Below are 72089 nucleotides of genomic sequence, written 5' to 3'. Positions count from 1 at the left end.
TCCTGGACGCCCCATCATCTCGGGAATTGGAACTCTCACTGAAGGACTGTCTGGATATGTGGACTCTCTACTCAGACCCTATGCCACCAGCACTCCCAGCTATCTCCGCGACACCACTGATTTCCTGAGGAAACTACAATGCATTGGTGACCTTCCAGAAAACACCATCCTAGCCACCATGGATGTAGAGGCTCTCTACACAAACATCCCACACACTGATGGAATACAGGCCGTCAGGAACAGTATCCCTGATGATGCCACAGCACAACTGGTTGCTGAGCTCTGTGCCTTTATCCTCACACACAACTATTTCAAATTTAATGACAATATATATCTCCAGATCAGTGGCACTGCTATGGGCACCCGCATGGCCCCACAATATGCCAATATTTTTATGGCCGACCTGGAACAACGCTTCCTCAGCTCCCGTCCACTCACGCCCCTTCTCTACCTACGCTACATTGATGACATCTTCATCATCTGGACCCATGGGAAGGAGACTTTGGAAAAATTCCACCACGATTTCAACAGCTTCCACCCCTCCATCAACCTCAGCCTGGACCAATCTACACGGGAGGTCCACTTCCTAGACACCACGGTGCAAATAAGTGATGGTCACATTAACACCACCCTATACCGAAAACCTACCGACAGCTATTCCTACCTTCATGCCTTCAGCTTCCATCCCGGACACACCACAAGATCCATCGTCTACAGCCAAGCACTGAGGTACAACCGTATCTGCTCTAACCCCTGCAGACAGAGACCAACACCTAGAAAATCTCCACCAAGCATTCTCAAGACTACAGTACCCACACGAGGAAATAAGGAAACAGATCAACAGAGCCAGACGTGTACCCAGAAGCCTCCTACTGCAAGACAAACCCAAGAAAGAAACCAACAGGACTCCACTGGCCATCACATACAGTCCCCAGCTAAAACCCCTCCAACGCATCATCAGGGATCTACAACCCATCCTGGACAATGATCCCACACTTTCACAGGCCTTGGGTGGCAGGCCAGTCCTCGCCCACAGACAACCTGCCAACCTGAAGCATATTCTCACCAGCAACTGCACACCGCACCATAGTAACTCTAGCTCAGGAACCAATCCATGCAACAAACCTCGATGCCAACTCTGCCCACATATCTACACCAGCAACACCATCACAGGACCTAACCAGATCAGCCACACCATCACCGGTTCATTCACCTGCACATCCACCAATGTAATATATGCCAGCAATGCCCCTCTGCTATGTACATCGGCCAAACTGGACAGTCTCTAAGGAAAAGGATAAATGGACACAAATCAGACATTAGGAATGGCAATATACAAAAACCTGTAGGAGAACACTTCAACCTCCCTGGCCACACTATAGCAGATCTTAAGGTGGCCATCCTGCAGCAAAAAAACGTTAGGACCAGACTTCAAAGAGAAACTGCTGAGCTCCAGTTCATCTGCAAATTTGACACCATCAGCTCAGGATTAAACAAAGACTGTGAATGGCTTGCCAATTACAGAACCAGTTTCTCCTCCCTTGGTTTTCACACCTCAACTGCTAGAACAGGGCCTCATCCTCCCTGATTGATCTAACCTCATTATCTCTAGCTTGCTTCTTGCTTGCTTATATATACCTGCCCCTGGAAATTTCCACTACTTGCATCCGAAGAAGTGGCTATTCACCCACGAAAGCTCATGCTGCAAAACGTCTGTTAGTCTATAAGGTGCCACAGGATTCTTTGCTGCTTTTAGCGAGATAGTGAGTGAATGATCCAGCGTGACCCCGCTAGGTGCACTGGCTTTGAATTGTGTGCTAATTGCTGACCATCCAAAAAGATGTGAAACTCAAGCTGGCTCTGAGTGTGGTGTAAGTGGAAGCATGTTGACACAGTTTGACTAGTTGGTTTCAGTCTCCATTTCTTGCAATAGTCACTGAATGCAGCCATATCACTGTTCAAGTTCTTGTCAATCTTCTGGGAGTCACAGTCCCTTGAGGCCCAACAGATATCATCAGTGTACATGAACCACTTGGAGATGGCATTCAGTAGGTCAGTGGTGAATACATTAGGTAGAGTTAGTGCCAGCACTGAGCCTTGCAGGAGTCCATTCTTCTGGGACCTCCATGTGTGGGTTTTGTGGCCCAGAGTCACCTGAAAATGTCTACCTTGGAGCATCAGCTCAGTTGCCATGACAACCCACCTAGGAAGAACTCTTGACATCTTATAAAGCAGACCAGCGTGCCAGATGGTGTCATAGGCTGCTGTAAGGTCAAAAGGCATCTCCACTTTTCTTCTGTTGAAATCCATTTTCAATGCATATAATAAATGCTAACACATGGGCACAGGTACTTCAATTTGGTCAGAAAACTGCACAATCATCACTCAAAAGTTGTTCTGTCAGGAGTGCAGTTCTCTGTAGAATCATCTGCTCCAGAAGTTTGTAGATAGCAATCTGGAGTGATACTGGGCAATAGCGGCCTGCTAAAGAGTGTTTTTTACCTGGTTTTGGTAAAGGTATCACCTTAGTTTTCCACCATGTCTTGGATATCATGTTCTCCCGTATGATGCAAGACATGAAGATGGACAACCAGCGTTGGATTTTCTTCCCAAGGTGGTGCTGTAGTTTTGGTAATACATTGTCAAACCACCCAGGCTTTCCCTATTTTCAGTGCCTTTCTTATTTCTTCCCTAGAGAATGGTTGGAAGTTTGTCTTGATTGTGCTGCAATTGCTTGTATTGATGCCTTTCTTTTTTGATGAACACCTCACATTTTCTCTGGCAGCTTTAGTGATTGTTGGCCAGGTGTGTGGCAACACTGTTTGGCAAGGCCTTCTATTACTGTATATCTGGTGGCTTTTTTGCTACACTGAACTCCCACATCCATGCTTTTCTGCTAGATCTTGACGTGTCCATTTCTGAGATTGCGTTTCCCCCAGCATGCTCTTCAGGCTACATGTGTGCTCTAGAAAAGGCGATTTCTCAATCATTGCATGTTTCCTACTATTAAGGAGGTCTGCACAGATCTATCAATTAACTGCTACAGCAGAACCAACACAATTTGTCTTTGTAGGTTCTACAAAACTGGTATTTAAAGAACAGACATTCTTAATATGATTAAATGCTAGATTAAAAAAAAAGACTCTGGAGGACACACCTGAACTAGGTCAAATTATGAACCTACAAATTCACCAATGCCTTTTAAAGGGAGAACAGATTATTTTCTAGATCCAAAGGTGCTTTCCTTTGGCTGTAATGTTAAGAGGATCTTACCTTCTCCTTTCTGGGGAATATTTATTATCCCATGTCAGTCAACATGCCCAACCCAAACTTTCCCTAATTTAAAAATATTTAATAAACCTACAACAGTCCAGAGTAATCACCCAAGGCAATATAGTAACATCACTGAAAATTGTAAAGACTTGATCATTACTTTAAAGTTCTAGGGAGTTAAGGTTGAGAGTACATATTGTACTTTAAGTAAAATACATTATAGGGCTGTTGTAATTATTCCTAAACCAACCATCATAAACCCAGGAAATTCAGAGATTAGTGTAATCTTAAAAAAAAGTCCAAAATTTTCAGTATGATAATGTACAATTAACAAACTTAACACTGCCTTGTAGCATCAGCATAAAATAACCACATTGTTATGACTGGTGCATATGTGTGTTTGTAGTCCCAAATTAGATAAAACTATTTTGAAAGAAGATCTCCAGTGTTTTCATTTTTTCCATTCATCATGTCATCACCTCAGGACAGCGTTAGGATTGTTTGTGTCCTTTAACATGTTTAGGGTTTTTTGTAAAGTAGTCTTAACTCTGGTGTTCCTGTTTCTTAGATACTTGTAGGGCCCCCATTATCACAGTATCTGAATACCCCCATGATCTTCAGTATATTTATCCTCCTAACACCTCTGTGAGGTACAGCAATGCTGTTATCCCCACTTGACAGATGGGGAACCGAAGTACAGAGAGACTAAGTGACTTGCCCAAGATGACACAAGAGGTCTGTGTCAGGGCAGAGAATTGAACCCAGGAGGAAGAGGGATAACTGCAACATCCCTGTAATTTTTATCCTAAATTACTAATATGTACTCTCAACTTAAACTCCATCTTATTTTTTTTAATTATTAAAAGTTTTATACATGAACACTAAATAAGACACTCAGAGAATGTTACCATATGATATTTCTACTGAATTGAAGATATGAAATGTTAAACAATTTTTAAAAAAGTTTTTACTTTTAGAGTCAGATTTGCCACTACACGCTGGCTGCTTTACCTCACTCTGAAGTTGCGCAAAGCTGCCAGACCATACTGGCCAGTCTCTCCAGCTCCTGAGCTCCACGTTTCTCTGCATGCACACACAAACACACCTTAAGAGCATAGGGGGCCACTGTATTCCCTGAGGGAAGCTGCTTGGCTTCTCTCCCATTGTTCCCAAGGGGAGGCAGTGGCTACTTTGAAAAAAGGACCACTATCTTCCCACAGGGAAGTCTGAGGCTTCTGTCCCATTAAAAGCAATAAAAGATGGCAGCCATTTTGAAAAAAGGACAGTTCTTTGTAAATGTCTCTGTAGAGGAACATTATTCATCAGCTTCTACTGAAGAAGAAACTTTCAGCTATAAAGGAGAACACAGCAGAACATGACCATTAACCCTAACAATATTCTCCAAATGTAGCCAATGCAGTGAATTCAGAGAGTTTCAGTGGGGAGTGTGGTAGTCTGTTAGTGAGATCATTCAGGACAATAAAATACCCAAATATCTTGAAGTAGAGTTTTCCAAACTTTTTTGCTGTGCTCCTCTTTGGAGTGTCATGTCCCATGCACACCCCCTCTTGGCACAGGGGAAAGGGGGGGACCAGATGGTGCCAAGTTCAGAACCCATGATGGGGTGGAGAGGAAATCCCCACATCACCAGAGAGATCCAGGGTCCCTTCCCTATGGAGAAGGCTCAGTCACTAGGGCAGAGGGAGAAGAGCCTGTGGGAGGGGTGTGTGTGTGCCTGGGCCCCATGGGTTCACTCTAGGCAAGGGGTCGTTCTTAGCACAGGAGCCGCTTCTCAACTCCCTAGGGTGCATGGGAGGCCAGAGCCACTGTGGGAGGGAAATCCAGTGCCTGACCCTTCAGCAGGAACCAGATGCAACCCCCTGCCTAGGCACCCGATCTGTGGCAGGAGCCCCCAGCCTGGGTCCCATTGGCAGCAGCAGCAATCCCCTGCCTCCCTGTCAGCCCTCACTTCTCCCCAGCGCTGCTACCATGTACCCACCCCCCTTTCTTCCTACCCAGGCCCTGTTCCCGCAGCTTCCCCTGGCTGGCCTATTTTCTCCATACCCAGATCTCCGTTCTCCCACTCTTTGCTGTGCCCAGGATGCCCTCCTGGAAGATGAGGTCAATTCCTGCAGCCTGACCCACAGGAAGATGCTGAGTCAGTGTCTACCTGGTTGAAAACTATCTGGTGAGTGCCTGGTGCAAGCAGCGCACAGCTGGGGCTTGGGGGGAAAGCTGGTGCCCACAGGCAGAAGGGTGGCAACATAGTGATGGGCAAGAACCCTGGGAGCAGCCTCTACTCACCCATCCTGGCCTAGAGCCCAGGCACCCCTGCTAACCTTGTTGTCACCCTCCCCCCCCCCCCCCCCGAGAGACCCATGTCTTAAAGATTTTTTAAAATTAATTTTAACTCAAACTGCCATGTATTTGTAGATTTTTCAGAAAATTCATTCTGCGCTCAGAGTAAGCACTATAATTTTGGCGGGAGATGCTATATTTTTAAACAATAAAATTATTGAATTTCCAATTTAAATGGAAACAAAATCAGTGCAGTCTTGACTATAGAACTGTGACTGTTGCTTCCATAGTGGTATGTGACATGTACTGTGCACTTCACAGAACATAGAGAAGACATGGTCCACACCTTGAGGAGCTGACAGTCTACATCAGGGATCAGCAACCTTCAACATGCAGCCCGCCAGGGTAAGCCGGACTGATTTGTTTACCTGCCGCATCCGCAGGTTCGGCTGATGGTGGCGCCCACTGGCCACGGTTTGCCACTCCAGGCCAATGGGGACTGTGAGAAGCTGCGGCCAGCACATCCCTCGGCCTGCGCCACTTCCCGCAGCCCCCAATGGCCTGGAGCGGCGAACTGTGGCCAGTGGGAGCCGCCATCAGCCGAACCTGCGGATGCGGCAGGTAAACAAACTGGCCCGGCTCCCCAAGGGGCTTACCCTGGCGGGCTGCGTGCTGAAGGTTGCCGAACCTTGGTCTACATTTAGATACAACATCAAGTGATACCAGACAAAGGAAGGGTAATGTAAAGGAAAAAACCCTCAAACTGCTCTCTAGTTGAGAATGTAGTCCATGATCTTTCAAGTAAAGAAAGAACATCTGTATAGATATTGTATTATGAAAGTATCTCACCTAAACTTAAGAGCATGTAACACAGTCCATGTAATAAACAGCATCTGTAACACCAACTTTATTTCTCCCTCCCATTTAAATGTGCTTGTAGTAGTAAGTGAAAGTTTGTAAGGGTAAGATGACAGTTTTGTGTCATAATAAATAATATATATCCCTCACATGATGCAAATATGCATCTATGATGTATTTAGACATAATACATTCTACTTTACTGACATACTGCAATGACATTCTAATGATCACTTAGCTCAGTGCACCATTATGGAGGGAAAGGAACAGCTTTTAATCAGTAAATAGTGATCAGCATGGAAGGAAGCACAGGTCACCAGATCTGTTCTTCTCTTGATGCATGTGTATCAGTTTCATTCGAGGACATGTACTGAAGGGAGCACGTAGCCTTCTTCTTTAGAGTATGAAAATGTATTCTTTCCAGTGCCGCCTCTGCTTAAAAGGTTAGTGAGTTAGACCTGCCTGAAGCTCTAAAGGGAACAGTGTACACAACCATCTGAGTCCAATCCAACCCCTTCCCTCCTTTGCACGATAGGATCCAGGGGTAATATAGCAACAATGCCTGTTCACCAGACATAGGTGCTGGAGCTAGGGTTGCTGGGGGTGCTGCTGCTTGAAGTAGTGATAACAACCCAAATACATGGTTTCTGCCTTTAGCATCCCCATTATAAAAATTGTTCCAGCCCCACTGCTCTTAGGAGGAAATAATTGTCCTACATCTCTCAGGAATAGCCTCTCTAGCCTGTTGAAGATGAGTGCTAACAGGTGCCATTATCATAACCAGTCTCTGAGCAGTCCACCCTCAGTACAACTGATCAACATTTTCCACAGTTTCAAATGTCAATGAAATTTGTCTAACCTTTCCCACCAGAACAAAAAAAAATGAGGGGGAGGGGAGGTGTATGTTCATCTGACTTTACAGCTTAGCCACCAGAGGAAGGCTGAGGCTTAGAGTGAGAGGGAAACCAGAGGAATTCTATGGTCACTGGAAATCTCCTCAGAGTATAAGGAATTTATTTGACCTAGATGTCCAAGGCAATTTCCATAAAATCTGTTCTAACAAACTTTACTAGCAAGAGTAACTTCTCTATCAGTCAGCTTGAAATGAAGTGATCAAATGGAAATATTTTGTTGCTGCTCTGCATATAAAATGCCAAGCACCTTTTGTAAATTGCTCCAACCAAATTCAGCTAGTTTTTAGGGCTTTTGTAGATTTTTAAAATCCAATAATACCCTCATTCATCTTATTCTAGCTCCACAAAAACTGTTCATGGTGGTGGGCTGACACCTCCGGAGAAGTCAACCCACTCCTATTAGCTTTCCTTAGAATTATAACCCAAGTCTTATTTTTCTGTATCCTGACATTCCAAAGGTACTCTTAAGCAGCTTTTCCAGACCTCAGAGCTAGTGGGAACTGGTCTACAAGTGCAGTACTGTTTTCTTGGCTGATCTGAAAACAGTGGGTTTTTTTAAAGCACTTACTTTCACAGCCTTGATAGAGGGCTGCCAACCGCAACAGTTTTGTTTACTTACCAGATACCACAAATTCCTGCCAAGTCACTAACAATAAGCTTTAGAGACTCTGCCTTTCAGCTGGATCTTGATCACAGTTACAGAGACAGAGCTACAAACCTTCAGAGGCCTTATGCTAGGACACACTGCTTATCTTTAGAACTGCCATTCCTTCATCAAGGACCATTTTTAATAAGGAAATCTTGTGATCACCATGCTCAAAACCAGTTCCAGACATCTTGCTTTAAAAAGACCACTCAACATGTTGGCTGTAAAAAATCCTATTTCTACAGAGCATGAGGTAAACAGTAGAAAGCAATAGGATAATAACCAGACATGGAAAAGCCTTGGTAGCTCATCCAGTATGTCCCCCTGCCACTACAGATTGTTGCCTACGCATATTCACCATTCATTTTCGTCCACTTCTGTTTTGCATCCCTCCTATACAATGGAGCTGCTAAGAACTTCCCTAGGGAGAGTGCTATGGGACTTCACTGTTAGTGTATGTTTTCCATTGGTCTATTTAATCTGCACTATGCCTAATTATACACATTTGGAGCAAAACAAATAATATCCTCTCTTTCAGCGGTGGTTACACATTTTAAGTGTTTGTGGGATTTCATATTTTCCTGAGTCTTCAGTTAGCCAAGCTACATGTACTTTGTTCTTTTAATCGTTCTTCACCATTCACTCCTTCCAGCTGCTGACCCCTTTTGTGTCGCTTTCTTTACATTCCCTCCCATTTGACAATATCTTCCTGATATCAAAGGGCTCATAACTGTACACCATACATTAGGTGCAGCCATCATTTTCTTGTTTAGTATCAAGATTCCTTTCTATGGAGCTTGATCCTGTACTCACTGAAGTCCAGGGCCGGCTCCAGGCACCAGCCAAGCAAGCTTGTGCTTGGGGCGGCAATTCTACAGGGCGGCATTCCACCCAATCCTAGGACGGCACGGCCGCTTTTTGTTGTTGTTGTTGTTCGCTGCTCCGGCCGCCCTGTAGGGGGCGGCGGTGTGGAGGAGAGGAGCGCCCTGCAGCAAACTCGGCAGGGCAGCCCGCGTCCTTCCCTCCCTGCCGACTGGAGCGGCGCGAAGCCCTCCCAGCAGGCAGCGTGGTGGGAGGGGCCGCAGGGTGAGCACCCTGCTGAAGTGCTGGTCGCCCCCTTCTCTATCTCCCGCTCTGCTCCCTCCCCTTCCCCCTGCACTCTGGCTCCGGCCGCCCTGTAGGGTCTTTTGTTTTGTTTTTTTCCCTGCTTTGCCAGCTGTGCTGTGGTTCCCCCCCACCCCGCTTTGCCGCTCCAGCCGCACCATGTCCCCTCCCCCCGCCCCGCTTTGCCGCTCTGGCTGCCCCGCAGGTTTCTTTTTTTCCCCCCCTGCTTTGCCGCTCCAGCCGTGCCATTTTTCGGTTTTGTTTCCCCCTTCCCCCCACCCCCGCTTTGCCGCTCCTGCCACACCATGTTTTGTTTTTTGGGTTTTTCTCCCACCTGCTTTGCCGTGCCACCACCCCCCACCCTTTTTTTTTTTGCGCTTGGGGCGGCAAAAAAGCCAGAGCCAGCCCTGCTGAAGTCGCTGGTAAACCTCCCATTGATTTTAGTGGTACAGCAAAATCAGGCCTCAAATGCAGACCACAAATTATACTGACTGTTCACTGCCATGTTACACTGCAAATAGCTAACTAGTACAGCATTATTGCTCTGAGGTCTTTTTCATTACATACGCACAATGGGGTCCTGGCCCATGACTAGGCTCCTAGGTGCTACAGTAATACAAATAAATATGAGTTTTCAAGTACTGACTCTCCTACCAAAATACACTGATATTTAGCTTGTTGCAGGTTGGACAGTCTGTGGATGAAATACTGGCCCCATTAAAGTTGATAGGAGTTTTGCCATTGAACTCAATGGGACCACAATGTCTCCTTATGTTTCTATCCTCTCTAGGTCCCATAGCATTAAATAGGCCTTTTCCATAAGGAAGAAATAATTTAGTAGACAGTGGTAATCCTTCTATAGGTTTTTAAGTGTCCTATAAAATTTAATAAAGAATTACATCCCTATTATATTAGGATGGTGAAAAGAAACTTACACAAAGAATATCATCTTTTAAATTCTGTAAGATTTTCCAGGTAACTTCTATAGAACCCTATTACATCTAGTGCAGATCTAATGTATCCAAGGGTGCTGAGAGAGTTGGCTGATATGATTGCAGAGCCATTGGCCATTATCTTAGAAAATTTGTGGCGATCGGGGGAGGTCCCGGACGACTGGAAAAAGGCAAATATAGTGCCCATATTTAAAAAAGAGAAGAAAGAGAACCCGGGGAACTACAGACCAGACCAATGGTTTCCCCAGGAATTGAAATTAGGGGGGGTGGTGTTCGAATTTACAGGGGGGGTGTCAGGACCAATGAGATTTGAATAAAGTAAATGTTTTGTTAGGATAATGCAAATTTAACATAAGGATAATGCAAGTTACACCAAAACATATAACAGGTCTAGATTTCTAAAAACATATACTTTTTTAAACACAATGTATTTAATTTAAATTGACTTTTGAAAAGTAAGCCATCATGGGATAAGAGGGAAGTCCTCTCATGGATCAGTAACTGGTTAAAAGATGGGAAACAAAGGGTGGAATAAATTGTCAGTTTTCAGAATGGAGAGAGATAAATAGTAGTATCCCTGAGGAGTTGGTACTGGGACCATTACTGTTCAACATACTCATAAATGATCTGGAAAAATGGGTAAACAGTGAGGTGGCAAAATTTGCAGATGATACAAAACTATTCAAGATAGTTAAGTCCCAGGCAGACTGCGAAGAGTTACAAAGGGATCTCACAAAACTGAGTGACTGGGCAACAAAAATGGCAGATGAAATTCAGTTTTGATAAATGCAAAGTAATGCACATTGGAAAACAATCTCAACTATACATACAAAATGAAGGAGTCTGAATTAGCTGTTAGCTAACTCCTATTAGCTTGCATTAAGCTAAATAAATCAAGATAAGCCCAATCGATGTCTGGCTGTAGTATAGATATACCCTGATGTAGGCAGTGTCAGCCAAGATGATGGCTCAGGAGTTTTCCTACTGTGTATAGCTTGTACTGTGTAACACTACTGTGTTCACAAAATTTCCCTCTGATCAATGTTTTGTGTTTGAGGCTTGTGCTAACATCCTTCAATAATTCCCATAAGTGATTTCTGAAATAAATGAATGTCCTTTCTCAGGTTCATGGACCCTAACCTGGCATTTGGCGTGTTCTAGTTAAAAGGTCCCCAGGGAAGATATTTTTATAAAGTTTTTCTCCCTGTTGTTTCTAACAATCACTTGAAAGCACTCACATAATCTGCTACATGACCCTGCTTATCAAGGGAGGGAAACTATGAATCATTCATCCTTTCACAAATGGCAAAAATTGTTTGAATGAGAGAATAGTGTGTTCCACCAATAACAGAATTGGACTACAATGAAATGTGTTGCTTCCTTTTAATGTATGAGTCCATAGAGGAATGGCAAGAGCTCGTGTCTATATGGAGTGCTGTTTGCATTTCATACTGAGGTATTATTGCTGGCAAGGGCTGAGGGCTCATGCTCTCCCTCTTCACTCCTTTGTGGTTTCACCTTTTCGATCTTTGTTTCTCTCTCAGTGGAGAACCAGTAAGTCAGGTTTTTTCCTTTTGTATTTTCTATATGGCTTTTATTATTATTTGTACTGTGGTATATCATGTAGGAGCTCTGGTCACTGACTGTGCTAGGCATTGTGTGGCCCCATCACTGACGAGTTGAGTGCCCCGCAATCACTAATGGATTTGTCTTCACAATACCTCTCTGGGATAGAGAATTAGTATTATTATTATCCCCATTTTAAAGAGAGAGATCTGAGGCAAAGAGAGACTAAAGGCAACATTTTCCAAGGCTTGGGCAGGCACAAAAACATTTGGGTGCCCATGTTCTGCCAGGGGCTGGAGCAGGGTCTGTAACTGGAGAGGTGTCCAAACTGTAGTTGAAGAAGAGCCACTACAAGTATGTACAATACAATATTATTCTGAATGGAAGGAAGGAAGGAAGGAAGGAAGGAAGATAGTCTGGAGTTAAAGGAGGAGACCGGGACTGAGGAGATGTGGATTCAATTCCCAGCTCTGCCACACACTCGTTTTGACGTTGGGTGAATCAATCAATCTCTCTTTGACTCAGTTCCCAGTTTCCAGCTTGTGTGTTGTGTCCCTTTCTCTCACCATTTTGTCGTCTTGTCAATTTAGACAATAGGTTTTTCTATGCAGGGACAGTCTCTTATAACTATTATTTGTACAGTTCATCCCACAATCGGGCTCCAATGTAGGTTGGAGCCTCTAGGCACTACAGTAATGCAAATAATAATAATCAATAATCACGTAATTTCATTTGCATTGGTCAGAGGAAAAATTGGTTTCCTTTTCTCACTTACGTCAGACTTGAACCCTTGGCTGGTGCAGGGTGTGTGTGTATGTGTGTGTAAGTCAGTGACTCAATTATTGCTTGATCCTCTTTACTTTTTCCCCACTTCACTTTTTATCTGCCCTCCATTTAGATTATCACGTTTTTTCTTTAATTTGAAGCTTGTTTTCATCCCATGCCATCACATTTTCTCAAACGAGAGTTGCATTGTATGTCACTATATTTGAAGAAGTGCCACTGCTGCGTGTATGGGGCTGCATGCATGTCTGTCTGTCATCAAAACGTCTGTGTTCTCTGGTTTGGGCCTCCTTCAGCTACTGTTACTAATGATCCTAAAAGTCAACCCACTCAAACTACATAGGGTATGTCTACACAGCAATGTAAGTTAGTGGGACTTGAGTCAGCAGACCCGTGTCAGGGAACCCTGACCTTCAGCATCTACACTGCGCTTTCACCTTAGGTTAAGGATTTCCTGACCTGTGCTCTCATGTAGGACTCTGGCATCCACACAGCAGTGCACAGGTTTGAGTCAAAGTAACCCTATCCCAGAATGCCTAGCGCCCCTTCCCTCCACCCCCATGTTGACACTCTAGCCCTATGAATGTGTTGCATTGTGGAAAAACTCTACTACCCACCCTGTTTCGTAACTGTGATGGTGCTATTGACAGTGGCGGATTATGACACAGGCCCCAGCCAATTTGGGACCCCCGCAAAATTTCCCCCCTGCTGTGGCCCTGGGGCAGGAGAAGCTCTTACTCCCGACCGTGGCCCCCGGGCCTTGGCGGGGGCACAGAGCTTCTCTGGTCTCAGGGCCACAGCTGGGAGGGTGGGAAGGAGTGAGCGGGGAGCAGAGCCATAGGGAAGGGGTGGAATGGGGACAGGGCTCCACATGGAAGGAGTGGGGCGGGGACACTGTTCTGGCACTGGGGCCCCCCACTTGCTCCAGGTCAGGGCCCCAGGAGACCTTAATCTTCCTCTGGCTATTGATGGGAGTCAGGCGCCCATAAGGAGCACAGGCAGGTGTTGCCGGCACAGAGTGTCCTCGGCACAGAGTGCCCGAGGACAGCAACAGTGGGGGTTCATTGCCCGGTGTGCTTCGCTCCAATAAACACACCAAGGTGGAGAAGTAGACAAAGTTTATTTGAGATCTCAAAGCGGAATGCCAGGAGACAGACACGTCTCAAATCAAGCACACCGCTGCAAACAGCTTTTCTCTTTTTATACATAACTTCAGCTAAGCTGTCTCTATCACCCCCTCACTCCCCCTCTCTCCCCACCTTTCATTCCCATGCAGCAGATACACTTTGCAGTAGCAATTACATTAAGCAGTTAAGTCATACTTGGCAACAACCAATCTAGCTCGTTAGTAACTCTTCTGTGAACTGTTATCTTGTCTTACTTTCTTTGATCTGTTATTTTGCCCCTTAGCCAGGAGCAAGCAGGCCTCATTATAGCAGGCCTCATTATTACCTTCTGGTACAGGTGTTGCAACTGATAACCATTCTCTGTTGCTGGCCTGTTAGGTCGATTAAAGTTCAAACATGGAAAGGCTTTGGTCAGACATGGAGTGACTTTAGTTCATTCAGGCCTAATACAGGAAGGCTTTATTGACACTTACGGGTTTCCACCCTCCTGAGGTACCTAGATTTATGCCTAGTGACACCAACACAGGGGTGAAAGTAACTTAAAGGATTTACCGGTATGCTGGAGTCCTGAGCAGGGGTGTGGCCTCAACCAGAAGAGGCGTGGCCTTTCAAGATTTAAAGGCCCTGGGGCTCCAGCTGTGGCTGGGAGCCCCAGGGCCTTTAAATCACCCTGGAGCTACCAGCTGCAGAGGCGGCTGGGAGCCCCCGGGGTCAGGAGCAAATTACAGGGCCTAGTGCTCCAGCCGCAGCAGAGCTCTGGGCCCTTTAAATGCCCGCCCAAGCCCGGCTGCTGGAGCTCCGGCGGTGCTTTAAAGGGCCCGGGACTCCACACAGCAGCAGGAGCCCTTTAAATCACTGCCACGGAAGCTGGTCCAGTCCGGCACGGCGTACTGGCTCTTTCATGGCTTACTTTCACCTCTGAGCACAGGAATACAGACACTGCATAATTAGCTCCTCTGGTGGCTGTCTCAGTAGAGGAGGCTTTATACTGAACTACCGTTGATCTGAGAACAGGGCTATCCACCTCTAGGCTGAGTCACATGGCAGGGAAATGCCCATGTGCACTGGTTCTGAGGATAATCAGGACATCAGTCTTCAGGGCTGTCAAGCTATTGAAATGAAACTTTGCAATTCTTAACTTTCTTAATTGGGATGTTCAAAGTGTTTCTGTTTGGTTCGTTTTTAAATTATTTTTGTCTGTTTTGAAGTTTGACATAAAATGCAGGTTTCAGAAGAAAAACACTCACACACACCCGAGCCTGGCTGCTGCTGGCTGCTGAGCAATGACGTGCATCCCCAGGGCTTGGGGTGCAGGGTGCTCAAGCACCCCCTGGGATCTCTTATCCCCACCCCCGCTGCACCCTGAGAGGCAGGAATAAGAGATTCTCCAGGAGGCTCTGGGGAGGTTTTGGGACTGGCTCCCCCTCCACCACCATCAGAGTGCATGCTGCCCAGGTGCCCCCGCACACATACCCCACAGAGGGCAGGAGGGGTCTGGGAACAAGGGACAGAGAGTGGAGCAGGACCAAGTGGCTGCCCTGCAAGAAGGGGGAGCAGCTGAGGTGTTGGGGGTCATCCCTCCCCTGGGCTGTGATGAGCTGGGAGCTCATCCCTGAAAAGAAGATGCTTAGTCCTCTCTCTGCTCTCTGGCCCTTGCTCCTGGTCCCCCTGACAGCCCTCCCTGGGGCTGTGTGGTACAGATGCCCAGGCAGCATTGACCAAAATCTGGTTGTGTTCTTGGGACCAGGAAGCAGCTCTCTTTGCAAAAAGCTTCTTCTGATCCATCTGCATTGAAAACCCTGCAGGCTCTCTGATAGTGTGCTTGAAGACCTAAGGAATAAATATGCTTACAAAGAGGATCACATAGTATATGTTCCATTTTATAAAAATTTCATTTGTTCACTTATTTTTAGGAAAAAAATCAGAGAAAAAATAGTGTTATTGGGGTTCTGGTGAAAGTTGCAAACCCCCTGAAGCATGCATTTTCAATGGTTGTTTTAAATTCCTGCACAGTGTTATTTCAACTGTTAAAGACAGCATTAGTGTGATGCTGGTAGATTTGGTGACAGCCCTTGCCAAGGCTTTAGGCCTCAGCCAAGCACTGACAAATTCACATCTGTTTCACAACTTGTTCGTTAGTATGGTTAAGATGGGTATTGAATTTATAATACTGCGTTTTAGTGTTTAGACCAGGGATCGGCAATCTTTCAGAAGTGCTGTGTCGAGTCTTCATTTATTCACTCTGATTTAAGGTTTCGCGTGCCGGTAATACATGTTAACATTTTTAGAAGGGCTCTTTCTATAATACTATAATATATAACTAAACTATTGTTGTATGTAAAGTAAATAAGGTTTTTAAAATGTTTAAGAAGCTTCATTTAAAATTAAATTAAAATGTAGAGCCCCCGGACGGGTGGCCAGGACCCAGGCAGTGTGAGTGCCACTGAAAATCAGCTCACGTGCCGCCTTTGGCACCCATGCCATAGGTTGCGTACTCCTGGTTTAGACTTTATGAAATGCTTGTAAGTTGCTGCATGCATTAATCTCTCTTATAATATCTTTATCACATGCTATAAGGTGGTAATAAAGTTTTTGCTTTATGACCGTAAAAAAGTTTGCTCTGAAACGGAGAGCCCAGCAAGAAGGCCTATCAAAACTAAATGGGCCATTGTGGGACGTCACAATACAAAGACTTTGTTAATTGCCCCTTCAAACCCATGAAGAAGCTATGTGCAAAAGGGCTCATCCCATCAGCCTGAATTCTGGAAGAAGGAAATAATAATAGCTGATAAGACAATATTTCATTTCTTTTGTTGTTTGGCCTCTCAGCAAGCTGGAGCTGTGAAACAGAAGCAGAGATCTGCTGCGCTAGCCCTAAAAACATTCAGAGCTGACAGATTAATACAACTGTGTCAATATTAAAACCATAGACTGTAACTCATTTGTGTATATACGTTGACTGCTTTAACCTTGTAATAATAACTCTCTCAGTTATTTTTCCTAGTTAATAAATCTTTAGTTAGACAACACTTGTAGCCAATCCTGTAATAAACTATGTTGAGAGATCTAAGGTACAAATTGACCTGGGGCAAGTGACTGGTCTCTTGGGTCTGGAAACAACTTGAATATTTTGTGATCTTTGATGTATAGCAACAACCATCACTAAGTTCAGCTTGCCTGGGTAGCAAGATAGACTGGAATGCCCAAACTGACTGTCTGTGGCTCCATGGTAAGAGTGTTATAGTGCTTTAGGAGTTCACATTTGTTACTGGGTCGGTGAAATCTAATTATAGAATGTACAAGCTAGAGTGACCAGATGTCCTGATTTTATAGGGACAGTCCCGATTTTAGGGTCTTTTTCTTATATAGGCTCCTATTACTCCCCACCCCCTGTTCCAGCTTTTCACATTTGCTGTCTGGTCAACCTAGTACAAGCAGTTTGGAGTATCTGCCCTGAGGCTGGCACTCACCAGGGGCGGCTCCAGGCCCCAGCACGCCAAGCGTGTGCTTGGGGCGGCATGCCACGGGGGGTGCTCTGCTGGTCGCTGGGAGGGTGGCAGGCGGCTCCAGTGGACCTCCCACAGGCGTGCCTGCGGAGGGTCCGCTGGTCCCGCGGCTTCGGTGGAGCATCCGCAGGCATGTCTGCGGGAGATCCACCGGAGCCGCGGGACCAGCGGACCCTCCGCAGGCACGTCTGCAGGAGGTCCACCAGAGCCGCGGGACCGGCGACCGGCAGAGCGCCCCCCGCGGCGTGCCGCCATGCTTGGGGCGGCGAAATTGCTAGAGCCGCCCCTGGCACTCACAGTCATGAGCAACTCCAGACAGCATTGACAATATTATCAAGACTTTACTTTTGTTTCTTTGATGGAAGATTTTACTCGTTAGTCACATGATAAATAAACCAGCTGGTCAAAACTCAGCATGCGAGCAGATCAGTGAGCTATTATGATGAATGAATAACTATGATTGTCACTAAAATAATTTCTGCACAGATTCTGGGATTTGTCTTGAGGTTTCAGTGTGCAGTCAACTTGTGGGACTTTCCCGACTGTGTCCCCCAGAAAAATACCAGTCATAGCGATGTGTGGCTGATTCAGAGTTGTATCTGGGGTTCCCTTCTTGTAGAGTCAAGGGCAGGGGTATGTCTACAGCAGCTATCGGACATGTATGTGCATGATGTCTCCTGGTAGCTAATAAGTTCTGATCACTTATCAGGTTGCTGTAAGGGGGTCGGAACTATGGTCCTGGACGTGACCAAACTGCAACAGCAGGCAAATTTCATAGACACCCATTCTTCGGTAGTCAGTTCCACATGGGCAGAACCTTGCACTCAGGCAGACTCCCAACAGGACTTTATTGAGGCACAAGTGTCTGCCAGTTTGGATTTGATTGCAGGACCAAGGGGATATTGTAGAGCAGTGGTTTTCAAACTTTTTTTCTAGCGACCCAGTTGAAGACAATTGTTGATGCCCGTGACTCAATGGAGCTGGGGATGAGGAGTTTGGGGTGTGGGAGGGGCTCAGGGCCGGGCAGAGGGTTGGAGTGCGGGGCTGAGGGCTGTGGGGTGGGGCCATTAATGAGGGGTTCAGGGTGTGGGAGGGCCTCTGGGCCGGAGGTGCAGTCTCTGTGCTGGAGCTGGGGATGAGGGGTTTGGGGTGCAGGAGGGGGCTCCGGGTTTGGGAGGGCTCAGGGCTGGGGCAGGGGAATGGGGTGTGGGGTTGGGGCATGGGCTTACCTCGGGCAGCTCCCAATCAGCGGTGCAGCGAGGGTGCTAAGGCAGGCTTCCTGCCTGTCCTAGCACTACAGACCACGCTGCGCCCCAGAAGTGGCCAGCAGCAGGTCCAGCTCCTAGGTGGAGGCGCGCAAGGAGCTCTGCATGGCTCTCGTCTGCAGACACTACCCCCCCAGTTCCCATTGGCCGGTTCCTGGCCAATGGGAGTGCAGAGTCAGTGCTCGGGGCGGTGGCAGCGTGTGGAGCCCTGTGGCCTCCCCCCCCAGCCTAGGAGCCAGACCTGCTGCTGGCCACTTCCGGGGCACAGCACGGTGTTGGAACAGGTAGGGACTAGCCTGCCTTAGCCAGGCAGCACCGCCAACAGGACTTTTAATGGCCTGGTTGGCAGTGCTGATGAGAGCTGCTGCAATCCAGTGTCTTACATTCCCAACCCAGTACTGGGTTGCGACCAACAGTTTGAAAACCACTGGTGTAGAGCACAATCTAAGATGTGCAACAGCATACTGGTTAAAGCTGTAACATGCTCAAGTTGGGCAACAGATCTTTTTGTGCCTTTTTTTCCTTTTGGACCCCGCCTCTCTCTTTTATTTCCTTTCCAACTAGGTGATTTACAGCACCTCTTCCCAGTAACTGAAGCGGGAAAATACTTGTTTAAGAGTAAGTTGAATAAATGGATCATACAATAATATGGTTTTGAAAAGCATGAAGAAAATATTCACCTTAATGGATTGAGTAATAAACACAGATAACCAACATTAATACAAAACTGGTGGCTATGTTCTTAAGGGAAAATGACTTCTCAAAATTGTTTCTCCATATTTAGGCATATGTGGAGAAAAGAGAAATAGAAAAGGATGGGTGGGAGGCAAGAAGTTCTCCCATCTAAGGAAATGGACTCGGACTAAGGAGATCAGGGTTCAATTCCCAGCACTAAACCGACTTGCACTTCAACCTAGGGCAATTAATTTAAACTGTGCCTTGGTTTCTTGTCTCTAAAACTGAGATAATTGTGCGGCTGTACCTCACAGGTACATTGTGAGGGTACATTGATTAATGTGCTTGAGATGCTCTGATACTATAGTAATGGGGACCATATAAATACCTAAACGGAAAATTACAGAAACAACAGAGGAAGAAAATGAGGAGAAATCTGTTCTTATTGGCTACACAACTGTGATGTGATGCTTCATATTCTTTGTAGAAATATGCTTATGATAGGAATATGGCATAACTATGATATATTTTATGCAAGATGGCTCATGTAAGGTATCATTGGAAAGGTTATAATTTACTGAATATGATTATCCACTTTGTATGCATGTACCATTTCTGTATCTGGAGTTAGGAATATAGACTATAACAATTACAACTGTGGTTATATTTGGAGATGCCCACCAGACAGTAAGCAATCTGCCTTGATGGGCCATTAGAAAAAAACAATGACTCTTTGAAGATGTGGATCTCCCATCTTCTGGGAGTTCCTCCCTGTGGACATTGCAACTAAACCTGGTTTCATGGCTGCTTTGACACCGCAAGGTCAGGTGATAATATCACTTGGTACAAAGTACCATCTTGGACACTGCTGGAATTTTCCACTGGAAACAAAGGCTTCCCACTTTATGTAAATTCTATTTATGGCTGGAGACTAAGGCAAACAGGACTCTTCTCCATTGCCTTCCTGCCCAAGAAGAAAGACGCTGAATGTACCTGAAGAGACAAAGGAACTGAGCTGAGGGAAAGGCAAGGGCTGAGTCCAGACTAAGACAGAGGTGTCTAGTCTGTAAAGAGAAATCACTGGAACTCTAAGCCACAGAAACTCTGCAACTTGCCTAAAAACAACATTTAGGGTGAGAAATTATATTTTGAAACCTGTTTCTTTAGTGTATTAAACTTAGTTTGCATGTTTTGTTTAATTTGCTTAGTGATCTACTTTGTTCTGTTCGCTATCTCTTATAATCACTTAAAATTTACCTTTTGTAGTTAATAAACTTATTTCTTGTTTATAACATACCCTGATTTACACCGAAGTGCTGGCCATTCCTCTAGATGAATCCTCCTACACAGAGCTAGTTTCAGTCTGTGTCTGCAGCTGGGAGTGGCCTGGCCTGGCTGTATGCTGGATAGGGACTTGAGGGCCTGGCACAGCAACCCAATGCAGGGAAAACCCAGGCTGGTAGGACCAGCGGGCTCAGTGGAAACCCAGCACATCGGGTCCAACCTGTCACAACAACACAGGCCCAATTCCTCAGCGGGTGTAGATCAGGGTAATTCCATTGACTTCCACATAGCTATGCTGATTGACACCAGCTGAGGATCAGGCCCATCATGTCAGAAAGTTGACTCAAAACTCGCCTTTTAAAACCTTCTTTCCTTTCAGCATGATGAGAGCCATGATGCTGTATTCCCCACTTAGTATAATTTAAGATTTGTCAGTATGTTTAGCACTCCATACAAGACAAAAAATTAAGACTGTGCCTACCTCAGAGACCTTACAGTTTAAGGCCCTCACCCTGCAATCACTTCCAGACATGCTTAACTTTAAGGTGCAATCAGTTCCATTAGAGTTAAGCACACATGCCAAGCATACAGGGATGTAAAAGTCGGACGGAGAGAAGACAAAGCATACTAAAAAAACCTAGAAGAGGAAATAACGTGAGGGTTACTTGATTTATTTTTGGCTTACTCCGTGTGATCATGCAGAAGGAGTGATAGTTTAGGAAGGACTTGAATGCAGAAGGGTGATAGTTTGGTGAACCAGGATGGTGGTGGGCACTCCATGCAAAGAGGTTGGCATGAAAAGTTACATGATAAAAGGTATTGTTTCCTGTGATGCTGAGATTTAATATATTTGTTTTTATACCAAGTCATTTTTATTTTCCCAGTATATTGTGAAATTAAAAGTCCTCCCAACCTGTACATTCCTAGCACATTTCTATCCAGAAAGGACATGGGGAGGGGCAGTGGAGGAAGGAGGAGGGAGAAAGAGAGCAAGAATAATTTGGCATAATATTCAGAACTATTTGACCATACGATCCTCCTTAATCTGCCAGCTGCAGAACAATATAATTCCAAAGTAAATAGAGTGCAAAATGCTGAATGGGCTGAACATTAGAAGCTATATCAAATCAATAATTAATTCCTGGAAGAAGCAGACAATTTTATAAGCCTGTTGTGGCTGAAGAGGGCTGAATGTTGATAGGGTTGGATGCCAGATGTCAGACCAGCATCCAATGGAGAATGCCTTCTACATACAATGTGGTTGCCTTTACACTGCTCATTATACTGCTAAGTGTGCATTTGGGAATGATCTTCTCTTACAATATGCAGAGGTGGGGTTTACCAAACATATCTTCTTTAAAAGGAAGGCAAATCCCAAGCGGCAACAGAGGATGAATGTCACTTTTTTTAAGGCTTTAATAGTTGGGAAGGGAGGCTGGAGATGGGAGGGTTGTGTTTTTCTTGACATACATATAAACAGAGTACAATTAGATATTTTCTATGACAGAATATTTTTACTGTGTCTTTCACATAGCAGTATGTGGAGAATAGAGTGCAGTTTATAATCTTGCTAGACCTCTTGATGGAGTTTGTCAGCTCTGCAGGGGTCCTAACCCTGTGAAAATAAACAAAAGTGACTACATGATTGTCTCTGTGTTTTAAAAAATGAAACAGTCCTGCAGTCAACTTCTTACCTTCTGTATTGTTATGGTTACAGTTTTAAGCATGCAAAAGTCAGGAAAAACACAAGTTAAAAGTCTGCATATGCACCTTTTTGTGTCTGAAGGAGAAACGTGTACAGAGCAAATTGCATAGTGTGTGTACGACAATTCATTTAATAAATAAACTCTGCTGTTTTCAGCTTTCTTCACAGAGCCTTTTTGGTATTGCTTTGGGGAGGGTTAGAGAAAACCACCCCACAGCTCTTGTTGGAGAGGTTGGCACCCCCAAACTTACTTCAGTCTTCTTTTAAATAAACAACCTTTTAAAAAAAACTGTTTCCAAGCACCTTTTGAATGCTCAAAGTCCCACCAGCTTCTTCAACATCCAGCGTGACTACAGTGTTTGGGAGACATGCCCCTCAACTGATCTAACAGGAAGGGCTACTAATTTGGGATAGGTGTGTCCGTGTCCAGGAAGTGCGACTAAGAGCCTGGAGAGTGCTGTGCCCTACCCTGCTGGCAGCAGCACTGATGTCAGAGTTAGTTCCCTGTCTATAGGCAATGTTCTGCAGCTAGGAGCAGTGAGATTTGGTAGCATGGAACAACTAGGACTTTTCATAAAGGGTCTGATGGTAGGACTCTCACTGCCTTCGCTGAGCTTTGGATCAGGCACAGTCACTTCTGTTTAATTCTGGGAAAGTATTGACTTAAATAGGCCCATTGCTTTTAAACCCCCACTATTCTATTAGTAAGTCTGAGTAAAACAAAAAGATACAAACTTTACACCACCGTTTTGGCTAATCGCCTACGTCAGGGCTCTGTTGAAATGTAAAGGCCACAGCAGAATGGATGTAATTGGTGTGCTCTTGAAATAGAGATGCTATAAATAGCCGAACAAAGCTGGAAGTGGAAGGGAAATCAGACTATTTCTTAGTGCTACTCCAGCTGCACAGAATATTAATTAGCCTGGGTGAAACAAAATTATTTTTTTTTCAGTTCAATAATTGCAACATTTTTCCTAATGTTCCTCACTTTAAAAGTCACTGTCTGTCTCGTCACTCATTCTGACTTTGCTGGCAATAATTCAGAACCTAGATTTTCTCTCAGAAGAAGGTCTCCCTTTTAATACGAATGAGGCATGATTCAGTTATCCCAAATGAGATGTTTTCCTGTCTCGTGCTTTATTCATGTACTGCACAGAACTCAGCCTATGTTAATGAATAAGCATAACTGGGAACTAATGGCCTTCCTCTATGTTCTGTTTGGAGAATGCATTGAAAGGAACTCCTCTGGGCAGAAAGAGGCTGATGTATCACACTGAACTCCATGGAGCACTCATAGAACAGTAAACCCTTGTGCTAATCTTGAACATGAATCACTTTTATCATGCAAAGCTGCTACTTTACCTTGTAGGCATTTGTAGTTGCAAAAGTCATGGGTCAGGCCCCAAAAGTCATGAGTTTGGTTTACAAATTTTAAAAATACTACATTGGGGTGTTGGTTTTTTTGAGCCTTTAAAGTGGTCACATTTTCAAGCTTTGCTTCACACACCAGAGAAATAGAAAACTTACTTTTTAAAAAAATGAAAGCTGAGTTTCTCACATAATCATATGATGCCAGGAGCTGTGGCTTTAAGGAAAATGCCAAATATCACAAGACTTGCAATAAAATAATGAGAGTTGGCAAAAATTTATTTGTGTTTCTATTTAGGATCTGATTCATCTCCCAGTGAAGTTTATGGAATTTGTACCATTGGCTTCAGTGAGAGCAGGTTCTGGCCTTTATTGGTCCCTCTAGCTATGTGAAAGAACTGCTAGGTAGCCTGCAAAGTTAAATATGCAGCACTGTATTTGTGCTCTTTTTACTTTGTATGAATCATGAAAAAAGCTAAAAGTTTTGAGGTTTGGAGGATTTTTGTCCATGCTTTTTTGTTTTACATTAGAAAATATCAGTAATGTCACATCTTGTCTTCCCTGTTTTTGCTGATGATCTTCTTGAAGGACTCAGAGATATATACTGTGTCCTCTTCTACCTGTTTCTTGATGAGAGAGAGATGAAATCTTCACTGTGAGCTTTTCTCCCAAGTGCTAGCAAAAACCAAAACTTGAGTGTTTTAATCAGTTTGAATAAAAATAACTTCTCTTAGTACTTCTGGTATCATAGTCCCATTCTTTCCAGTCATCCACTGAGTCCTCCAAAGTAGGAGAGACCTGCTTTTTTTTAATTAAAAAAATTAAAATCAGAACATTTTCAGGCCTTTCCACACATCAAAAAGAGGGGGAGGGGGAAAGGAGGGGGACACACAAATCCAATTTTTCTCTCTGGCACCGTTTTTATTACAAATTAAGCACTGCCTGTGGCCAGGGCCGGTGCAAGGATGTTTCACGCCCTAGGCAAAACTTCCACCTTGCACCCCTCTGCGCCCTCACCCTGAGGTGCCCCCCGCCACAACAGCTCCCCCCCCCCACCATGAGGCACCTTCCCCCACGGCAGCTCCCCCCCTACTCTCTGAGGCGCCCCCCTTGTGGCAGCTCCCCACCCTCCGCCCTGAGGCACCCCCCTGCTCCGCCTCCACCCTGAGCATGCCGTCGCGGCTTCACTTCTCCCACCTCCCAGACTTGCGGCGCCAATCAGCTTAGGCGCCGCAAGCCTGGGAGGTGGGAAAAGTGAAGCAGCGACGGCATGCTCAGGGAGGAGGCGGGGCAGGGGTGAGTTGGGGTGGGGAGTTCCCCTGCGTGCCGCCCCCAACCCCCACTTGCTGCAGGCAGCCCTCCCCACGCCCCCCTGCCCCAGCTCCCTCCGCCTAAATGCCGGCGGCGACCGGGGTGCTGCCGAAGAAAATGGCGCCCCCCAAATCCTACCGCTCTAGGTGACTGCCTAGGTCACCTAAATGGTTGCACCGGCCCTGCCTGTGGCAGATGTATTTAGAGGATCTAGTGTCCTTTGTTCCCTGAGAGAGAAGTATGACTCATGTGACTTACCAGCTCTGCATCTCTCTTCAGGCACTTTAGGAGAGAAAGGCGTCTTTTCCCTATGTTTTGACTCTTGAATGGATTTTTTTATGATGGTATTTTGCAGTATGACACATTTTATGATGATAGGCAGCAAGGTGACACATAGGTTGCAAAGGCTGAAATGTCAGATTATGCAAATTCATTTCCTCCTGTGATAATGCAACGAATCAGTTAAAATCTTGAGTTTTTTGTTTCTTAAGAACAAATGACATTCTCCTCACGCTTAGGAAATGAGGTCTGATAGGATAGCAAGCACTGTTTGGTGATGTCTTTTGTGTGAAACATAGTTTCTACCTATTTGGCTGCCTGGATTCAGAGAGCTTTTCCAACAGAGTAGGACCTGTACCTGCCAGCCTGTAATAACAATCTGACAGCTATTGACGCTCTCTTGCTCTATGTTTGTTCCAAGTAGCCAGCCTACCTGACATGGGTTGGCACATCGATTCTGGATATGTCTATGCTTCAATAGTAATTTCTGATTGGCAGTCCATGGTGAGGGCTCAGCAGGAACTTTTAAAAAACATTTTTGCTTGGTTTGCTTCTTGATATGGCTGATTTTGCACAACTGTGTGCTGTTATCTAATAAATAAGGGTGTGATACTGTAACTGATCACAGCATGAGCCAAGGAGCAGCACAGGATTTCTAGTTCTTGCAGACTTCTGTGAACACATATCCTGTACCTGTTTGGATTCGCATTAAGAACCTATTAGACTGTCCTCAGTTGCACCCGGGCCATCCCCTGATCTCCATGGGATGGTGAGAGTGTAGATCTGAGGTGGAACTTGGTCCATAATGCCCAACATTTTTAATGTGGTTGGAAGGAAAATGGGGATTTTTCTTACTATAACTCACTAGTATTCAAGCTCTATCTCTCGAGTTGTGTGTAGCTTTGAGCATCCGGCAGGTTTAATCAACACTCCTCTCACTTTGCCTGGGTCTTGGCAGAATGAATGGAGAGGAAATCTGAACAGTCCTTGGCATGCTACTGATGCACGTGGGACGGCACAGAAAGCGCTCTGTAACAGATACTGTAGCCACATGCAGTATCTTTGGGGACCATAGTGTATTAAGTTTATGAATGTTTTAAGTATTAGTTTGGGATTGTGTACAACTCCATGGGGGAAGGGTTACCACAGCTCCTCCAGGAGCTATAAATAGCATGGGAGGAAGGGGTTAGACTACTACGGCCCTACAGATTGTAAACCGCACCAGAGTAGTACTACCCCATAGGGTGGTTTGCCTGCAGTGGTGTAAGGTAGTCCTGGAGAAGAGGCAACAGGCAACGAAAGAACTTGGAATATAAAGGCTGAGTTTAAAAAGACTCAGGGCCTTCAGTCTGAGCGAGAAACAGACAGGACATTCTGCCCAAGGGGAGGCTTCAGTTGTGCTGAAGGCTTGGAATGACTTTGGCCTGCTAAGGCCCAGAAGACTGAGGGGAGATTTCTGGTATGGTTATTACTAAGCTTGTAGGACCTGCTATTGTTTTGTATATATTTTCTCTGTATGATTATTAATCCTGATGAAATGCACTCTGCTGAGACAGAACTCCATGGTAATGTGTATCTGCTGGCTCTTGCTGGTCATAACCCTTGGGCCAAAAGCACAGCAGAAGGGCTGGCCTTTCGACAGACTGGCTTGCTGGGGATATCACAATGTGGGGCAGTGGGGAGAGACATGTAGGTCTCTGCCCTGCCTGAGGCATGAGCCCTAGACTGCTTATCGCTCTACCTTGCCTGAGGCATGAGCCCCTAGATTGCTTGTCACTTTGCCATGCCTGATGGCCTAAGCCCATAGACTGTTGCTCTGGTCTGTCTGCGGTCAGGGCCCTGGAGTACCTGCCGCTTGGCCCTGCTTAGAGGGCCAGGGCCTTAATCCCCCAACAATCTTTGCCTAGAGAGGGACCTGAGAGTGAGGAGGCGTGTGTTGTGTATTTGGTTGTCATGGGTTTTGTTACTATGGCAACTGAGTTAGACTATTAAGGGATAGCTCAGCCGGTTTCAACCAGCTGAGTGAGCGCTCTGTCTCTGTAAATAAAATGGAGGTTTTGGTTAGCTGTCTGCTCTCTGGCCTCAAGTGATTTCTTCCTAAACCGGCTGCCCCAAGGATATAACACTGGCGACGAGGATGGGATCCTGGTGCTGCTCCAGTAACAGAAGGAAGTAGAAGTCAAGGTAAAGACCAAACAAAGAAAAAAAGCTGCTTGTTTGCACTGACTGTGAAAGTGAAACTAAAAATCATGGCTACTCTGACCAGGCCCCTGGAGCCTTTTGATGAGAATACAGAGCAGTGGCATGTGTATACTGAGCGTTTTGAGCTTTTTGGTATTGCAAATGACATTACAGAAGCGAAGAAGGTGCCAATATTCTTAACTGTTGTAGGGGCTAAAACCTACTCTCTGCTACGCAGCTTACTACACCCTGTTAAGCCTGAGACTAAATCTTACAGTGACATTGTGGAAATCCTGGGGTCTCATTTCTCCCCAAAACCACTGGTAATTGCTGAAAGATATAGGTTCCACAAAAGACCAAAAGGAAGATGAAACAGTTGTACAATTTGTAGCCATTTTAAAAAAGCTAGCAGAACACTGTGAATTTAAAGAGATGTTAAATGATGCCCTGCGTGACAGGTTAGTGTGTGGCCTCTGCAATGAAGCTATACGGAAGCGCCTACTGACAGAGGCTCAGCTTACATTACAGAAGGCTGTTGATATTGCTGTCTCCATGGAACTGGCTACAAGGGAGGCACAATACATCGGTGCATCCCCTAGGGTGCAAAAAGTGTCACAAGAACTGACCCACAAAATGGTGCAGAGTCAAGAATGTTACCGCTGTGGTAAGCTGGGTCACCAGGCATCAGAATGCTGGTGTAAGGACCTGGTGTGTCGACACTGTGGCAAAAGGGACACATTGAGTATGCCTGTAAACAAAAGAAAAAGAGGCCTGTGGTCTGGCCGACAAAAGAGGAACCTTGCATACCCTAGAGCAGACCCAGGATGATCAAGGTGACACCTCCTCACAAGAGGAAGTGCCACTGCATGTTTTGTCTTTGGCAGCGGGCTCACATGAATACTGGGTAACCCCCTTATTGGAGGGCAAACCTATACGCATGGAACTAGACACCGGTGCAGCTGTCTCGCTGGTTCCTGAGACTGTGTATAAGGAAAAGCTACAGCATCTTCCGCTTAAGGCAACAAAAACTGTTCTGAAGACGTATACAGGTGAAGCTGTGCCTATGTTGGGCACTATTGATGTTAAGGTGGAGCTCAATGGACAGGCGGCTAAATTGCCACTGTTTGTGGTGAGAGGTGACTACCCAGCCTTAATGGGTAGGTCTTGGCTTGGAAGATTCAGCTGAACTGGGCAGAAGTGCACCGGATGACTAAAGAAGAAACCAGTCTAACCCCTATACTAAGGAAACATGCTGCTGTTTTTGGAGATGATTTGGGAAGTATGAAGGGAATCACTGTGACATTGAACATTAAACCTGGCAGTCCACCAAAATATCTGAAAGCCCGAACTGTGCCATATGCCATCAGGCCAAAAGTTGAAGCAGACCTGGAGCGCCTGGTCACCAATGGAGTCCTAATACCAGTTACCCATAGCTCATGGGCCACTCCTATCATTCCAATAGTAAAGAAAGATGGCTCTCTCCGGATTTGCGGTGATTTTAAAGTCACTGTCAACCCAGTGTTGTGTGCAGAGCAATACCCGCTTCCCCGCATCGATGACCTCTTCGCAGACCTGGCTGGGGGACAAAAGTTCAGTAAGATTGATCTGAGTCAAGCATATTTACAGATGCACGTCGATGAAAAGTCCCAAGAGCTGTTGACTATTGTGACTCATAAGGGGCTTTATCGATACTGTCGCCTACCTTCGAATCACATCGGCTCCGCCCTGTTCCAGAGGGCTATGGACCAGATCTTGTGTGGCTTGTCAGGAGTTCAGTGCTATCTGGATGATATCCTGGTCACTGGAAGAAATGAAGAGGATCACTTAAAGAATTTAGAGGCTACCCTACAAAGACTGGAAGAGTATGGCCTACGAGTTCGCAAAGACAAGTGTGAATTCTTCAAGCCCTCTGTTGAATATTTGGGACGCATAATCGATTCTGCAGGTCTTCATAAGGCCCCTGCAAAAGTTAAAGCTATTGTGGAGGCTCCCCCACCTCGAAATGTAAGCCAGCTGCGCTCATTTCTAGGACTACTGAACTATTATGGGAAGTTCATCTCACAGTTAGCCACACTGCTAAAACCACTTCATGAGCTCCTTGGGCAGAACAAGGCCTGGAAGTGGATTGAAGCCTGTGATGTTGCATTTAACAAAGCTAAGGATGCATTGTTAAATTCTGAAGTTCTAACGCACTTTGATCCGTCCTTACCCCTGCAATTGGCCTGCGATGCTTCCCCTTATGGAGTGGAAGCGGTCGTGTCACACATTATGCCTTCGGGAGAAGAAAGACCTATTGCTTTTGCTTCATGCACTCTAAGCAAAGCAGAAACTAACTACGCCCAAATCGAACGTGAGGCATTAGGAATTGTTTTTGGAATTAGGAAGTTTCATCAGTACCTATTTGGGCGAAAGTTTACTCTTCTTACAGACCATCGACCTCTGACATCAATTTTTGGACCCTACACAGGCATTCCCCCATTAGCTGCTAGTCGTATGCAACATTGGGCATTGATACTTTCTGCACACACATATGAAATCAAATATCGGAAATCCACTCTGCACGGCAATGCAGATGGCCTCTCAAGGTTGCCTTTACCGGTCAAACATCAAGATAGTGCCCAAAAGGAAATCTTCTACTTTGAACAGGTAGAGAATACACCCATCACTGCTACTCAGATAAAGAAGGCAACCGCGTTGACCCAGTATTATCCCAAGTTATGGACCTGGTGATGCATGGAAAATCTCGACAAACCTCTTCGGTCTCACCCGACCTTGTTCCCTACATGTCCAGGTGGACGGAGTTATCGGTCCAATCTGGTTGTTTGTTGTGGGGGAGGCGTGTCATTATTCCACCACCCCTGAGATCACAGATGTTAGAACAGCTACATTCCGGTCACTGTGGAATAGTGCGCATGAAGGAAATTGCACGAAGCTATTTTTGGTGGCCTAGATTGGACAGTGCTATTGAAGAGAAGGCAAAAGCTTGTATGTCATGTCAGGGTGTAAGAAATGCACCCCAGTGGGCACCCCTACACCCATGGGACTGGCCTGAAAACCCGTGGCAACGTATTCACGTTGACTTTGCTGGCCCCCTTGAAGGAAGCATGTTCTTGGTGGCAGTAGATGCCCATTCTAAATGGCCAGAAGTCTCTATAATGCAGTCCACTACTGCAGAGAGTACTATCCAAACACTACGAGGACTCTTTAGTCGTTTTGGTCTGCCAGAACAACTTGTGAGCGACAACGGACCGCAGTTCGTCTCTCAGGAGTTTCAAAATTTTATGAAGGCAAATGGCATACACCACATCACGTCAGCACCATATCATCCGTCCACCAACGGATTAGCTGAAAGATTTGTGCAGACAATGAAAAACGCTTTGAAATCAGCAAAGGGACAACACTCCATTCAAAAGCGTCTGGATACCTTCTTACTTTCCTATAGAAACACACCTCATGCTACGACCCAGGCTTCCCCAGCCTTTCTAATGATGGGACGACAGCTGCGCATTTGCTTTGATCTGCTGAAACCTTCTGAACTCAGACAAACTGTGCAACATCAGCAGCAATATCAAGTCATCAGACGGGCACCCAGAGCAAAAGACCGAACCTTTAGCCCAGGACAGCCAGTTTTGGCTCGGAATTATACTTCCAGAGCTAAATGGGTCCCAGCCACAGTCATCACTCAAACAGGACCTGTTTCCTATACAGTCCGGACTGCAGAGAATCTTACCTGGCGGCGACATGTAGATCAGCTGTTGCCAGGTCATGCCAGTCTACAGGACCCATCTGCAGTTGAGGGGTCTGACTTCACCCCTCCTGGTGAGACACCGAATCATGAGTCACCTGTTCCTGAATGTTCTCCTCCATTACTGCCGGCAGCTGAGATACCCCTTTGCCCAGCACGAGCTGATACCACCTCCTCACCTATTCGTGCTGCGGACCCTGAGCCCCTAGTACTTTCGGGTGCAACAACACCAGAAGTTCACCGTAATCCACCTAGAGACAGAAGGCCTCCTCATCGGCTGGATCTTTAGTTAGGGCGAACCCACGGTTATGGGGCAAAATAATCCCCAGGGTTTAGCCGGGAATGGAGGCAGTCTACCCTCCTTCTCTAGTTTAGTGTGTGTTTTATTTAGGGGATGTTCTTATTAGGGGGGGAGGAATATGTTGTGTATTTGGTTGTCATGGGTTTTTTTACTATGGCAACTGAGTTAGACTATTAAGGGATAGCTCAGCCGGTTTCAACCGGCTGAGTGAGCTCTCTGTCTCTGTAAATAAAATGGAGGTTTTGGTTAGCTGTCTGCTCTCTGGCCTCAAGTGATTTCTTCCTAAAGCGGCTGCCCCAAGGATATAACAGCGTGGCCTCCCTCTGAGCTTCATGGGGAGGGGCCATGCACTCCTACAGTCATCATATGCTGCTGTGATGCAAAAGTGCACATGTCAAAATGCAATGTCAGGCTGTCACACCGCAAGTGTTCTGGGAGTCATGGTTACTATGTTCACTGACTCTTCCGCCGAATACTGCTGCATTACACATTTATTTTTGGCACCGTTTCTGCAGCGAGAGAATCTGTATTTTGCAGTTAACGGTATAATTGCCAAAGGTATTTCTATGTGAACTTTCTCCTGATATTGTGCCATAAGGATAAGATTGTTTGATTGCTTCCATTAAGGGCTCAGCTGATGGTTTAAGACAGGATCAGCTGTGCCCCTCATGCAAGAAAATTAATCTGAAACTGTGTGCAAAGTATAGTGTCTGATGACATTAGCAGTTCTTAGATACTATCCGGTATGCTGATTCAATATAAGAAGCATTTCATTGCTTACCCCATCAAGATAAAATGTTGCTGAAGCACTTGTGTTAGTTCAGTCTTTTGGAACCTAGGTAGCTTTGCTCAGTGAAAGGGAAGCAGCATAGGCCAATGGACAGGACACAGGTCTGAGGGTCAGTTGATGTGGATTCTATTTCTGCCACTAACTCACTTTGTGATCTTGGGCAAGTTACTTAATTTTTCTCTATCTCGGTTTCCCCCATCTGTAAAATGGGCATATTGATACTTGGTCTTCTGTGTCCTGCATTTTGAGATCTTTCAATGAGTGTGTGTGTCTGTGTGTGTGTGTCTGTGTGTATAGTGGGGGAAGGAATTTGAAGTGAATAGGAGTTGCATTAATATAACTGACAAGATAATCAAGCCTTGTGTCTGGGCCTGAGCCAAAATCTGGATCGGAACACTTACCTTTGGATCTAGAGCTGAACTCTGCAATTCTGTCATGGCTTGAACCAAAATTCTAGATCTGAATTTCCCTCTGAAATTTAGGATCTGGATCCAGTACCACACTTTGCATCTAAGGCCTGTCTCTACAGACTGCAATACTTTTAAAATCTGGCAGAAACAAATGGGTGAAAATTCAGATACTGCAGTCTGGCTCTTAGATGTGAGACTTTGGGGGGCTTAACTTTAAAGACTTTCTTTTGTTATATGTTTAAATATTGAAGAGTAGCATTCATTTCTAAACAGCAACAGTTTTAAATAATGTACAATACCTTGTATTCAGAAGATGTCTCTTTTTCAAGGAGCCATTTTAATTAACTGAAAACTATTGTCCCACACAGTGGCGGGTGAAATTTGTGCAGGACTGCATGTATAAAATATACATTGATACTGTGTTGTCTCTGTGGAATGCTACATAAGGATTGTGTATTGTATGTCGTTTGAAGAAGATAGTTCATGAGGACGTAAGAGAACCCTTTTGAAGGTCAATAGTGAACTCTGAGAAATGACACTGTGTACAGGAACCTAGCATTAGGGAAGTCTGGCAACTCTACTTTCCCTGTTGGGGAAAAACCTTTAGGGAGTTAAAAATCCAGTAGAAAACTCCACAAGTTAAAACTTACTGGGCCAGTCACTGCTGTCAGTCACACAGGTATAAAAGTGGAGCGACTTTGGTGGAGTTACTCTGGATTGACACTAGTGTAAATTGAGAGCAGAATCCAACCCATTGAGTCTCTACCCGATTCTGCTCTCAAAGAAGGAAAGGCTCTGGTGGTAATAATGGAAGGGGCTAAGGGTATGATCTGTAAGCCTAGGTGTAAGCGTGACGGGCTTACATAGGGGATGCCAGGATCCCAGGGGAAAGGAAGGACAACCCTGTGGAGGGTCTGTGTGTTCCTCTTTACTCCCTGATGCCAGCAATAACTACAGAGTTGGTTTCCATTTGGCAAATGATGCCAGTTAGCCAGGAGACACCCTCAAAGTGTGGCTGCCCTGTCTTAGCCCCAACTCATTCCCTCAAAAGCCACAGAGCTGGAATGGTGAGGCCTTTGTGTCTCTGGACATGGGGGCAGGGAGGCTAACAGTGGAGGTGCTGCTCCTACTTTCCAAGGTTTGGGGGCTTTTCTACCCCATTTTGCTCCCCCTACATCTCCTAATGAAGGGGAGCACGAGGCCTAATAGCAGTAGTCAGACCAAGAGAGTTCGTGGGAAGAAGGTTCACTTTCTTGGCAGTTATGGAAACCCCACTCCCTTCACTGAGGGACCAAACAAGTTTAGAGCACTCCATTACAAATATTCCCCTTGAAAGTGAGGCAGTCACAGCCCTGTAGTACTGACAATACATGGGGGGTTAACCCCTTGAGCCTTATAGGCTGTAATCTGTCACTGCACCATAGTGCTAGTTTTTATAGAAAGGAAATAAGTGGAGAAAAATTTAAAATCATGTAATGTTCACCGTAGACAACTCCTCCACCAGTAGATGGTGTTATATCCTTAGCTTAGTGTTAAGTTTTGGATCTGACCGGGGGAGTTAGCAGGAAGTTCAGTCCTGCCTGTGTGTTCTGGAGCTGGTAATTGCAGTGTCCCAATAAACCTCTGTGATCCTATAAGCGTAATACTACAACTAGTGGCTGTTGCACTGTGTGAATGAGTGGACTGATGAGAAAGCAGCCCAGTACCTAGCAATGTGCTTGGATGGTGATGCCAAAGCATTACTTCTTCTTCGAGTGATTGCTCCTATGCATTCCAGTTAGGTGTGCGCGCGCCTCGTGCACGCTCGTCGGAAGATTTTTACCCTAGCAACACTCGGTGGGTCGGCTGGGCGCCCCCTGGAGTGGCGCCGCTATAGCGCTAGATATATACCCCAGCCGACCCGTCTGCTCCTCAGTTCCTTCTTATCGCCCGTGACGGTCGTTGGAACAGTGGAGTGCTTACTTGACCTCCACAGCCCTAGCTTCTCACTGCTTTTCTTCTCATACTTGTTGTATATAGTTCTTTAAAATTAGTTAGATTAGTTTAAATAGTTTGTTGTACTTAGTGTTAGTTAGTTAGGGGAAATCGGGGGGCCTAGCCCTTCTTTTTCCCAACCCGGTGCGGGCTCATGCCCAAGAAAACGGGATTTAAGCCGTGCTCGGCCTGCCAGCGGCCCATGCCTATTGGAGACCCTCACGACTCCTGCCTGCGGTGCTTAGGAGAGTCTCATCTTACAGATAAGTGCCGCATTTGCAAGTCCTTTAAGCCAAGGACAAAGAAGGAGCGGGACTTTCGCTTGAAGCAGCTCCTGATGGAATCGGCACTTAGCCCTGCGGTGCCGACACCAGGTGCTCCACAGACCTCTTCGGTGCGGAGCGCTCCAGCGGTTCCTGGCCGTTCTGGTACCGAGGCCATGAAGAAGCCGACACCGGCACCCCGGCACCGTTCCCTCTCTCCCTCGAGGAAACGTAAGCCAGCGCAGACGTCCTCCAAGGTCTCTGCACCAGGACCTCTCGCCCAACCACCAGCACCGGCGCCCCCGGCACCGACTCCGACAGCCCATAAACCGTGGGCTGTACCGTTGACTCCGGCACCGCAAGGGCCGTCGAGTCCGGTACCTCCTTGTTCCCCGGTGCATACCGCGGTCGAGCTCGCTCTCCCGTCGACACCTGAAACCTTTTCGACGGCGAGAGAACTCATTGCGTTGACTGAGCCAACGCATACTCAACCCCCGGCACCGCCGGTGCGGGTTCTTAAGTCAGCGGGCAAGCGGGCTATCATGCGGCCTCCTTCCCCTGACAGACAGGAGAGACGGCACTCCAGGTCCCGGTCCCGATCCCGGAGACGTTCACGTTCACACCGCTCCAGATCTCGGCACTGCTCGCAGTCCCAGTACCGCTCTCCATCGCGGTACCGGTCGTACTCGCGAAGACGCTCCTGGTCTCGCTCTCCTGACCGGCGCTATCGGCACCGATCCGGCTCTCAGTACCGTTCCCAGTACCGGTCCTCCCGCAGCCGCTCCCACCGTCGGGACTCGAGATCCCGGTCAACCTCCCGGCACCAGCACGGTACATGGTCCCGGTCTCATTCCCGGCACCATGAAGACCGGCATCGTTCCCCGGCACCGTCCAGGGACAGACCGGCGGCGTCGACGGCGCAGTCGCACAGTCTCTCCGCCCCGCCGTGGCCTTCGAGACAGCCGTCCGTCTCCTCGCAGGCAGACAGCGCAGTTGATCAGCGCACTGAGCCTCAAGGGCAAGACCAGGGTCCTCCTCAATGGGGCTTCTGGACTCCATGGGCCTACCATGAGACTCAAGGAGTGCCCTTTTCCACTCAGCGCTCCAGGACATCCGACCACAGGGCGCCTAAGGCTACGGTCAGCAGACCTCCTCCCACAGCCGTGGTAGAGGAGCCGCTGACATCCATGGATGCGGAGCATCCCCCTGTCGCTGAGGCCCCGCAGCAGCTCGATGAACCCCTGCTGGACACGCTGCTCCCGGGCCTGTCATCCTCTTCCTCACCGGATGAGGCCGTGGCTGGGGCGTCCTCCTCGGGCCCTCCTCCGATCGACCTTCGGGCCCATCAGGACTTGTTACGATGAGTGGCCCAAAACATAAACCTGCCAGTTGAGGAGGTGGCAGAGGACGATGACCCCGTCGTCAGCATAATTGGAGCAGATGCGCCTCTTCGTGTGGCCCTGCCCTTCATCCGCACAATCCAGCGGAATGCGGACACTGTCTGGCAGTCACCAGCTTCCATCCCTCCCACCGCTCGGGGGGTGGAAAGAAAATACTCGGTCCCATCTAAGGGATACGAGTATCTCTACACGCACCCAGCTCCATGCTCATTGGTGGTCCAGTCGGTTAACGACCGTGAGCGACATGGCCAGCCAGTGCCAGCGCCCAAATCCAAAGAAGCGAGGCGTATGGACCTTTTGGGCCGTAAGGTCTATTCGGCCGGTGGCCTCCAGTTGAGAGTCGCCAACCAGCTGGCTCTCCTCAGCAGGTACACCTATAACACCTTGGTGTCCCTCTCAAAGTTCTCTGAGCTTGTGCCATCCGACTCCCGCCCTGAGTTCACGGCCCTTGTTGAGGAGGGTAAGAAGGCGTCCCGGTCGGCCCTCCAAGCCTCTCTGGACTCTGCAGATTCGGGAGCCAGGACTTTGGCCTCTGGAGTGACCATGAGGAGACTTTCATGGCTTCAGGCCTCCACGCTGCCGCCGGAGGTCCAGCACACCATCCAGGACTTGCCGTTTGATGGCCAGGGTCTCTTTTCTGAAAAGACAGACTCACGGCTGCAGACCCTCAAGGATGGTCGAATCACGTTACGCTCCCTGGGCATGCACACGCCCGCTACCCAGTGGAGATCCTTCCGGCCACAGCCATACCACCCATTCAACCAGCCCAGACCGCGCCCCGATAATAGGCGCAGGGGCAGAGTGAACCGGCGCAGGCAGTCGGGCAATCAGGGAAACGAGTCCCAACCGCCCTCGAAGCCTTCCTCAGGACCCAAGCAAAACTTTTGATGGGACGCCCGAGGACGGCCTACCGGATCCTTCCCCGTTGTTTTTCAACTGTCTTTCCCACTTCCTACCGGCGTGGTCCCAGATAACAACAGACAACTGGGTACTTCGCACGGTGGAGTCTGGTTACCGCCTCCAGTTTGTTTCGCCCCCTCCCTCCCACCCACCCTATCCGTCCCTCTTCAGGGACCCCTCTCACGAGAAATTCCTCTTGCAAGAGGTCGAGACTCTGTTGAGTTTGGGTGCCATAGAGGAGGTGCCGGAAGGCATGCGGGGCAGGGGATTTTATTCCCGATATTTCCTAATCCCCAAGGCGAAGGGAGGTCTGCGACCAATCCTCGACCTCCGAGAGCTCAACAGATTTCTGGTCAAGCTCGTTTTGCATGGTAACCCTGGGGACCATTATTCCCTCCCTGGATCCGGGAGACTGGTTTGCCGCCCTCGACATGAAGGACCCGTATTTCCATATTACGATTTACCCTCCTCATCGACGCTACCTGCGCTTTGTCGTCAACCACCAGCACTACCAGTTTACGGTGCTCCCCTTCGGCCTCTCCACGGCACCGAGGGTCTTCACCAAGTGCATGGCGGTGGTCACCGCAGCCCTTCGCTGTCGCCGGATACATGTTTACCCGTATCTTGACGACTGGCTGGTCCGCGGAACGTCCCAGCAGCTCGTAGCACAGCAAATGGCCGAGATCCTAGGCCTGTTTCAACACCTAGGCCTTATGATCAACACTGAGAAGTCTACCTTGACTCCAACGCAGAGGATAGAATTCATCGGCGCGGTCCTGGACTCCAATCTAGCCAGAGCCTGCCTCCCTCTGCCTCGACACCAGGCCATGGCTTCCATCACCTGAAGCCTGCAGTCCTTCCCGATGACAACGGTGCGCACCTGCCTCAGCCTTCTAGGCCCCATGGCAGCGTGCACTTTCGTGACCCCATACGCGAAGCTCCACCTTCGCACCTTTAAAACGTGGTTGGCGTCCATTTACCGCCCGCACAGGGACTCCATACACACGGTGGTCACGATCCCGCCGTCAGTCCTCGTCTCGCTCAACTGGTGGTTGGACCCAGGGGCGGTGTGTGCCGGGGTTCCGTTCCGCCCCCCTCACCCCTCCATCACTTTAACTACGGACGCCTCGGCCATGGGGTGGGGTGCGCACCTCGGCAGCCTACACACCCAGGGCCTTTGGTCACCCCGCGAGCTGACCCTCCATATCAACGTCAGGGAACTGCGAGCGGTTCGCTTGGCATGTGTGATAAACTCAGGACAGACAGTTGCAATGGGCGGCGGGGGGGGGGGTAGGAGTCAGTCCCAGAGGGTTAAAAAGCCCTCCTCCTTATCAACTGAGAGACAACTACAGGTCAATCAGGTTCAGCTGAGAAAGGGTTACCAAGGTAGCAAATTAGAATCAGCTGAGGGGGAGCTACCTGAAGGTAATTAGGACCAGGTGATTCCAACTTGGGGCTGCCTGAGACCTTTTTAAACCCCTTCCTGGGAGGAAGGATGGGGGGAAGCAGAGAGAGAGAAGGAGCCTGGCTGCCAGGAGTGTTGGAGCAGCAAGCCTCCCCAGGAGGAGCGGCAGTACACTCTCCCACAAGGCAAAAAAAAAAATTACTTTAAATAAGGCTGGTGGGAAGACAGGGAACAGACTTCCCCTGAGTCCTAAGGGGGACTGCAATTACCCAAGCCTGTCTCCCCAGGGCTAAAAACAGCAGAGGCTGGGGAGACTGAGAAGGCACTTTGCCACACATGCCAGACTTTTCACTCCCAACTCCAATGTCGCTGCGTGTCTGTCCTCACCAACAACACGACAGCAATGTTCTACATCAATAAGCAGGGCGGAGCATGTTCCTCCTGGCTTTGCACGGAAGCGATGCAACTGTGGGACTTTTGCAAAGCCCACTCCATACACATAGTGGCATCGTTTCTCCCGGGAGTGCAGAACACACTGGCAGACCGCCTCAGCAGGTCTTTCCTCTCCCACGAGTGGTCGCTTCGTCCCGATGTGGTGCACACAATTTTCCAGAGGTGGGGTTTTCCCCGGATAGACCTTTTTGCCTCCAGAGAGAACAGGAAATGCCATCTGTTCTGCTCTTACCAGGGCGGCTCCCAGGGCTCCCTCTCGGATGCATTCCTCCTCCCCTGGAAGGATCGCCTACTGTATGCCTTCCCTCCGTTCCCCCTCGTATACCGGGTGCTGCTCAAGCTCCGGAGGGACAGGGCCCGCCTCATTCTCATTGCTCCGGCGTGGCCGAGACAGCACTGGTACACCCTGCTGTTCGACCTCTCAGTAGCGGATCCTATTCCCCTCCCGCTATGGCCGGACCTCATAACGCAGGACTTCGGCAGGCTTCGCCACCCGGACCTGCAGTCCCTCCACCTGACGGCTTGGCTCCTGCATGGCTAACCCGAGCAGAGCGGGACTGTTCCGCTGCAGTGCAGCAGGTGCTGCTAGAGAGCAGAAAGCCTTCCACTCGGTCAACCTACCTCGCTAAGTGGAAGCGTTTCGCGCTCTGGTGCAATCAGAAAAGTCTCAACCCTCTCCTGATACCTATTCCCAAGATCCTGGACTATCTCTGGTCCCTCAAGGAGCAAGGCCTCGCTATCGCCTCCTTGAAGGTGCACCTGGCGGCAATTTCCACCTTTAGGCCCAGCATAGGGGAACGTTCCATCTTCTCCAATCACATGGTTTCCCGTTTTCTAAAGGGGCTAGAACGATTATACCCTCCGGTACGACGCCCAACTCCTACCTGGGATTTGAACTTGGTCTTAACCAAGCTTATGGGAGCCCCCTTTGAGCCCTTGGCCACGTGTTTCCTTCTCTACTTGTCCTGGAAAACGGCCTTCCTCGTCGCAATTACTTTGGCGCGACGGGTCTCTGATCTTCGTGCCCTAACGGCTGACCCGACGTATACTATCTTCCATAGGGACAAAGTGCAGCTTCGGCCACACCCCGCCTTCCTACCTAAGGTGGTGTCGGCTTTCCATGTGAACCAGGACATCTTCCTCCCGGTCTTCTTCCCGAAGCCGCACGCATCGCGTAGGGAGCAGCAGCTTCATAGCCTCGATGTGCGTAGGGCCCTCGCTTTTTACATAGAGTGAACGAAGCCTTTCCGCCGTTCGCCTCAGCTCTTTGTGGTGGTAGCAGATCGCATGAAGGGCATGCCAGTCTCTTCCCAGCGGATTTCGGCCTGGGTGACGTCATGTATCAAGACATGCTACGAGCTCGCTCAGGTTCCAGCTAGTCATCTCTCCGCTCACTCTACAAGAGCGCAAGCCTCTTCTGCTGCCTTCCTGGCCCATGTCCCCATTCAGGACATCTGTCGAGCGGTGACCTGGTCGTCAATTCACACCTTTGCTTCCCATTACGCACTGGTGCAACAGTCCAGAGACGATGCAGCCTTTGGCTCAGCAGTCTTACACTCTGCCACGTCTCACTCCGACCCCACTGCCTAGGTAAGGCTTGGGAATCACCTAACTGGAATGCATAGGAGCAATCACTCGAAGAAGAAAAGACGGTTACTCACCGTTGTAACTGTTGTTCTTCGAGATGTGTTGCTCCTATCCATTCCAGACCCGCCCTCCTTCCCCACTGTCGGAGTAGCCGGCAAGAAGGAACTGAGGAGCAGACGGGTCGGCTGGGGTATATATCTAGCGCTATAGCGGCGCCACTCCAGGGGGCGCCCAGCCGACCCACCGAGTGTTGCTAGGGTAAAAATCTTCCGACGAGCCGTGCACGCGGCGCGCACACACCTAACTGGAATGGATAGGAGCAACACATCTCGAAGAACAACAGTTACAACGGTGAGTAACCGTCTTTTCCCGGTGCAGGTTGTGGGTCTTTATAGACAGTTATGCAAACACTTATATGGCAGCTATGAGGGGGGCTTAGCCCTCTTGAAATACCAGAAGGAATGGCAAGCTAGGAGGAGGCAGAAATGGAAATTTCTGGATAGTTATTTTTGTTCATTAAGGAGACTGTTCGATAGGGCTTTCCCTGTGCCACCCTGTCCGGAAGATGGCTTGAGTGTAGGGTGACCAGATAGCAAGTGTGAAAAATCAGGACGGGGGTGGGGGGTAATAGGAACCTATATAAGAAAAAGCCCCCAAAATCAGGACTGTCCCTATAAAATCGGGACATCTGGTCACCCTACCTGAGTGAAGCAGAACGTGGTGTGGCAAATTTGGAACTGGCAATGCAGAGAGGCATATTCCCAATGGCAAGACATGGGAGAATCCTTTGTGAAAAACTAGTTTATAAATGGTTTATCAGGAGAACTTCATAACCTGCTGGGGAAGGAGGATAGCATACTGGATAAAGCCATGGATCAGGTTACATACAGCGTTCAAAATGTGGAAGTATAAATTGGAGTTTCTTTAGAAGTATCAGCTGTTAATTCCCAGCATCAGGGAGGCTTCTTTATACTAGATACAGCACTTCAATAAATGATTTCTAAGGAAGTGGCTAAGAATTTGGAGGAGGGCCAAGTGCAAGCTATTCACATGCATCCCATAGGTCAGAAGGCTGCCTCTAATTTATATCACTGTGTCGTCTGTCCCTCCGTGGCCCCGACCGACCGAGCTCTCAAGCCTCCTCCGCCCCATCCTGGCCAGGGTCACTGGGAGGAAGAGGTGGAGTGCAGGTGGAATGGGGACGGAGCTGTGGCAGAAGGGGCAGAACGGAGGAGAAGCTCTGGGTTCAGTGCTCCAGCTCAAACCCAACCGAGCTCTCAGCCTCCCATCCTGGCCGAGCTCGGGGGAGGGGGCCTTGGCCAGAAGAGATGAGCAGGGGGCTAGCCTCTCCCAAGGGGAAGCTTCACCTGTTACCCATGGGCACAATTATTCAGAACGTGCTAAGTGTAGACAGACTTGTGGTTGCAGTCAGAACAAAGGAGGTCACTCTGCACAGAGGAGATGGGTTTAAACAGATCAACTTAAACTAATGCCTGATTCCTTCACCTCTTCCCCACACCCCCACTCTCTTTAAGTACTGCCTTACTCTGCATTTTCCCCTCTTGATTTCAATGGGACTACCAGTGGAGTAAGGCACTACTGAACATGAGGAAAAGTGACAAAACTGAGGCCTACACTAGCAAATAGTGTTTACAAAAAATTAGGAGTCACTGCTGACCTGTCTTTGGGTCTGAATATGAATCTACAGACATAGCTGTCGCATAGGCCCTTTAATAAAGCTCCTCCTAGGCACGCAAGACACACAGCATGATGAGAGAAATACAGAGCAGTTGGGAGCAGATGTGCTCCTGAGATGCTCAGCAGGTTATCCTTTAATAAACATAAGGTTGCTTAGTATCAGAGGGGTAGCTGTGTTAGTCTGGATCTGTAAAAGCAGCAAAGAGTCCTGTGGCACCTTATAGACTAACAGACGTTTTGGAGCATGAGCTTTTGTGGGTGAATACCCACTTCGTCGGATGCACCTAGGTTGCTTCTAGTTTTGAAATTTCAGTGCTACTTTTTGAAGAGAGCTATACAGGTCAGGACACATCTAGGGGGAAATCGGTGGGATGCCAGACAGCAAAAATGAGTCTGAAAAGGAGGATTCCATCCAGGCAAGCACCATCTGAGTCCCTGCTACCACTTTGATTTTTAACTGTGATTAAGGAAATGCTGGAATGGAACTAAAAATAAGAGGCAAGCAAAGTTTGTGTATAATGAAAATTGAATAAACCTAAGGGAGGGTGTAGGTGCATAGGGTTTTTATTACACAGCAACAGAGAGTGCTTCTCAGCGAAAGGCATTTGTAAGAGAAATAGAAGAAGGCTATAGCTTTAAGATGAGATGTAAAGTGGTCATTCACAGCTGTAACTACGCTGGAGGATTTTGGTGCTGCAAACACCTGTCATGTTTGTAATTCAGCTTGTGTCCCCAAGTGCAGGAGTGCTCACAACAATGTCCAAGAGCTGCTGTTGCTGTTACAATTGCACTTGCAAAACTCTCCACGGTTACACCCTACATCCTGTCACTATGTACCAAGCAATGACAGTGAGGACAAACAGCTGTGGCATTTCCTCTGCTACTGCCACCCACTACCCCTCTCGTGACCTGAGATGCTGAGATCTATACTTGAACACTCTTGGAGGCATGAAGGATTGATTTCCTGTTCTCATGGACATCAGGGGGCATGCAGGAATGAGGCTCCATTCTGGGAACTTCTGCAAATTGTCATTCCTTGTCCACAATAGGACTTTTTCCACCATAGGAGGTCCCTAAGGAAGGAGCTCTCAGAGAGAATAAGGACTGAGGAGAAGGAGATAAAATGGCATCCTTCCATCCTGCCTTTCATATGGACTTCTTTCTTTCCTTCTTTCCTTCTTTCTCTCCTTTCCTTCCTTCTCTCCTTTCTTTCTTTCTCTTCTTTTTTTTTTCTTCTTTCTGAAATTTTAAGCACAGGCCTACTACAATTTTATGTTAGTGTAATCTTGTTGAAATCAGTGCTGTTACAATGGCACAGCACTGAAGGTAGTCCGTGAGGTACCATTGGCCTCCAGAAATCTTGCCAGAATCAATGCTGGTGATATTACTAAATATGATTTTAATACCTTTTGAAGTCAGATACTAATTAACTACATGTTGATCCTAGGGACTATATCTCAGCTAGTGGAATTTCCAGTAAAGCAGTTTTGTCTTCTCCTTCTCTCTGTTGTTTTTTTACAAAATGGCAGAAGAAGGGTTAGAAGAATTTTGCTTGATAGCTCTGTTTTTTAGGTGTCATAATTCAGTAACCCCCTTTGCAATTTTCTTCAAAGGTGCAGAAAAGTTCAACACTGGTCCCACATCTAATGTATTTTAACCAACTGTGAGTCAGGTATGGATTGTAGAAGGCTGGCAACATAAATACGGTTGCTGCCACAACCACCTCTCCCTCTTAAGACTGATGTCTGGAGTTTTGTGATTTGCATTCACATGTTGGCAAGCATGATATTGATTTTCCTTTTCCAAGGGGAAAGAAAGCAGTCTTAGGATTTAGTCCATACAATTACTCTCGCAGAGGAGTGTGAAGCCATTCCTGGTGCATCTGCAAGTTGCTGCTTGGTGTCTGCATTACTTTGCATTATCCCACCCAGCGGGAACCTGAGAGTGGCAGAAATGGCTTTGCACTTTTCAGTGAAAGCCAGCAACAGTGTACCATATCTTTTTGGTTTGCGTTTGTTCTGGTTTGTTAAATCTAACCCCAGATATGGGGATGGTTATTTTAAGCATTCTTTTGTTAATTCGCAGTGTCTTATTCTGATTCCAGAGAATGTTATGGACTCTCTATTAATTTTCTAACCTGGAAATATGCTGATCAGCTTCCTTTCCGGGAATATAATTGTTTTAAGCATATTTATGTTTGTGTAGAAGGACAAGTTAGGGTTATTCCTGTTTAATATTAATTAAAAATAATAAATGGCCATAGGATCTAATGAGAAGGCTCCTTATGGCACTGTATGATAGATGGCAGTAATACAGTGTTGATTACCTTCAGGAGGAACATAGGCTTACAGAGACTCTGCTCCAACATCAATTTAGTGTTTTCAGTGTTTGAAGGCTCCGAACACTGTCTTGTATAGATGAGCAATAAGATAAACCTGATTGTTATAGATTGCAAAATTATGCAGTATGGGTTGCAACATTTTGTGGTCTGTAGTGAGAATGGAGGTAAGTCACTGTGAATGTTTTGGCTTTAGTAAATCACAGTGGTTTCGTGAATTCCTAAAGGAATAAGCTCAGTACACATGTCAGGCATTGCATTTTGAGTACTTATCACACACTTTGGGTTGGGCTACAAGGCATGAAGCTGAAAGCAAAGGCCCAGATCCTCAGAAGTATTTAGGCACCTAAACCCCATTGAAATCAATGAGAGCTGGGCACCTAATTACCTCTGAAGAGCAGGGCTCACTGTTGAATGTAATCTGCTTTTTCTTGTGACTCATCCCATTAACTCTTCAGTTTAGAAAGCACTATGCCCAGAAGCATTTGCAGGTTCAGGCGCCAAGTGTCATGCTGTTGCAAAATAAAAGCATACATGATGTGACTCTCACAACATGGATATGCTTGCCAGAAGCCTATCTGAGATTTTGAACAGGCAATTTCCTCTTGGCTAAGTTTACTAACACATGGTATAAAACAATTGCAAGAAATATTGTACTCCTCTTGCTCCTTCCAGAAGTGGGAATATCTAAAAGTGGGGTTGCCAGGTGTCTATTTTTTGACCGGAACACCCATTCGAAAAGGAACCTTAGCAGCTCTGGTCAGCACTGCTGACTGGGCCATTAAAAGTCCAGTTAAAAGTCCAGCTCCCTACCTGGCTCCACACGGCTCCTGGGAAGCTGCCAGCATGTCTGGCTCCTACGCATAGAGGCATCCACGGGGGCTCCGCACGCTGCCCCTACCCTGAGCACTGACTCCATAAGTCTCATTGGCTGGGACCCATGGCCAATGAGAGCTGCAGGGGCAGCGCTTCCAGGTGGGGACAGCACACAGAGCCCCCAGGTCCCTCCACCTAAGAGCTGGACATGCTGGCAGCTTCCCAGGAGTTGTCTGAAGTAAGCGCTGCCCAGAGCCCGCACCCTGAACCCGCTCCCGCACCCCAACCCCCTGCCCCAGCCCTGAGCCTCCTCCCTCAGCCTAACTTCCTCCTGGAGCTGGCACTCCTCACCCCCTCCCACACTCCAGTCCCCTGCCCCAGCCCTGAGCCTCCTCCCACACCCAAACTCCCTCGCAGAGCCCGCACCCCCTCACATACCTCAACCCCCTGTCCCTGCCCTGAGCCCCCTCCTGCACTGAAACTCCCTCCTGGAGCCCGCACCTTGCACCCCATCCTGCACTCCAACCCCTTGCCCCAGCGCAGAGCCCTCTCCTACAATCTGAACCTCTCTGCCCCAGCCCAGAGACCCCTCCTTCATCCCAAAGCCCTCATCCCCAGCCCCACCCCAGAGCCTACACCCCCAGCCGGAGCCCTCACCCCCTCCCATGCCCCAAGCCCCATCCCTGAGCCCCCTCCCACATGCTGAACCCCTCGGCCCCAGCCCAGAGCTCCGTCCTGCACCCCAAACTCCTGATCCCTGGCCCCACCCCAGAGCCCGCACACCAAGCCGGAGCTGTCCTGCATCCCAACCTCCTGCCCCAGCCCAGTGAAAATGAGCTTTGAGCAAGGGTTGGGGACAGTGAGGGAGGGAGGGGGGATGGAGTTAGTGGGGGCAGGACCTCAGAGAAGGGGTGGGGCCTTGGGGAAGGGGGCGGGGCAAGGGTGAAACTTCTTGAAGGAAAAGGTAAAGCCCCTACCCCCTTTTACATTACATAAATAATACTGGAGAAAAATTGTGTCTATCCAGCTAAAAATACTAGTTACCACAAATAACACCTATGAACTGGTAGGACACAGTGTTCATATAAAATTATGAGCGCTATATAGTAATACTGTCAAAACTAGAGATGGTATATAAACTATGGGCCAAAATCAGCTCTTGTATAAGTAGACAGAACTTCACTTCTGTTAATGGAGTTATGCTCTTATACCTTCTAATTTCATCCAGGCCCTATACTAATTTAATAAAATATGATGGTTTTACTTCATTATTACAAAAATATAATATACTATCATACATGTAATATTTAAGATAAAATGAACAATTTTACTGTATTTAACGTAGGACTGCATTACTGTAGTTGTGCTATAAATACTATAGTTGTAGTGAGAACACACAGCAATTGCCAAAGCCAAAACATGTCTGTGGGTATGTCTACCAGATCGGCGGGCAGCGATCGATCCAGCAGGGATCGATTTATTGTGTCTAGTCTAGACGCGATAAATCGACCCCCGAGCACTCTCCCGTCAACTCCTGTACTCCAGCTCGGGGAGAGGCGCAGGCAGAGTCAACGAGGGAGCGGTAGCAGTTGACTCACCACAGCAATTTGAAAGTGAAGACACCACAGTAATTTGATTTAAGTACATCGACTTCAGCTACGTTATTCATGTAGCTGAAGTTGCGTATCTTAGATCAATTTCCCCTCTCCCCCAGTGTAGACCAGGCCTGTGTATATTGGCTGACCTTTCTCCCTACTACATCATTTGGGCTGTATGTGGGTGATTAGAAATACAAAACATCAAGAATCTTTCAGACTATGAATAGCTGTGTTTAAATTCTGTTGAATCATTACAAATTCTTATTTGACAGTCTCTCCAGGTCAATAAAAGAATTTCCTTTTTTAATTACCCATATAATTAACAGCTGCCTTAAAGGTAAATTTAGTTCTGGGGACTTTGTAAAGGCTTAATTTTGATGAGGAAAAGATCTGGCAGCTTGTTGTGAAGACTAGAGAAGAGCTGGTACCAAAACCTTGAATACAAACCCTTTCAGTTGCTGGAGGTATTCAGACTTGAACCTCTGTATTCCAAACCACCCCTATGGATTGATTGCAGGCTGGATCTAGACTGGCAGGGGCCAGTTTTCCACTTCATATGTAATAACCTTGCAAGAACTACTATTCTTATGAAATTTCTCCTAGGTGCTTTCAAGGAACGTTCAGGAGATTTTGGCATCATTTGATACAAACCCAAACCCTTCACCCAGATTCAGCTTTAAACTTGAGCCACAAACCCTAATTTAAACCTAATTCAGCTCCAGATATTGCCTCCTCAGTCCAACTCTAGAACAAATACCATTAAATGGAGGCAGCTGTTCTACCCACCATCAGCCATGAATGGATGTAAGTCCATTTAACAAGCCTTAGTTGGAGATGTCTTTTAAGAGTACAACTATCACTCAAGTATAGGTCATCACTGCAATAGAGCACAGCAAGAAGTTTCTATAGTCTATCACATCAAATGTCTCTGCAGCACATATAGCATTTCAATAAATCAACTTTGCTCTAAGTCCTTATGAAATCTTTTTGTAAAGGTAAAGTACATATGTGATAAAACCACGGTTTATAATTGGTTTCTTTTGAAAATGCTCAAAGGTGAGCTAATGACCTGCAACATTCCGGATGAAAATACCTCAACCCTGTTTACCAGAGGAACAACACAAAAACACATTTAAAGTTACTGTCACAAACAACCTACTGCTTCCATCAGAAGTGCACACTCACAACTACAGCCCAGCCAAACCTTGCTGGACAGACTATACTCACAAGTACTTTCCTCAGAGGAGAGAGCCATTTTCAGACTCTCGGGTGCTGCTGAGACAGTCACCCGAAGAGCGCACCTCTTCAGGAGATGTAGACAAATTGTACCATAAAATTACTCTACTCTGGTTATTATGACACAAATGCTTGCACATACATAGCTTCCCTTATCCAAAGATCTCAAAATACTTTACAAACCTCAAAACATCTTTGTATGATAGGTATGTATGATCATCATCACAGACAGGTTACGTGACTTGCCCAAAGTCACACAGCAAGTCAGTGGCAGGACTGGAATAGAATTCAGGAGTTTTGGCTCCCAGTCTCCTGCTTCAACTACTCTATTTACAAACGCTAACACAAATATAAGGTTAAAATCCTTCAATATGAGTACAAATAAGAATTTACAAAGTGCAAACTAATTCTCTGTCTAGACTTAGGCTTTAAAGCCTCCTGAAAATGTAAACTGTAAATCTCAGAGGTAAATAGAGAATCTTGCCAAATAAGGACGTGCGTTGCCCAGTTCAGAAAGCCATTAGGAACTCTGTCCTGCTAGGGTTTCAGAGCGCACACAGATTATGGGGAGCGGCAGCTCTGGGCCCTGGTCACTGAATGACTTTCTTCAGTTCAGTTTAGTTACATTTCCAAATCGGTACATTTGAGTTAAAAGAGTCAAAGTTGTCCCATAAGCTCTGCACTGGTCTCTGAAGGCTGGAGGTCCCAAGGAGTTGTATGGCAGCTGGGAGTGCTATGATGCAAGGGACTCCTAGCCACATCACCTATACTAGTAGCGAGGAGGGAAGAGTACCATGGGAGAGGAAGGATGGTCAAGCCACAAGCCTGGGACTTGGGAGAGCTGAGTTCACTTCCCTGCTCCACCATAGACTTCCTGTGTCACCCTGGGCAAGTAACTTTGTCTCTCTGGTCCTCAGTTCCCCATCTGTGAAATGGGGATCCTAGCACTGCTCTACCTCACAGGGCTGTTGGGAGGCTAATATATTACAGATGTTGAGGTGCCTAGATGCTATGGGTACATCTATGCTGCAATTAAATACCCACCACTGACTTGGGTTTGTGGGGCTGCAAAATTGCAGTGCAGACTTTCTGGCTTGGGTTGGAGCCCAAACTCTGGGACCCCATTGAGGGAGGGTCTCAGAGCCCGATCTCCAGCCTGAATGTCAACACCACAATTTTACAGCCCTGTGAGCCTGAGTCAGCTGACATGGGCCAGACGCAGGTGTTTAATTGCAGTGTAGACATACCCTAAGGGAACAGGGCCCCCATAAGTACCGCAGATAGAATCTAGATAGGACCACCAAGGGTCCAATTATGGAGGAAATATCCAGGGGTTGGATTCACTTGACATAGGTTTGTGTGGCTAGAATGGAGAAAAATGGTTGTAACCGAAGTTTGGGGCCTATTGTATTAACTGAGATACAATAAAAGGCCCAAAGAGCCAAATTTGTTAACATGACCCTGAGACTGTCCAATATTAAACAGTGTTAAAGAAGGTTCGGGGTTGGTATACAGAGACTTATAGATCATTAAAAATCCTTTTAGACTTTTATTAAAAATACAGAAAAAGAAGGAAAAAGAATTAAAGCATTTGAAATGTAAAGTATTAAATAAGGCTTCTATTTTAACAACGTTCCTTGTTCCCATTCCCTTTAGCTGTAGAGAGTCTTTAGAAGGAATCCCCACCCCTTTATTTGTCAGTCTTTTAGAAGGTATTAGAGAAGGTAATACCAGTCCTTTTATGGGAAAAAGAAGTTAGATGGGCTGCACTGTCATTGTCCGAACCCATTTCGTAGAAGGCAAAACAAGACAAAAACACACAAAAGGGGAGAGAAAAGAACAACACAGAGAGAAATGGCAGCTTCCATCTCTGGTGCTGACTCTCACTTGCAACCTTGCTGCTGGAAAACACAAGTATAACACAGGGTCTTATCAGCCACTCCAAAACCTGGCAAACTTATAGATTCATAGATTCATAGACTCTAGGACTGGAAGGGACCTCGAGATGTCATCGAATCCAGTCCCCTGCCCTCACGGCAGGACCAAATACTGTCTAGGCCATCCTTGATAGACATTTATCTAACCTACTCTTAAATATCTTCCTAACCTGCTCTTAAATATCTCCAGAGATGGAGATTATAGCATCAAGATTGCCCTATACCCCTCTCATTCTGTCCCGTGGTCAACTAGTTACATCACAGTGTTGCCAATGTAGTTGTTTTTGAACCCCTCTCCCCTTAAATTTTAAAACCCCCTATAATTTCAATTCCTGGGGAAGACTCTGCCTTTTTGATCACAGATTCACAGCAGTGTTGCAAATTGTGCAGTCTGCAGACTTTTATTAGCCAAGAGGAAAAAGGAGAGGGATAGGAAAGAAGAAATAAGGTGGGGAAGGAAAAGGACACATTGGGGCTGGGGTGGAGGAGACAGAGTCTCATATCCCAGGTGGTGGTCATGTTTGGCCGGAGCTGCTGGAGGTGGTGTGGATCATCTTCTCCTTTTCTCTGGCTTGGTCTGGTCAGGACATCTCTCAGGATTAGGATGAAGAAGGTCCAGGGTCCCAGGAGACAGTGGGGGTAAGAGCCATGATGGTGAAGCTTGCTCCGCCCCCTTCTCTTGGCTTTCAGTCAGCCAGCATCATGGTTGCAGTTGTCAGCTTTTCTCTGCTGAAATCTCTTTATGAGACCCTCAAAAGGGAGTGATGCATTGGACACAATGAGGAACACTGCAGGAGGCACTCAATTTAAAAAGCGTTTAAAGGAGGTTTTGGAAGAACTTGACAGGTTAGAGTCTGATGATACTACAATCATCATCTCAGTGGAGATCTGGCTTCATCTAATCAACAACAAAGAACTGGAACCACATGAAGACAACATCAAAAAATGATTCAGCGAAGTGATGGAATCTTTCTATTACTTAGCTGAGGTGACTGTTTCCAGATACAATGGTCACAAGTTGAGGGAGGAGAGGCAGAAACATATCAGATGGAATGTAATCCTGAATCCCTTCCTGCTCTGTTAGGATTTAAAAACTGAAGATCCAGATTACTATCTCAATTCTATGTTTATGAAGGTGGCAGTACCACAACCTATTGCATGTAATTGGTGGAGAGGTGTGGCAGTAAAATCATGAAAGATAGGACAGTTAAAATTCAGAATTTTTCCAGTTTTTAAAAGGTCTGCACTCCTACCCAGCTAACTCAGTATCAATCCAGCACATTCAGAATGGTTCAGTTGAAAATAGACTAGGTGCTAAAAAAACAAATTGATTGGTAAAAATGTATAGTTATTGAAGGGCAGATCAAGAAGAGTGGGAGGCCCAATTGGCTAGTACACTGGGGATTAAATTATTGTGTTTTACTTACAGAATTGCAAGCTTTTATTTTGGACAGTGTGTGTGAAGAGTAAATAAGTGTGTGAAGTGAATGACATACTGTGTGTGTTATTTCATAAAGTCCTGGGCAGTGTATTCAGTTCCCTCCCACCACCCCTGTAGCAGCCCTCTTTAAAAGCCAGGGACCTTGGGGCCAGCCATCTCTGTTTTATTATCGGAGCCATCTGGGGAAGGGTTAGGTGATGCCTATAAGGGGCTGAGAGCACCCAGTTGAAGAGGAGCTGTAGGAAGGAGGTTGGCTTCTGTGACTGGCCCTGAAGCACAGAGAGAGATGCAGAGTTAAAAGCCCATGGGCCCATGCAGCCTGTGTTTATCAGGGGAGCAGCTTTGTAAGGGTTTTTTTGCATGAATTACTAAACTGTGCCCAGAGGAAAGAGCCTGAAGAGAGCGGGTGTGGTGTTTAATCCTTCTTGGAGTGAGGAAACAAGCCAGCAACCCTACACTCCCAGTGGGGATTTTCAGAAAATGAAAGCTGCTAGGTTTTCCTGGTTGGGGAAAATTGCCACAACCCTAAGTGTTTATCACATTTGCTCAATGTGTACAAAATCCCATGTTCAAAGCCAGGCAGAAATGCAGCTGTGTTCTCTCCTTCCCTACAGCATGGGGAGGGATTCACATTAGGGCAGCTAACATGCTGAATTTTCATTTCTCCAACCATAGAAACATGTGATCTGCCATTCTATCCTTTCACCAGTTACAGTTTTCTTGTTACATTCCCTCTGGCTACATCATTCAACAAAAAAGAGAGAAATTCAGCAGACTGCTTTATGCAGTGCAACTGTTATGTTCACCTCACATCTGTTCAACCCGTTTCTTACACTAGAAATAATGTCTCCTTTCCTTGCCGCAGCTCCTCATCCAGCAGCCTGACAGAGAACTGTTACTTGAAATCAGCCCAGCAAGATAGAGGTACTGAGCCATTATCCTCACTGGGGGCTGCGTCCATGCTTAAGCAGTCATAAGCTGAATTTCAGTGCTGTATTGCTTGTCTCAGTTAGAATATATCTACACTGCAATTGCAGTGTGTGATTGCAGCACATGTAGGCTTACCCAAACCAGCTTTAATCTAGGTAGCGCAAGTACTAATACCAGTGAAGTTGCAGAGGTATGATCTTCAGCACAGACTCTACAAGCCTGCCCAGGACCCTTGGTACTTACTCAAGTGGGTAGCCTGCACTGATCTCCTAGTAACTTTTTATTTTCACCTTTGTATATATTTTTGAAAATGTCAGGGGGCAACATTAAGGGTGGAGGGATGGGATGATAGTGAGTGATGAAAGAGGCAGAGGGGAACAGGCTGAATCCCTTCACTGGTCACTGCCAGGCATCCTAATATTTGTATAGTGTTTTAAACAGAATTTTTGTAAAGAAAGCTCAGTACTGTTTTCTGTTGTTATCTGGACACTACTGAAACATACTTTCAATCTTCATGCTTTTTCTCCCCCAAGTTTTTTGTTTTCTGATAATAGGATAAATTACTGCTGCAATTTTTAGGCGAGAGAAACTTGTTGAGTGTTAGGAAAAGGCGTTTAAAGCTAAAAAAGGCACTACATAGGTAACACCCCACACTAGAGGCAACCTTATATCGATTTCACCTCCTTAACCTTTCTTTCTGCTTTTTAAACCCTATATATTGGCTTAAACTACGGATTTAGGGTCGTGTCCCTTAGTGTATGGAGTGATCGGGTTAGTTGGCATCACAGAGTGCACCAGGCTTGGACGCTCCGATCACTCCGCAGCAGTGGGGGCTATCCAACAGTGAAAAGCTCTGAACTTTTGAATATTTCCTTTTTGAATTGCAGTGCTCAGCAAACAGGAAGTGCCGGGGCAACTTGAAAATAAAAATGCAAGAGCTCAAAAAAAGCTCAATCGATGTGGATGATGGAGCAGCAAAAAAAGGCAGGCAAGAGCGGCCCCATGATGAAGATGATGAAATTAGAAGATCAAAAAAGAATCAATAAAACAATTCAGACAACAGAAAACATGCAGCGCAGCGCAACGCAAAGAATCAAAAAGCCATAGATGGAAAAAAGCTGCAGCGGACTGAGCGTGAATGGAGGACAGAAGCTTTCCTGCATGAAAATTATTTGCAATCTTGGCTGAGCTCAAAAGCTTTCTAGGTCAAACACAGTGTCCGGCATTCTGGCAGTTCTAGCAGCCCACCTCACCACCCCCACCCACCCCCCCCCCACAGCACAACCAAATCTCAAACTCTTTTCACCCCCCACCACCCTTTACTCTTTATGCAGGAACTGATTTGCACTCAGATCAACACCAACATCAACACATCACCCACATAAACCCTGTTGCCATGGGAACACATGCATCCTCCCTCCCCACAATATCATCTCATCATCAGCATAAATGATGCAACATAAAAATCATCATCATCATCATCATCATCAGCAACACTGCTATGTCATCAAAAAGGCCATAACCATCAGCCTGGTCATCCTAATTTTTGGCTGTGGATGGATGGTAATTTGGCTGGTCATGTCCCTCATCATAGCAACAGGGAGCAAGCTCCACAGCCACCCCATCATCCCCATCCCCATCAGCCCAGCCCAAAGCCTTCAGTGGGACTGGGGTGTTCTGGGAGTGGCACACTCTGCTCCTGTACTCTCCACTATCTTCACAGCTGGCATAGCAGCTGGAGGCTTCTCATCACTCAAGTCAGTGTGTTTTATTCCTGTGTCTTATTCTCATATTCACCATTATCATCAAATCAACGGGGGCCAAGAAAGGCTGCTGGGGGGAAGAACAGGTGAACAGGGAGGGAACAGGACAGGTGGGGTTGTTACAATAAACATAATATAATCTGCACCAGATATGCAGACACACAGAGCAGCTCTCTGTTCTCTCTCTTCTCTGGTTCTCTTTTCTATGGTTCTCACATATATAGCATTAATTTATATTTTTTTATAGATGAAGGGAGGGATGATTTGGGAGAGATTTTTCATTTAATTTTTTGCACCCTGGCTCTGCGCCAGGGGGGCAGCTGATCGCAGCAGCTAATACAACAGCGATGGAAAAGGTGCATGGGAAGGTAAATGGCTAGTTGCACTATGCTGCTTTTGGCCCTGGCTGATTGGTGGCAAAAGCAGCAAAGGACTGGTAGCCATAGAATGGTCATCCTCAGTTATATGGTATGATGGGAGGGGATGATGATGATGCTGTATGGCTGCATGCAAGCCATGTGCAAAAAAAAATAAAGCGCTGCTCTGTGCTGCTGCTCTGCTGCATCTACCGCCACATCTAGTACACATACACACAAGAAACAACATGCAAACAAGCTGCCATCTGCCCCAGCATGCAGGCTGGCCAGAGGCAATCCAAGGGGAAAAGGCGCTGAAATGCGTCTCTTTGCCAGAAGAGGCAGATGACTGACTGACATTTACCCCACCCCACCGCACCATGATTTTTTTCCCATCAGGCACTGGGATCTCTCAGGGAAAAGGGGGAGGGGGAGGGGCGGGAACTATGGGATAGCTAGCTAGGAGGAGCACACAGTGCAGCAACGAAATCGACGCGACAGCCCCCGGGACCATGACGACACCACCGATTTTTAATGTTTTGTATGGCGCGCCCACCTGATTTTTTAAAAAATTTTTTTTAAACCGTTTATTTAAATTGAAAAAAAAAATAGTAGTGTAGACATCTTTAGAGAGCCAAATTCTCTGCTGGGACGTAACCCCACTGAAACCATTATATATATTCAACTACCCAGACATCTGTTGGGAAAATAATGCATCAGGGCACAGTTCTTGGAACGTATTGGAGACAATTTTTTATTTCAGAAGGTGGATAAAGCTACTAGGGAAGAGGTTGTTCTAGATTTGGTTTTGACAAATAGGGAGAAACTGGTTGAGAATTTGAAAGTGGAAGGCAGCTTGGGTGAAAGCGATCATGAAATGGTAGAGATCATGATTTCAAGGAATGATAGGAGGGAAAACAGCACAATAAAGATAATGGACTTCACAAAGGCAGACTTCAGCAAACTCAGGGAGTTGGTAGATAAGATCCCATAGGAAGCAAGTCTAAGGGGAAAAATGGTTCAAGAGAGTTGGCAATTTTTCAAAGAGACATTGTTAAGGGCACAAGAGCAAACTATCCCAGTGCGTAGGCAAAATAGGGACTGTGGCAAGAGACCACACTGGCTTACCCAGGAGGTCTTCAATGATCTGAAACTCAAAGAAGAGTCCTACAAAAAAGTAGAAACTAGGTCAAATTACAAAGTATGAAAATAAATAACACAAGCATGTAGGGACAAAATTAGAAAGGCCAAGGCACAAAACGAAAGTAAACTAGCTAGAGACATAAAGGGTAACAAGAAAACATTCTACAAATAGATAAGAAGTAAGAGGAAGACCAATGACAGGGTAGGCCTGTTACTCAATGAGGAAGGAAAACCAATAACAGAAAATGTGGAAATGGTAGAATGACTTTTTTGTTTCAGTTTTCACCGAAAAGGTTAGTAATGATTGGACATCTACTATAGTGAATGCCAGTGAAAATGAGATAGGATCAGAGGCTAAAATAGGGAAAGAACAAGTTAAAAATTACTTAGACAAGTTAGGTGTCTTCAAGGCACCAGGGCCTGATGAAATGCATCCTAGAATACTCAAGGAGCTGACTGAGGAGATATCTGAGCCATTAGAAATTATCTTCGAAAAGTCATGGAAGATGGGTGAGATTCCAGAGGACTGGAAAAGGGCAAATATAGTGCCCATATATAAAAAGGGAAATAAGGCCAACCTGGATTACAGACTAGTCAGCTTAACTTCAGTACCCATAAAGATAATGGAGCAAATAATTAAGCAATCAATTTGCGGACACCTAGAAGATAACAAGGTAGGTAACAGCATGGATTTGTCAAGAACAAATCATGTCAAACCAACCTAATATCTTTCTTTGACAGTGTAAGGAGCCTTGTGGAAAGGGGGAAGCAGTAGATACAGTATATCTTGACTTTAGTAAGGCTTTCGATATGTCTCACATGATCTTCTCATAAACAAACTTAAGAAATGCAACCTAGATGGAGCTACTATAAGGTGGATGCATAACTGGTGGAATTAGGTTTGTTTAGTCTGGAGAAGAGAAGACTGAGGGGGGACCTGATAACAGTTTTCAAGTACATAAAAGGTTGTTAGAAGGAGGAGGGAGAAAATTTGTTCTCCTTAATCTCTGAGGATAGGACAAGAACCAATGGGCTTAAATTGCAGCAAGGGCAGTTTAGGTTGGACATTAAGAAAAACTTCCTAACTGTCAGGGCCATTAAGCACTGGAATAAATTGCCTAGGGAGGTTGTGGAATCTCTGTCATTGGAGATTTTTAAGATCAGGTTAGACAAACACTTGTCAGGGATGGTCTAGATAATACTTAGTCCTGCCATGAGTGCAGGGAACTGGACAAGATGACCTCTCAATGTCCCTTTCAGTCCTACGAATCCATGATTCTATATGTATATGCAGAATATTTGGACACCAAATACCTACATATACTCAGTACTTTTGTTTCACAGAGATTTTTATTTTTACCAGATCCCCATATAAGTGTAGCCTTACTAAGTCAGAGCCACAGCACTGAGGCAAGACTAACAGAGTTCACACTGAGAATGTCCTCAGCCATCTGGGATTCACTGTAAAATTAAACCAAGCATTTATAGACTTTTGCATTCAGTGCTGTAAATATACCAACCTCTGATCACACACATATCTGATTTTCAAAGTATAGTTGGACTAGCTCATTAGAAGGAAAAAAAGTAAATTAACCTACAGCCATGAAAAAACCTACGACTTTAATGAAAACAGCCAAAGGATGGCAGTGGAATCTTATTAATCATCATCACAGTCCTCATAGCTCACAGTATATTTCTGGTTTGTTTTTTGTTTACTTAGGTTTGGAGATAAATACAATATTGTATGCCAGTGGTTTGTAAGGAGTATGCAATGGAAGTTAGTGTAATATACAAACCCAAAAGTCAAAAGCTATGTCCATGACCCAGAAAGGAGTCAGGTGAGTTAGCTAAGTTCCTTAGCTTCCCGCAGTTTCCCTAGGTTCCCCACCCCGGAGATCCCCCACCTCCCCCCCCCAAAAGGTGGTGTGCCTGATGGTTCAAAAATGGTGGGTGGTAAATGGTTCCAAAAGTGGGTTCCTCCGGCTTCCTTCTTCCTTTTTGCCCTCCCAGCGCAGACAAGCATTTGATCCAGCTTCACTAGCAGATTTTTTAGCATGGCACATGGAGCCCTTGTGGCTTTCATGACAGAGGTTTTGCTGATGCTGACAGACAGCGCAGCACACTTTTGCACACAGCAGCAGCGATTCAGCAGCGCACAGCAGCAATGCTTAGCAACCAACCCACCAAGAGATGGTTACCAGACCAAAGCTACAAACCATAAATTGGTAAACCCCAGCATGGCTACTGTGCCTGCCACTGCGCCATGTGTGCCTGCCTAGCATCTGTTGCTGTAATAAAATGCAAATTGGTTGAAAGCCAGAGCGCAAAAACCAAAAAGCCATCCCTCCTATGGTAATCCTCCCACTCCTAGATCAAAAAAAAGAATATGGGCAGCTGAGATAGAGAACTGACTTAGAATCACTGCCTGCAGCCTGTCTCCTGCAGGGGTGAGCCTGCAACACCTCCTCCTGCTCCTTGCACCTGTCCTTTCCCCCACCTGGCTTTCCCCCCCCCCTCATTCCCTCCCATGTGTGTGTCCCCCACCTGTGTGATGGAAGTGAGGAAGTGTGCAGAAAAGGAATACATGATGAAAGAAGCAGCAATGTGAGAGGATGCCTCCAAGGCAGGAGCAGAGGAGCCAGAGGAGCAGAGGAGACAAGACAGGAGAGGAGAGGAGGAGTGCATCCCTCTTGAATCTACACATGAAGGGTGATGTGATGAAGCTGAGCCCACATGATGAAACATGATGAGTTATCAACCCTGTTGCCTGCTACCACTACCATGACCAAACACATGAAACATGACATGACATGACACTGAGGGGACTGCATGCATGACATTCTGCTACTGCACTGCACCCACTAACACCACCACATGATGATGATCATGTGCACATCATATTGCACCATCATGATGCCATATACCACACCAGTGGGAGGTTGGTGTTGAAGGCTGCAGCATTTGACTGCTGCGCAGCTGCATTATATCTAGCAGCATGTAAAGATAGGTATAGTCAGAAATAGTTTTTCCCTTTTTTTCTTTGGGTGGTGGGGGGGTGGGTGGGGGGGGTGCTGACAGTGGAACCACCACCACCATGGACACTGTTTGTTTTGGAGGTTTAGACCAAGAGGCTCAATGAGAAATGCAAATGCAAATGCAGGATGCTGGAGAGTGAGTCAGAGTCCTGATGAGTCCAGTCGCGATTCTTCATTTTTGGCTTTTTTTTTGTCACGCTGCGCGCGCGAGTCGCGTCTGCTGCTCGCTCATCTGTCTGCTTTTAAAAATGTCTGAGAATTTTAAAATGTCTTCTATATTTCGGAGCTGATAACGGATGCGCCCTGCTGCGGATGACCTGCGCACAGTCCATCGCATCTCCTTTTTTTTTTTTTTTTTTTTTTTTTTTATGCATCGCGCCATGCGCGTTCCGGCTCCACACTGGGCAAACAGGAAATATTCAAAAGTTCGGCAGGGCTTTCCTGTCTACCTGACCACTGCATCACCAGTTCAGATTCCGGTCCAGAGTCACTCACTGTGCACTGTGAGGATAGAGGCCAATACCATCATCCCATGCCACACCACACTAACCTAATCCGATGGCCGATCCGATACCGCTACTACTCTTCTTGTTAGGAGGACAGAAACTAAAAAAAAAAGAGCCCTTTATATTGATATAATAAGGCTTGTGGTGTGGACAGCAGCAGCAAATATCGGTTTTATGCTCCTAAAACCGGTTTAAACGCGTAGTGTAGACCAGGCCTCAGATTCTTATTGCAATGGCTTTGATGCCATCTGGAATCCTTTGACTTCCCTGACCATTATATAAGTTTTTGGCTTGGTATGGTCTACACTAGCTTTCAGTTTTCTTATAGGTGCAATTCAAGATCTTGTTTTTGCTCTCTAAAGCCTTTTGGATTCTGGCTATCTTACAGACAACCTTTCTCCCTGAATACCAGTATGACAGAGGAGGGGGCACTTCTGCTAACAATCCCTAGATGTATGCGGGACCAGAGGCAGGGTGCTTGCAGTGACTTTGGAACTACTTCCACACATGGGTTCAACAATCCTGCATCTGTTAACCTTAAGGGCACAATGTAAGGCTCTTCTGTTTGGCTTTTGCCTGGGTCAGGTTGTATTTTTAGATAATGACAGAAGAGTTCATATTGAAAATATTATGCCCTTGCATTATTTTCTTTGAAAGGATTTGCAGTGATGGGTGTATTTTATTAATTATAAAATAAAGTTGTGAAGGAAAGGGGAGAAAACAGACTTCCATTGTGCTCGTCTGGGAGTTATGGAGAAAAACCTTCAATCCCAAACTTTGCTGAAACAGTATAACAAAAGATATGATCCTGCAATGGAGTTCAATTCTATAGCACAAGTAGACGTTGCCATGGAAGCACCATTGCAAACACACTGAGTGTGAAATCTGAGCCCACTGAAGTCATTGAGAGTTTTGCCATTGACTTCAATCAGGTTAGGATTTCACCTAAAGAGTTTTATCCAAATCATGGGCCTCCTCTTAAATAATAAGTAATGATAATAATTAATATCTAGCTCTTAAATGGCACTTTTTATCCATGATCTCTATGCACACAACTATAACAGAATGGAAAAATATACACTCCCACAAATGCTGTTGAAAAGGGGATTTTCAGACTTAATTTTCCCTTCCTCCTATCTATACTTCCCAAAAATCTCAGATCATGTTGTGTTTTATATCTCTGCCAATGTTAAGGAAGAACCCAATAGGATGAACTACTGAGCTGCAGAGAGTGCAACCAGTGTTGTTGTTATTATAGGAGGAGCTCACAGCAACCCATTTAAGGTTGCCCAACTGTTCCCATTAGAGACCTGTTTTCAGTTGCTTATGACTTTGCACGGACAACTTTAATTCCAGCATTTCTTAACTTTTCAATGTTTGACTTTGCATCCTTCATAACATTCTTTTAATGCCATTTTGTATGAAATTATTATAGTAGTGATGCCCAAACTCTCCTATCAGGATCAGCACCCCACGGTGCTGGACGCTGCACAATTGTATATAAAGGCTGTGCCCTGAAGAACTTGCAATCTAAAAAGACAGAACAGATCCTCAGCTGGTATAAATTGTGAAGTTTAGCTGACTTCAATCTATCTATACTTAATTACACTGGCTGAGAATATGGCCCAGATGAAGTATGATGGGGAAGGAATGAAACATTCATACCACCCTTCCTTTAAACTGTTATTAGAATGTTCTTTCTTTTATCATATTAAGTTATTTTTATTTTTTCTTTCTTTCAACCTTCTGCAACCACCATATGCCTATTGATTAACATTTAGTTCTTTATAAAATAAGTTTAAAAACAATTTTTTCCCTCCTATGCAAAAGCTTCCTCTGAACCAAAACCTCACCTATTGTCCACGGAGATGGAATACCCCAACCGCTCTATGGACTTTCCCATCAGCACTCATTCCATTCTGCCAGCAGAAACGAGCAAGGTTATTGTGACATCACAGAAGGAGGCTCCCAAGTCTGTCAAGCAGCAGCCAATGGGGACTGCTGGCGAGAAGATTCTGGCCCCCATTCCAGATGGTGACAGTGGCTTCTGCCCTTCTGTCTGCTCCCAGAGGCAGGGTTGGTATGCTGGGACCAGGTTTCAGGACAGAGACTTGATGGGAGTTCAGACCAGCTCCCTCTCTCCTTTGTGTTGCTAACCCTGCTGGAATATCATCTATTAATGAAGTCGAGTGAAAAGCAAATACTGTAACAGTTTGGCTCAGCAGCATTCCACACTGGGAATCACAGCCTTTCCAATTTGGGCATGTGACGGGGCAGGGCAGCCCCGCACTGGTACAGCAGGGGTTAACCCTTCTCTACTAGCAGAGGAAGCCACGCCCAGGAAGTTCTGCTGGGCATGCTCCAACTGGCAGACCAGTATAAAAGCCTGCAGGTCTGCTCAGTCTGGGCTGACCACCGGGGGAGAAGGACGCAGACCGTCAGCTCCTGCGGGAGGAGAGCCAGGGAGCCTGGACCGGGACGTCAGCCGGGCAGAGGCCGTACCGGAGACCCCGGAGAGGGACGCCGGCCGGAGGGGACCTACGGGGGAACCGCTCCCACAACGCCAACGTCCGACTAGACGGGGTAGGAAGTGACCCAGGGGACTTTAGAAACTGACAGCCTTAAAGCTGCAGTACCGCTCGGCGTGTTGCGGGCGGATCCCCGCCGAGCGGGTGGCAAGGAGAGCTTGCCACAATCAGGGCCCTGGGTCGGGACTCGGAGGAGAGGGCGGGCCCGAGTCCCCCTACCCCACCCCGAGGGGGGGGATTTATGGACTCCGGCCTCTAGGCCGCGCTACCCCGCCCCGAAGGGGGCGCTTATGGACTCCGGCCGCCAGGCCACACTACCCCGCCCCAAAAAGAGAGGGGTTTATGGACTCCGGCCGCTAGGCCGCGCTGCCCCGCCCCGAAGGGGTGTTTATGGACTCCGGCCGCTAGGCCGCGCTACCCCACCCCGAAGGGGTGTTTATGGACTCCGGCCGCTAGGCCGCGCTACCCCGCCCCGAAGGGGGCGCTTATGGACTCCGGCCGCTAGGCCGCGCTACCCCGCCCCGAAGGGGGCGCTTATGGACTCCGGCCGCTAGGCCGCGCTACCCCACCCCGAAGGGGTGTGTATGGACTCCGGCCGCTAGGCCGTGCTACCTCGCCCCGAAGGGGGCGCTTGCGGACTCCGGCCGCTAGGCCGCGCTACCCCGCCCCGAGAGGGGGCGGTTACGGACTCCGACCGCTAGGCCGTGCTACTCTACCCCGGAGGGGGTGTCCATAGACTCTGGCCGCTAGGCCGTAATACGCCGGCTACCAGAGGCAGACCGAAAGACAAGCGAGTGGTGCAGTGCTAGGCCCCAACCCGCCCCTGCCGCGAGGGGGCGCTGGGGCACCTGGCCCATCACAGGGCAGAATAAGAGAAGAGAAATGGGAGTTTCACTTCTGGTTCTTACCTTCCCAAATTGTGGAGAGCACAGACATTCTTGGTTTACACCAGGCAATAACGCAATTTTTTAAATGACAAGTTCAAACAATAAGATTTGCCATCCAGGGTATTTAAATGTACAGCTATGTTTGAGTTTGATGAATATGAGTTCTGTGTATGGATGTCCTGTTATGTTAAAATATAATTCTGTAACCTGTCTTCTTTGTCATATTCCTGGGAGAGGAGGAAAATCAATTAAAAAAATCACTAAAAGCAAATGTAACACTGCAACACAGTATTAGTCTAACATTATTTTGATTCAGTGGGTGGAGAGGATTCTCTTTGAAATGTGGCAGTTATTGCTTATATGTTTATTTAAACCAGATATATATTGTGCATATTATCGTATCATTCTGGGTGATTCAGCTTCTGCTTTGTTATTGCCTCCACAACATCACTGAATGGTAGTTATACTCTTGGCATTGCTGCTTATATATTGTGACTCACAATTGTGCAGTTCTCCTGGTGTTTTTCCACCATCAAATCTAAAAATAGTCCTCTGTAAAGACATAAAGACTTAGCCAGTCAGACAGACAAACAATGGGAGTTTGTTTTGTTTTTAATTTTCTGGGACTTTTTTAGAAACAGTCTCCCATTTTGCACCCTTACAATGTTGCTGGCCCAAATCACGTGGGCCCATTTGATGTGACTTTCATGTCTGACTACCTAATACTCCCTATGCAAGTATCATCCATGGTGTCCATAATCTGGGAAGCCTACCTGAGATATCTTTCTAAATCAAATTCTAAATCTGTTTAAAAAAGGAAAAAAGGTTTTGTCTTGATTCAGTTGTGAATAAGAAATAAATTGTACTTGTATTTGCAAGTGGTAAGATGTAGTGAATTTAGTGGGACAGATTTGGCTATTGCACTGCATAGCTATGAAAACAGGTACAGAAGATACAGGTAGCAATACTGTTTACCCATATTATGGCTGGCAGCAACCTCACGTAGAGCCTCCTGTTGAACAGAATACTCCCACTAGGATAACTAAGGTGCATGTAGGAATGCAAGTTTGCCAGTGCAGGGTCCGGTGATATACACACAGATGTGTGGTCCACATCCTCTGGTTTTTGGATTTCACTGAAAAAATACCATTCTTTGGCTCCTAGCACCACGGGACTGCAGAGCCTTGTTCTGTGGGTTTTAGCTGGGGAGCCAGAACTGGGACAGAAAACTTCCCCCTCATGCTCACACTCTGCTCCTGACTTCAATGCAAATTAAGGTCACACACATCTCCCAGGAGTGCTCCGCACATTACAGGGCTGAACACTTGTCATCTGTTCACATTATGCAGCTGCATCATCCACTGTCCATTTATCCAAGTCAATGGGAGTTCTACTCCTTTATGCTAGGACTGAATTTGGCCCCTCCTCAATTTTCAGTGTATCCTTTCTCTTTATTCCAAAGCATCAGTTCTCAACACATCATTTCCCTTTCACCCTGGCCCAGTTTCATTAGTTCCCTTAATATTCATATTTTTTTCTACTCAGTCCATCCTGATCTCACACACCTGAAAAACCCTTCTCTCTACAATTCATTTAAAATAATGAAACTTTTATCACTTTTTTTGTAAAACTAACTAGTGGTCCACATAAACATGACTGTACAGGGCTACATAGTTTTTGGAACTCTATAATAATTGGTTTCTAGTAATAGGGAATTTGGGGACAGGTCCTCAGGTGGTGTCAACTATCATAGCTCTATCCATGAAGTCAATGGAACTATGGCAATTTATACCAGCTGACTTTGGTTTTTTGTTTGTTTGTTTCTGCCGGTCTCCATTTCTATATTGACTAAATCAGGGGTCTCAAACTCAAATGACCCCGAGGGCCGCATGAGGACTAGTGCATTGGCCCGAGGGCCGCATCACTGACACGCCCCCTTGCTGCCCCTGGCCCCACCCCCAATCCACCCCTTCCATGAGGCCCCGCCCCTGCCCGGGGCACTTTGGCGGCGGGTCCCGGAACGGAAGGGGCCCCCCGCCGCCGAAGACCGGGCTGCGCTTCGGCGGCGGCGGGTCCCTCTTTTCCCCACCCCGGCCGGTCCCGCTTCCCACCCTGGCCCGGCGGGTCTCGCTTCCCTTGGCCCGGCCCGCCCCGGCGGGTCTCGCTCTTCCTTCCCCACGGCCCGGCCCCGGCCCCGGCCCCGGCGGGTCCCGCTTCCCACCCAGGCCCCGGCCCGGCCCCGGCGGCTCCCGCTTTCCCCTCCCCCCTTACCTGAGTGCGTCTCCGGCGAGGCCTGAGCTTCGTCCCGCTCAGAGCCGCGGGGGGTGGGGGCTGGGAGCTCCATGCCGAGTGCAGCGCTCAGCCCAGAGCTCCCAGCCCCGCCCCCTCCCCACGCGGCTCAGATCGGGGCGGGGCTCAGGCGCTCGGACGGAGACTCGGCGCTCTATGCGCCGAGGCTCCAGGAGAGGGGCAGAGGCGGGAGCCTCTGCTTTTCTCTTGGGGGCCCCTGCGGAGCCCGGGGCAAATTGCCCCCTTTGCTCCCCCCTCTGGGCGGCCCTGGGGAGCTCCGCGGGCCGCAGGGAAGAGCTCCGCGGGCCGCATGTTTGAGACCCCTGGACTAAATTCTCTCCAGATAGTGGCACAGTTCTCAAAGTTGAGATCTAAACAAGATCTCCATCTCTCTTTCTTTATGCACTTATTTGTGATTTCAAGAAGAAGCTATTTTTAATGATGCAAACTTGGTGATGTGCTGCCAATATTTTGACAAGCAGCTCCTACAGAAGTTGTCCCCTTTAGACTGTGATAGACCCTGCTAAATACCATGACTGGATGTGTTTGCACAAAAAGAGGGATGAGGGACTTCATTTATCTTCCTCCATTTAAAAAACACTTTCTCTTAATTATAACTAAGACAGGAAGCCATGCACATGGCAAACAATCTTGCTGTATGCTTAGTGTATTTACTAGAAATGTTTCTACTTTGTTCCTGTAACATTACTGACTATACTGATAGTACAGAACAATGTTAATGTATGTAAATTGGGGATTGAAGTCGGGGGAGACTAAAGACATTTTTACGGGAGATGAGGCGCTGGGGAAATGTTTTTGAAAATGGCCATTATTTGGTGAAATCTGGTGCATTCCAAAGACAAAACAATTGCTCTTTTGAAATATTTTAAGAGACCCAGAAATAACTCATCTCTGCCAGAGATGATTTATCAATATCCAGAGAAGCTGAGGTTTCATCACAGGCAAAGAAATATACTAACCCTTCCTACAATAAGGTGGTAGAATTTTAACAAAGGTCTCCAGGAGCCCCCTCCAGAGCATCACTATGTACGCTGTGTTTCTAAGTGAAAACACCAGATGTATAATCTCAGAAGGGGAAAAAAAAGATTGTTTCATGTCACTATCTTGGGAGCAATCTATCTGCTCATTGCCAAATGGAAGCCGCAATTACACCACCACCTAACTACTTTACTACTTTAACGTAACAGTAGGAGAAAACAAGATGTTATAAACATAAAGTTCTCTTTCCCCTTCTCTGGCAAGACAAAACATTAACTTTGCTTCATTAAATTCATTCTTAAGACCTGTCTTAATTTTTTTTTAAGACCAGCAAGCCTTATTGACTGCCCTTAAACTCCTAAGTTAGTAACTTGATGCAGCTCCATATGCCAGGTATCACATTATAAAATAACTACCTGGAACCTTTTTAAATCTCACTGAGAGAACTGTGATTAATATCCATAAATCAATAGGCATTGAATCAGGCCTAGAGAGGAAGCTCATTTAAAAATGTAGATCCTGCAAAGCTCCTCTCCACCTACGTGGGTTGAGGGTGGGCATGGAAGACTGTGAATAAATCTGAAATGAAGAGTAATATATGACATCAAGCAATATTTTCCATTGCAGGACCCAAAACAAAAGGATTTCCCTCCCTTGTGTTTTATTGTAATTTATGTAAGCTGCTACAATAAAAAAAGTTGACAGTATCACAGCAATGGATTTTATTAACTTTTTGTGACAGTAGCAACTGTACATTTTCAGTTTTCAGCCAGTGCTTCAAGGAAACATTGCTCAACTTGGTGGAAGAAGCAAGAGATACATATGGACAGTTAGATCTGACTGATTTCTCTCTCATTTTGTCACACTGCTTCTCAGGACATTTGACTAGTGTTGATCTACACCTAAAACATAGGTCGACCTAGCTACTTTGCTCAGGGCTTTGAAAAATTTCAATGTGCAATGTAGTTAGGTTGACAGAAGAATTCTTCCACCCACCTGTGTGCTAGTGAGGGGGCAGGGCTGATCTAAGAGAGAGGGGCTTAAAAGCTAGATGCTAAGCGAGGAAGAGGCAAAAAAATAGGGAAGTTTGAGAGGGATTTTGTAGGAGGGAGAGAGAATAAAATCACCATGGTTCGGAAAAGCCGCATACTGTTCCTGGCTCCTCTACCTGTGCCTGTGTCCAGACAGAGAACCTGGCCATGGATGCCTCTACCCAGGCCCTGGTGTAGATTTTCAGAAACTTTGACCTGTGTATCCACATCATAGAAAGCCAGGCTGGGGAGACCATCCAGTGTGAGAAGGGCCTACTGGTAGAATCTCTCAGGAAGCAGGTGGGAGAGCTACAGAAGGAAGTGGCTAGGTTGAGGAGCATCTGTGTATGATGGGTTCCCCCAAGGGTGCCACTTGGAACTGGGGTACCACTGAGCCCACCTGACCCACTAGCCTGGGCTCCCTCTCACACTGTGATACTGTGATAAACTGCCAAGTTCTCCAAGCTTGCTCTTTCACCAGCATACACACAGATAGGTACACACCTGACTGCAGCTTCACACACAGATGCTGAGATCAGCTCTGCATGGGAAGGCTCAGCTAAGGCACCTCCCAGTTGCCGAGCCATGCACCCCTTTCTGGACTGCAAACCCAAAATTATACCGTTTTGCACTGCACATGGAACTGTACAGCGTAAGCTCATAAAATTCCTCCCCTCCCTCAATGTGGAGAGAGAGATGCAACAGCTTTCTGCCGCAGGTTATAATTTCCACACACAGTGGTTTTAGACAAAACAAAACAAGTTTATTAACTACAAAAGATAGATATTAAGTGATTATAAGTGATAGCAAACAGATCAAAGCAGATTACCATAGTAAATAAACAAAACTGAGTTTAACACACTAAATACGTAGGATATGAATTAGCAAATTCTTACCCTGAGTGATAAACAGGCTGGCAGATTCTTTAGGCACAAGTTCCTTTGGCTTTCTCAGATTTTCATACACAGGCTAAAAATCCCTCCAGCCTGGGACTATCACTTTCCACAGTTCAGTCCTTGCACCTCAGGTGTTTCCAGGTGTGTTGTTGTAGGGAGAGTGAGGTACCATCATGATGTCATTTTGCCCCTTTTATATCTTCTTCACACTTGCTGGAAAGCTCTTTTGCTGGGACCTGGATCAAACATTTCCCATTGTTTGAGTGCTATCTCTGAGAGGTTTCTGTTGCACACAGTTCCTGGGGTAATTCTTGTGCTTGTGTGCATTTCCTCAATAAGCCATTAACATTGCTTGGCCTTTTTATTGTTGTGCCCAAAAGGCTGCTTGAAGGTGTTTTCAAGCTCACAACATGTTTCAGTAACACATACATAGCCAAACTTCATGACTTCACATATGATAATAGCACATATAACAAGATATTATTGTCTAGCAGATCAAGACTTTTAGAATGATACCTCACAAGGCATGCTTTGTAAAAAAACATACCCTAATTACATCACGCTGGTGAATATTAGGGTGCCAGGGTGTCACACTGTGTACACAAGGAGTTCATTGATAATATGCATATGGAAGGTTGAGGAAGCAATACAGCTGGAGGGCACTGCAGTAGCACCACTAGGGGAGGAGAAAACAGTTCCTGTACAGGGAGGAAACTGGCTGCTGGTTACTTCTGGCAGCAGGCAGTACTCCACCCCTGCTCCCACCATCCATCCATAGACATAAAAAATCAGTCTGCTGCCTTGGCAATGAGGGATGAGGAATCTCTCCCAAAGGTGGAGAAGCAGAAGCCATGGGCTGCCAAGGCTGGGAGGACCATGACCATCACTCCCAAGAGGAAACTAAGGGTGGTGGCTGGTGGTGACTCCCTTCTAAGGGGAATGGAGGCATCCATCTGCCAGCCTGACATTGCATCCTGGGAGATGTGCTGCCTGTCAGGGGCCTATATCCAAGACATTATGGAAGGATTCCCGAGGATTACCCAGCCCTCTAACAGTCAATGCTGCTCTTCCATGTGGGCACTAATGATTCCGAAGGTATGACCCTGATCAGATCAGAAGTGACTACAGGGCTCTGGGAGTGAGAGTGACGGAATTGGGGCACAGGTGATGTTCTCATTGATCTTTCCTGGTAGGAGCCAGGCAGAGATAGACACATCCTGGAGGTGAATGCCTGGCTGTATGGATGCTGTTGCCAGGAGGGCTTCGGCTTCTTCAACTGTGGGATGCTGTTCTGGGAAGAAGGACTGCTGAGCAGAGATGGGGCCCATCTATCAAGAAAGAGGAAGAGAATCTTCAGATACAGACTAGCTAACCTAGTGAAGCAAGCTTTAAATTAGGTTCAACAGGGGCAGTAGATAAAAGCACACAGGTACGTCCAGTACATGGAGATCAGGGAGAAGAGTCAGACTTTGGGAGGAACATGGGCATTTATAGCAGGGACAAAGGAGAGGCAAGAGGGAACACAGGGAGGAAATGTAATGAATACTTTAGATGTCTGTATATTAACACAAAAAGTATGGGGAATAAACAGGAAGAACTAGAAATACTAGTGAATAATCACAATTATGACATAATTGGCATCACAGATTACTTGGTGGGGTAATTCATATGACTGGAATATTGGTATAGAAGGGTACAGCTTGTTCAGGAAGGACAGGCAGGGAAAAAAGGGAGGAAGTGTTTCCTTGTATATCAAACCTGTATACACTTGTACTGAGGTTGAGATAGAAGTGGGAGGCAGACCTGTTGAAAGTATCTGGGTAAGGATAAAAGGGGTAAAAACAAGGGTGATGTTGTGGTAGGGGGTCTACTACAGCCCACCTAATCAGGAAGAAGAGGTGGATGAGGATTTTTTTAAACCACTAACAAAATCAACCAAAGCACAGGACTTGGTGGTGATGGGGGACTTCAACTACTACTACATCTGTTGGGGAAATAACACGGCAGGGCACAGATTATCCAACAAGTTCTTGGAATGCACCAGAGACAACTTTTTATTACAGAAGGTGGAGAAAGCAACTAGGGGAGAGGCTGTTCTAGATTTGATTCTGACAAATAAGGATGAACTGGTTGAGAATTTGAAGGTGGGTGAAAGTGATCATGAAATGATAAAGTTCATAATTCTAAGGAATGGTCAGATGGAAAAGAGCAGAATAAAAAGGCAGACTTCAGTGAACTCAAAGAATTAGTAGGTAAGCTTCCGAAGGGAATCAAGTCTAAGGGAAAAAATGTTCAGGAGAGTTGGCTGTTTTTTAAAGAGACAGGTTAAATACACAAGAGCAAACTATCCCACTGTGACCACTCTGGCTTAACGAGGACATCTTCTACGACCTGAAACTCAGAAGAGTCATACAAAAAGTGGAAACTAGGCCAAATTATGAATGTAAAAAAAAGACACAAGCATATAGGAACATGTAGACAAGTCCCTTGTCTACACAGGAGGTTTACTGCTCACTGGGTTGTAGTGCATTAGCTAGTGCTCAGTACATAAGCCACAAAGAAAGCATGCATGTGGACTCCTGTTTCTTTTTGCAATCCACATTATTCTGTACACACGACAGGGACTTGAACAAAGTAAAGCCGCAGCATTCTGGGTAGGAATCTCATGGTCCTTTGCTTTGCTGCTGGGCTTTGGGCATTCTGGGATTTTTCTCATGGTGTGTTATGGGATGCATAATGAAAGCCTGGTAAAAGCCAATAGACTTCTGGGACTTGAGGTCAAAGTCCAAAACTCCCATGATTCTGTGTATGTCATTCCATAGTTCCTCTCTTTCTGAGTGGGTCAGCACCATTTTGAGAGGAAGTGCCATTTTCAAACTTCTGTCAGCCAGCATGGACAAAACAATGCTCTGTACCATGATTCTGACAATGGCAAATATTCAACGGCTCTTGGGGGTTTATTTGAGATCTCAGTGCTGGCTGGATTTGGATTTGGACTTGGATTTCAGTTGCCCCACCGCCAAGCAGGTTCTGATGCTGCTGCAGCCGCTGCACCAGCAGCAGCGAGAGGAGGAGAACAAGGAGGAGGAAGATATTGAACAACTGCTCCGCTCCTGTGCAAACTTTTCTTGGAACAGCTTCCTACAGTGAAGCATCACTTCTGGACTCAGAAAACAAGCAGTGAATGGTGGGAAAGGATCCTTCTGCAGACCTGGGATAATCGGTACCAAAATGTTAGGATGACAAAGGCAATTTTCCTAGAGATCTATGCTGAGCTCATCCAGGAGCTGCAGCGGCAGCACACCAACCTGTGAGCACCCGTCACCATTCAGAAATGGATCATCATGGCCATCTGGAAGCTGGCCACCCTGGCTGCTACTGGTCAGTGGCTAGCCAATTTGGGCAGGTCGATTGTTGGGCCCATTGTGATGCAGGTGTGTGCTACTGTGCAAAAGGTGCTGATGCAGCAGGTCATAAACCTTGGCAGTGCTCAGGAAGTTACTGATGGCTTTGCATGCGTGGAGTTCCCAAACTGTACTGGAGCAATTGGTGGGACCCATGTGCCCTTTATTTGCCCTCCACACTAGGCCTCAAAGTTTATAAACAGAAAGGGGTGTTTCTCCATAGTTAGAATATGCACCTGCTATAATGCGGTGATGGGGAGCCAAAAATCCCTACCGCGTTATAGCTGAAACCTCGTTATATCGGGGTAGCAGCGGCAGGGCTCCAGCATTGATTTAAAGAGCTCCGGACTCCAGCCACTGCGGGGAGACCGGGCTCTTTAAATCATTGGCGAGCCCCACTGCCGCAGCCCCGGGATAGCAGCAGCAGGGCTCCAGCAGTGATTTAAAGGGCCCGGGGCTTCCCACAGCAGCCGGAGGCCCGGATCCTTTAAAGCACCGCCGGAGCCCCCCTGCTACTGCGCTATACGCGAACCCATGTTATATCAGGTCACGTTATAGTGGGGTAGAGGTGTATCTCCACAGTGCTCCCACGCCTGGTTGATCACCATGGCAGCTTCACAAACATCAGTGTAGGATGGTCTGGAAAGGTCCACAGTACTAAGATCTTTTGCAACTAGCATCTGTTTGCCTTAATGAATATTGAAAGATTTGTCCCCAGGAACATTATGGAGATTAATGGTGTTGAGATGACTCCTGTCATTCTGGGAAATCCAGTTTATCCTCTGCTTCCGTCTCTGGTGAAGCCATTTATAGGGCACTTGGGTAGAAAAAAGGAACTGTTTAACTATTGCCTGAGTAGCTGCAGAATGACAGTGGAGCATATGTTTGGCAGTCGAAGGGTAGATGGCGCAGTCCCAAAACAAGATTAGAGTTG

The 72089-nt window shown here is 46.6% G+C and overlaps 1 long non-coding RNA gene across 1 annotated transcript; it reads left to right on the top strand.

Moving 5' to 3' along the window:
• The first annotated feature begins 61087 nt into the window (after nt 1-61087).
• LOC120387940 lies at nt 61088-62747 on the top strand. The gene is made up of 2 exons (XR_005590441.1): nt 61088-61386; nt 62517-62747. It is a non-coding gene; the product is annotated as an uncharacterized LOC120387940 (long non-coding RNA).
• Nucleotides 62748-72089: the final 9342 nt, after the last annotated feature.

This window comes from Mauremys reevesii, linkage group 1 (genome assembly GCF_016161935.1).
Source record: "Mauremys reevesii isolate NIE-2019 linkage group 1, ASM1616193v1, whole genome shotgun sequence".
In the NCBI taxonomy this organism is placed as follows: domain Eukaryota; kingdom Metazoa; phylum Chordata; order Testudines; family Geoemydidae; genus Mauremys; species Mauremys reevesii.
Note: the sequence above shows the minus strand (reverse complement) of the source record. Positions and strands in the feature narration are given on the sequence as shown.